At 35.6% G+C, this 72089-nt stretch overlaps 3 protein-coding genes and 1 pseudogene across 3 annotated transcripts; all 4 read left to right on the forward strand.

Moving 5' to 3' along the window:
• Positions 1-11957: 11957 nt before the first annotated feature.
• Positions 11958-12937, forward strand: LOC122492347 (annotated as a pseudogene).
• Positions 12938-21043: 8106 nt separating this feature from the next.
• Positions 21044-27218, forward strand: LOC122490961 (olfactory receptor 5AC1-like). Its single transcript, XM_043593278.1, has 2 exons — positions 21044-21146; positions 26278-27218. The coding sequence occupies exons 1-2, from the start codon at positions 21044-21046 to the stop codon at positions 27216-27218; spliced, it is 1044 nt and encodes a 347-aa protein (XP_043449213.1).
• A 22132-nt stretch (positions 27219-49350) lies between these two features.
• On the forward strand, positions 49351-50280 carry LOC122492348 (olfactory receptor 5H2-like). Its single transcript, XM_043596051.1, has one exon. It carries the CDS (start codon positions 49351-49353, stop codon positions 50278-50280), a length of 930 nt encoding a protein of 309 aa, XP_043451986.1.
• Positions 50281-69841: 19561 nt separating this feature from the next.
• LOC122492349 (olfactory receptor 5H2) lies at positions 69842-70789 on the forward strand. Its single transcript, XM_043596052.1, has one exon. It carries the CDS (start codon positions 69860-69862, stop codon positions 70787-70789), a length of 930 nt encoding a protein of 309 aa, XP_043451987.1. The 5' UTR covers positions 69842-69859.
• Positions 70790-72089: the final 1300 nt, after the last annotated feature.

Raw genomic sequence — 72089 nt, forward strand, 5'->3', positions numbered from 1 at the left:
AGCAGTCATAAGAAGGAAATATGTACCAATCCAGGCCTTCCTAAAGAAATATGAAATATCTCAAATATACAATCTAACCTTACACGTAAAGGAGGTGGAAAAAGAACAGCAAATTAAGATCAAAACCAGCAAAAGAAAGGAAATAATAAAGATTAGAACAGAAAACAATGATACTAAAAACAAATAATAAACACACACACACACACACACACACACACACACACATACAGTAGAAAAGATCAACAAAATTAGGAGCTGGTTCTTTGAAACACTTGAAAATATTGATAAACTCCTCACCAGAATTAACAAAAAGAAAAGGGAAAGGACTCAAATGTATATAAAATAACGAATGAAAGAGGAGAGATCACAACCAACACTGTAGAAATACAAGCAATAGTAAGATAATACTATGAGCAATTATATGCCAACAAATTGGCAATCTCGAAGAAATGGATAAACTCTTAGAAACATATAAAGTACTAAAACTGAAATGAAGAAATAGATAATTTGAATAGACTCATAACCAGTAAGGAAATTGAATCAGTAATAAAAAATTCTCAACAAAGAGTCCAGGGCCATATGGCTTCCCAGGGGAATTCTACCAAACATTTAGAGAAGATTAATACCTATTGTTTTGAAACTGCTCCAAAAAATAGATATGGAAGAACTTCCAAACTCATTTTTTGAAGCTAGCATTGCCTTGATTCCAAAGCCAGACAAAGACCACACTAAAAAGGAGAATTACAGGCCAATATCCCTGATGAACATGGATGCAAAAATTCTCAACAAGATACTAGCAAATCAAATTCAGCAGTATATTAAAAGGATTATTCACCACGATCAAGTGGGATTTATTCCTGGGCTGCAGGAGTGGTTCAATATCTACAAATCAATCAACATGATATACCACATCAATAAATTAAAGGACAAAAACCACATGATCCTCAAAATAGATGCAGAAAAAGCATTTGACAAAATAAAGCATCGTTTCTTGATAAAAGCCCTCAAGAAAGTAGGGATAGAAGGAACATACCTCAACATCATAAAGGCCATATATGAAAGATCCACAGCTCATATCATCCTCAATGAGGAAAAACTGAGGGCTTTCATCCTAAGATCAGGAACACAACAGGGATTTCCACTCTCACCACCGTTGTTTAACATAGTACTTGAAATCCTAGCTTCAGCAATCAGACAACAAAAAGAAATAAAATGCATACAAATTGGCAAGGAAGAAGTCAAACTTTCAGTCTTTGCAGACAACATGGTACTCTATGCGGGAAACCTGAAAGACTCCACCAAAAAACTGCTAGAGCTGATACCTGAATTCCTCAAAGTCACTGGATATACAATCAATGTACATAAATCTGTTTCATTTATTTTTTTTAATTTTTTAACATTTTATTTATTTTTTGAGAAACATAGAGACAGAAGGATAGCAGAGGAGGAGCAGAGAGGGAGTGGGAAACACAGAACCTGAAGCAGGCTCCAGGCTCTGAGCTGTCAGCATAGAGCCTGATGTGGGGCTTGAATTCATGAACTGTGAGATCATGACCTGAGCTGAAGTCGGATGCTTAACTGACTGAGCCACCCAGGAGCCCCAAATCTGTTTCATTTCTATACACCAATAATGAGGCAGTGGAAAGAGAAGTCAAGGAATTGATTCCATTTACAAATGCACAAAAAACGATAAGATACCTAGGAATAAACCTAATCAAAGAGATAAAAGATCTGTACGCTGAAAACTTTAGAATCCTTATGAAAGAAATAGAAGAAGACCCAAGGAAATGGAAAAACATTCATGCTCATGGATGGGAAGAACAAATATTGTTAAAATGCCTGTACTACCCAAAGCAACCTGCACATTCAAAGCAATCCATATCAAAATAATGCCAGCATTCTTCACAGAGATAGAACAATTCTAAAATTTGTATTGAACCAGAAGAGACCCTGAGTAGCCAAAGTAATCTTGAAAAAGAAAACCAAAGCTGGGGGAATCACAATTCCAGATTTCAAGCTCTATTACAGAGCTATAATCATCAAGACAGTATGGTACTGGGTCAAAAACAGATACCTCAATCAATGGAAAAGAATAGAAAACCCAGAAATGGACCCACAAAACATGGCCAACTAATCTTCGACAAAGCAAGAAAGAATATCCTATGAAAAAAAGACAGTCTCTTCAGCAAATGGTGTTGGGAAAACTGGACAGCGACATGCAGAAAAATTAAATTGGACCACTTCCTTACACCATACACAAATATAAATTCAAAATGGATGACAAACCTAAATGTAAAACAGGAAACAATCTGAATCGTAAAGGGAAAAAAAACAGGTACCAACCTCTTTGACCTTGGTTGTAACTAGGTCAAACTTGGTTTGACCTAACTTCTTACTAGACATGTCCTCAGAGGCAAGGGACACAAAAGTAAAAATGAACTATTGGGACCTCATCAAGACAAAAAGCCTCTTCACAGTGAAGGAAGCAATAAACAAAACTAAAGTCAGCCTACAGAAGGAGAGGAGATTTATCCATCATAGTTAAAATGTTGAAAGCCATAATTTAAGAGAAACTCATTAGAAAGTAGAAAGAGAAAGATACCTCATCATGTATAAGAGAACCACAAAGATTAGCAACTGTCATCAGAAACAATACAGACTAGAATGCGGTAGGATGATATATTTAAAGTGCCAAGACAAAAAACAGAAATAACTCTCAACCAAGTATCTTCTACCCAGTGAAACTATCTTATAAAAATGAGAGAACTCTTGCCTACTAAACCTGCCTTAATTAAGGAAATTCTCTAGGATGAAAATAAGAAACACCAGATAGTAACTTAAATCCACACAAAATAACAAAGAGTGACACTTAAGGTAACTATGTAGGCAATTAAAAAAAAACATTATAATTACATTGTTCTTTTCCTTTATTCTGTGAGCTGATTTAAAAAGCAACTTCATAAAATGATATGAGTAAAATTGAATTACTGGGACATAACATGTAAACGTATTATATTTGACAATCAGAACACAAAGGAATCCTGGGAACAAAGGAGTATTAGAATAAGGAAATTACACCATACAGTAAATTAATATAACCAAAAATGGTAATTAATAAGGTTAATATGACAGATTCTATAAATATATATTTTATTTCCTTTTTACATCCCAGTTAATTTAGAGTGAAAACATTATATTAAGCAATCATTGTAACAATGGTATGTAACATATAGATATAACAGTATAAGTCTCACTTATCTTACTGGCCTTAAATTAGTATAAGTCTGAAGTAGATTATGATAAAAGAAGATGAATCTTATAAGCCTTAAATCAACCACTAAGAAAATAACTCAAAATATACTGAAAAGTCATTAAAGGTATTAGAATGATACATTAGAAAATATCCAATTAATACCAACAAAGAAAGAATAGAGAAAAAACACAAACATCAAAAACAAAAGCAAATGGCAGAAGTAAATCCAACTATATCAATATAACATTAAATATGAATAGATTAAACAATCTACAAAAGGCAAAGATTGTTGAACATCATCATCATTATCATCATCATAAAAACAAGATACAACCACATGCTGTCTACAAGAGATGTACTTTAGATTCATAGACAAAAATGGCTTCCATTCTTCTAAATAGAGAAAGTAATACCATGCAAATAGCAACAATAAGAAAGCCTGAGTGGCTATACCATTATCAGATAAAAGAGACTTCAACACAAAAGGTAAATTAGAATATATTTTGAGATGAATGGAAACAAGAACACATCAAAACTACAGGATGTAGCCATAAGTAGTAAAGTGGAATTTATACCCATAAAAGTGGAAAAAAGTTTTAAAATAAGCAGCCTAAACTTCCACCTCAAGAAACTAGAAAAGGAAAACAAGATAAATCCAAAACAAGCATAAGAAGAGAAATAACAGAAAGACTAGGCATTAATGAAAGAGAGAACAGAAAAGCAATAGAGAAAACTAGCAAAACCAGGAGTGATTCTTTGAAAAGATAAAAAAAAAAAAAAAAGGACATTTCAGTAGTTGGACTGACCAAGAATAAAAGAGAAGTTTTAAAAAACTAAGATCAGAATACAGTCAATGATATTGTAAGATAGATGTAACAAGACAGATGGTAGCTACATTTGTGGTAAACATTGTATGATATGAGAAGACAGGATTCAGTAGGCAGAGAGGGAAAGATTAGGGCCTGAGGTCCCTGGGTGGGGAAAAACACCTATTTTGGAACAATGCTGGGAGTGTCTGACCACAGCAAACCCCCCAGGCATAGGGTTCCTCTTAAGAATGTAAGAGACCCCAACTACTCCCCCTCGGTTTCCCCTCAGGAATTTGAGGAAAGACCTAAGTATGGGCATAGACTACCCCTCATACAATGGAAATGAGCCAATCAGGAATGGACAAACCAGCACCTAGAGCTATCAAGCCCATAAGGGTAGAACCTGAGATAGAACAAGGCAGGGGGAGGTGACTAGAACCTTATAAAACAAGGACCCTTACCTATAGTCCTTGGGCATTCACTTTCAAATGTCCCCTCTCTGTAAAGAGAGGTTTCCTACTATTCTTCCTTTCTGATCTTACACTCTAATAAACTTTTGCCTGATGCTCATTTTGTGTCCACCTCTTCATTCTTTGAGGTAAGACAACAAATCCCAGGTATTGTGGTAAAAAATCCTTCAACAGTAGCATAATGTATAAACTTGACAAATCACTAAGTTGTACACTTGAAACTAATTTAATATTTTCTGTCAACTATGCTCGTTAAAAAAAAGAAAATTCACATTGCAAATACATAGTTATATACAAAAAAGAATATGTATTTGAGAGAAAGAATAAGAAAAGAAATCAAGATAAATTACAAATATTGATATATCTTTGTGGGAGACAGAATAATGGCCACCAAAGATATTCACAACCCAATCTCAGTAACATATGAATATGTTTCCTTATAAGGCTAATGGTCTTTGCAGATGTGATTAAGGAGACAGACTCTGAAATGGAGAGATTATCCAGAATTACCCAGGGAGCCCAATCTACTTACATAAATTCCTAAAATCAGAGATACTTTCTTGGATCTGGTCAGTGAAAGAGATGTGAAAATTGAAAAGTGGTTGGTCATTTGCTATACTGCTGGCTTTGAAGATGGAGGGAAGGGACCATGAGCCAAGGAATGCAGGCAGACTTCAGAAGCTGGAAAAGGCAAGGAAACAGATTCTCCCCTAGCACTTCTAGAAGGCACCAGAGATGACACCTTGATTTTATCCCAGTGATAATGACTTTGTACTTCTGACATCCAGAACCATAAGACAATACATTTTGTAATGTATAAGCCACCAAGTTTGTGATAATACTACAGGAACAACAGAAAGCGAGTCATTCTCCTCATATAACAATGATTTTGTAATGTCATTTTTTATAGAAAGAATAGAAAGATAATAAAATCTTTCTTCTAGCAAAATAACTACAACAGCAGCAACAACAACAAAACTAAGATCAGTTATCAAGAAGGGGATATTGAAAGAGCAGACCTAGGCCGGCCGACTCCAACTTGTTCTGTATCCTCCATCTTGACTGACTATGTCCCCAACATGGCCAAAGAAAGAAGTTCCCACTCAAACCTCAGACCACGCCTCCTCCCCTTGAGTAACCAATCAAACCAATCAAACCATGCCCAGCAACCTGCTTGACAGGACTCTGACAGTTCCCCAGCCAATCGGTAGCAAGCCAATCAGCTGAGGCCCCGACCCTTCCCCAGCCAATTGGCTAAGGCCATGATCCCTATAAAACCTTTGTGTTTTGAAACCCGCTCTCTCTCTCTCTCTCTCTCTCTCTCTCTCTCTCTCTCTCTCCCCGGTATCTCACCACTGCATCGGTGCAGGTAGGGGATTGAGCTCCAGCTAGCTCGAATAAAGGCTCTTTGCTTTTGCGTTGAACTCGGCTCTCTGGTGGTCTTTGGGGATCACGAATTCTGGGCATAACAATATCACTATAGACCATCCAGAAATAAAAACAATTATAGAGGAATACTATAACAACTCCATACCTGTGGGTTTGGCTTTCAGCTTTGTCCAGCAAAGCCAAGGTGGGGGAGAAAGGATTACTCAAAACTCCACAAGGGGGCGCCTGGGTGGCTCAGTTGGTTAAGCAGCCGACTTCGGCTCAGGTCATGATCTCGGGGTCTGTGAGTTCAAGCCCTGCGTGGGGCTCTGTGCTGACAGCTCAGAGCCTGGAGCCTGTTTCAGATTCTGTGTCTCCCTCTCTCTCTGCCCCTCCCCTGTTCATGCTCTGTCTCTCTCTGTCTCAAAAATAAATAAACGTTAAAAAAAAAAAAAGACTCCACAAGTCAAGAGAGTTGAGAGGGAGGCTAAGGGAAGTCTCCCCAAGCTGCTCTCAAGCTCCTGTATTTATTAGGCATACATTATAGTGAAAACATTGCATAACGTCAGTGGCCACCTGTCAGTACGAAGATACAGAAAGCTTGCAAAAAAACAAGACATTCCCAAGACTACAAAAGAACAACTGCAGAAAGCAGGGTGGAGAACAAGATAAGATATTCCAAAGATAACATGGTCTAAGGAATTCATGAGCACAGGCATAAATAAGCATTAACTAGATAATGGTCAGCTGTTTTCAGCATGGCCAGAAAGCAGTGTAATGTGTTCCCTATAATCTCCTTAACTAGGACATAGGTATTTGATTTCCCACACATACCAATAAATTAGATAATTTAGAGGAAATGGATAAATTCCTAGGAAGTAACAAACTACCAAAACTAACTCCAGAAAAAATAGAAAACCTGAATAAACCTTAGCAAGAGAATGAATTGGTAACTTTAAAACTTTCCACAAAGAAAAGATCAGATGACTTCACTGGTGAATTCTACCATGTAGTTAAAGAAAAATTAATACTGATTTCCCACAAATTCTTCCAAATATAGAAGAAGAAGAAACATTTTCCAACTCATTCTATAGGGCCAGTACTATAGACTGAATGTTTGTGTACCCCAATGTGTGTTTTCATATGTTAAAATCAAATTCTCAAGGTGATGGAATTTGGAGGTGGGGCTTTCTGGAGGTAATTAGGATTTGATGAGGCTATAAGGGTGGAGCCCTTGTGAATGGGATTAGTACCATTCAAAGAGTCACAAGAGAGCTTGCTTCCTCTCTCTGCTTTTCGAGGATACAACTAGAAGTCAGTGGTCTGCAACCAGAAAGGGCTGCTACCAGGACTCAACTATGCTGGACTCACCTGTGATCTTGGGCTTCTCAGAAATGTGAGAAATAAATTTCTGTTGTTTGTATACCACCCAGTCTATGGCTTGCTTATAGTAACCAAAACTGACGATGACAACCAGTACTATCCTAATAACAAAAGCAAAGACATCACAAGAAAAGAAAACTAAAAATACCTATGATCTTAGAATTAGGCAAATCAAAGAAATAAAAGTCACCCAGACTGGAAAGAAAGAAAGAAGGAAAACTGTATTTCTAGATGACATGATCTTTTATTTAGAAAATCCTAAGGCATATACTAAAGAACAAATAGAACTTATAAATGAATTCAACATTGTTGCAGGATACAATATACAAATCCATTGTATCTCTATGCACTAGCAATTAGCAATCAAAAAATAAAATTAAAAAAATCATTCTGTTTATAACAGCATCAAAAGAAATTGAAACATATGTCCAAACAAAAACTCTTGTACATGAATGTTTATAGTAGCATTATTCATAAGAGCCAGAAAGTGGTTGGGGTACCTGGGTGGCTCAGTCGGTTAAGTGTCTGACTTCAGCTCAGGTCATGATCTCACAGTTCGTGAGTTTGAGCCCTGCGTGGGTCTCTGTGCCGACAGGTTGGAGTCTGGAGCCTGCTTCGATTCTGTGTCTCCCTCTCTCTCTGCCCTTTCCCCAGCTGCGTTCTGTTTCTCTCTCAAAAATAAACAAGTATTAAATAAAATGAAAAAAACAAAATGGCCAGAAAGTGGAAACCCATGTCCATCAACTGATGAATAAACAAAATGTTGCATAGCCATACAATGGAGTATTGTTTGTAATGTAGAGGAATAAAGTGCTGTTACGTGCTACAATATAAAAACCTTATAAGACACTATGTTAAGTGAAAGAAGTCAGTAAAATCACATATTATATGATACTATTTTTACTAAATGTCAAGAACAGGTAAATCTATAAAGACAGAAGGTAGAGCAGTGGTTGCCTATGACTGAAGGAGGGAGAATTGGGGCTTGACTATTAATAGGTTGAGGTATAGCCGGTATAATTCAACTATGACTGGGGGTGAAATAACACAAGATCTTGATTTCAAACTTGGACATGGTAAGGTACTCAAAGGTATCTTTGAGACTTCCAAAGGAACATGTAAAGTAAGTATTTGGATGATGGTATCATTAAGAGAAACAAGAGAAAGGAAAACAAATATTACCTAAAGCCTGTTAATTGATATTCTGTATAGATGTCCCACAGTGGTCCCTGTGGATTACAAAGGCAGGTTTTAATTGTTACAGCTAGTTGTAGGGGTGAAATGATGATTAACTCACAAAACCCAGTAGAATAAATATCATTTCATCCTACAGAGAATCCTTTGGAAGCATAGGGGAAATATCTTTCCTTCCTCTTCCTTTGTTTTTTAAATAACAAGTTTGAAAATAGAAGTAATATATATTATCTTCATTCATTTTGGAGTTACTGATGAGAATCAGTGTGCCAGCAATCATAGCCTCATTTCTGCATATTCTACATTGCTTCTAGAAAACTATCACTGACTAAATTTCCAATGTATGTGGGAACTGGGTGAGAGTACAGTGATTTATACATTTTCTATATTTCAAATTGTCTTTAGATAACCAAATATCTATGTAAGATGTCTACGTAAGAACTTAAAATTCTAGTGAGGCATTGAGATTTTTCTCACTCAGTGATCAAAATTTGATGAATGGGAGAGGATGACTAACTGTACAGGAGACATATTTATCACAAAAATTCATAATTAATTAATAGAAAAATGAAGTATATGGGAAAAATTAAAATACTCATGAGAAGAATGATTCAACAGTTTTAAGTTACATTTTATAATGCAGAGAGTTTAGATTTGAGACAGACATGTAGTTTGTATCGACATTTATAATTTTGCAGAATCAAGATAATTCTAAACTTGAGTTTAATGGCTGGTCTTTAATACATAGCTCTTAAAATTTCATGGAGTCATGAGAAAACAAGGGCTGTAATATAGCCCTTATATTACATAATATACTATATATATAGCTAGCACTATCTCCTTTATTCTAATGTGATGTTTTTTTCACATTCCTCTTAAGGAAAAAAGATTCCCAAAGCTTGTCATGTCTTGCCTTAATTACGCTGAATCAATGAAGTGACATTAGAAATATCTATTATTTGGTGATTTGGGTTGTAAATAAAGCAAGTACACTTTAGGACAAAGTTTTCACTTTGCAAATAAAATGACATTTCCTTAAAATTCACATAGTTGATTTTTAGCAAATGAACTCCAGTGAATCCTTTTAGGTATATATGTTATAAAAGGGATCCCTGTGGTATGTGTTTAGTAATTTAAACTTATTGATTTTTTTAGCTTAGCAAAGATGGAGAATAACAACTTGTCATTCTCCCCATTGGTTAAACAAGCCCAGTTTTTTAAATGCATTCTCATTTAATGTCTTTATGTATTATAAATGTCAAGAGGTATGGATATAAAATTGTAAAATTGATTTTTAAATGAGTAAGCTACTATTATTCCAACTGTTATTATTATGGTAAATATATTTTTGTTTCTCTTTCAAGGAAGGTTACCCATTCACTCTAAAATATTTGGAAAATTCTATTCTCAATTTCCTTCAGATGTCATTTTAAAGTCATAGAAGAAAATCAAGCTTGTTACTTCATGAAAATATCAGATATTATATTCAGAATAGCAGAAAAACCTATAAAACCCTTAGGAATAAATTAGATAAGAAAAGTACTGAAACTGTATAAACAATAAAAATGACTCCTATACTTAGACACCATCTTTAACAATTTCAATACCTTTGACTATTTCAAAAAATCATTCTTGCTCTTAAGAGTCAAAAGTCTATTACCAAATATTAACATGGAAAGCATCCTTAAGAATTAAAGATAACTAATAAATATTTCAAAGAAATATTTACAGATTATTTATTCCTAATTTTACATTGAGTTTTCAGTGCCAAAGACTCTTCTTTCAAGGTTACAGTAGCATTTTCTTTTTCTTTTTTATTAACATACTTGTGACCATCCTTTTATATATCTTTCTGGGCACACACATGCACACAGACACACAAATGCAAACACACACACACACACACACACCAAAATTACATAGAAAAGGGCTTATGATATATATCATGTTTTTGTCATGAACTTTGGTGTGTGTGGGGGGGTTGTGATGAAGTAAGTATCTCTCTCTTCTGTTTTCTCTATTCCTAATGCTACATCTACTCCTGCACAGAAAAATCTATGTTAGAAAGTTGGTATATTTCGGGGTGCCTGGGTGTCTCAGTCAGTTAGGTGTCTGACTTCGGCTCAGGTCATGATTTCAAGGTTTGTGGTTGGAGCCCCATGTCAGGCTCTATGCTGACAGCTCAGAGCCTGGAGTCTGCTTCCAATTCTGTGTCTCCCTCCCTCTCTGGCCTTCCCCTACTCATGCTCTGTCTCACTCTCTCTCTCAAAAATGAATGAACGTCAAAAAAATTTTTTAAGAAAGTTGGTATATGTATCCACATGCATATCATATTTATTTATATGCATAAATTTTATATGCATATTTTTTAAAATTATATAAATGGGCCCATAAAATTTAAATTTCTTTATATTTTGATTCCCTCACTTAATACATTAATAAAAGCTTCCATTGTTAACTGGTACAGCTCAAACACATTTCTTTTATGTTTGAATAGTGCTCCACAGTAAGACTGCACTATAATTTATTCAACTATTCAATTTGGTTTTTTTTAGTTGGGAGTTGTCTTTGTTTCCAGTCCTTGTCTTCATGTACTAAAACATTAAGTACAATGTTTGTACTTTATTCTTGTATGCGAATGATATTATTTCTAGAATATATGCCCATGACAAAGACTGGTGATCAAAGTTTATATAAGTTTCTAATTTTGACAGATAATGTCAGATATAAAAGGCTGTTACAATTTATATTTTCACCAGTTATAGTAGGAAATGCTTCCTTTCTCACTTTCCTGTCACCAGATATTATCTCTCATTTTGCTTTGTAGCTTATCTCCTTTCTAACTAGTGAAAATGATGTATCAATTTAAATAATATTTCTAATTTTATGGAGGATGAGCATTGCTTCATATATTTATCGGTCACGTTGACTTACTCTTCCGTAAACAGGTCTGCTCATATTTTCTTCCCATTAGTTCCACTGGGTTATTTAACTTGCATGAACCTAGCTGTAAGAGGTTGTGTGTGTATATGTGTGTGTTTTATATGTATTAAACCCATGTATGCAGAATATGTTCCAAACATTTTCCCAACATATTTTTGTCCTTTCCCTTCGTTTATGGATTTTTCTTTGCAATAAAATTACATGGTTATACATATGTTAAATTGATAGTCTATTTCTCTCCCTCATGCAATGGTTTTGGCAATGGTATTTCTTCCACTTGCAATAGCCCTTCACATGGTTTTAATATTGCCTCAAAATTTGCTTTTATTTCAGGTTTTTCCAATTTTAGGATCAGATACTTAAAGAATTTGTAAACAGATTTACTACAGGCTAAAAGTTAAACTTTAAAAACTATTAATTAAATGGAAAACAACACTAAGGTACAATTTAATGTGCAAATAAAATGCCACTACTTTATGTTACCTTTAGTGATCGTCTTTGATACATATTTTCTCATTACCATGGTCAAGTGTGGACATGTCAGAAGGAAACAAGACTCTGGTCGCTGAGTTTGTTCTCAGAGGACTTACAGAGAGATCATGGCTGCAGTTCCTCTTTTTCCTCATGTTCTTGGTCATCTACATCATCACCATGGTGGGCAACGTTGGACTGATGGCTCTTATTTGGAAGGATGCCCATCTTTACATGCCTATGTACTTGTTCCTTGGTGGTTTAGCCTTTGCCGATGCTTGTACTTCAACCTCTGTAACTCCCAAGATGCTAGTCAATTTCTTAGACAAGACTGCAATGATATCCCTAGCAGAGTGCATCACCCAATTTTACTTTTTTGCTTCCAGTGCAACTACAGAATGTTTCCTTCGGGTAGTGATGGCCTATGACGCTATGTAGCCATATGTAACCCCTTGCTTTATCCAGTGATAATGTCCAACAGACTCTGCATTCAGTTGATAATTATTTCATATGCAATCAGTTTTCTGCATCCCCTGATTCACATGAGTTTGTTATTAAGATTAACTTTCTGCAGGTCTAACATTATTATAATGTTAGAATATTATTCTATGCATAGAATGTATAGAATACACATTATTATAATGTATTAGAATAATACATTATTTCTACTGTGAAATTTTACAACTATTCCAAATTTCATCTATTTGACCCATATATTAATGCACTAATGATATTTATTTTTGCAGCTTTAATACAAATATCCACTTTAATGACCATCATAATCTCTTATCCTCGTGTGCTCTTCGACATTCTGAAAAAGAAGTCTGAAAAGGGCAGAAGCAAAGCCTTCTCTACATGCAGTGCCCACTTGCTCTCTGTCTCACTGTACTGTGGCACTCTCATCTTCACCTATGTGTGTCCTGCATCCAGTCTAGACGAAGATCAGGACAAACTGTATTCCCTATTTTACACTATTGTAATTCCCCCGCTAAACCCATTTATTTACAGCTTGAGAAAATAAAGAGGCTATAGGTGCCTTGAGATGAGCTACAAAGAAGTAAATAGTTGTCCAGGGAAATTTCAAATTGTTTCTGTTCTCACCCTTTGCATAAACGAGTTCTTAAATCTTACAGATTAGGCATGGTTCTGCCCTTTTACTAAAGAGCTAGTGGTCAGGGTGGTCGCTAAGCAATGGGTGAAGGAACCCAGGTTCACACAATGTTTACTTGGATATACATCCAATTAAAGTTATTACATCAGTTGAAATGACTCCTACTACTAATTGTTGATTTATTTAAAAATATTGTAATTCCTTCTTATCTGAACATTTAGTCTTTGAAAATTTGATATCTGCAAGGGACTCCTCCCCTAAATTCCACTTAATAATTGACAGTAACTGAGGCTGGTGTGTTAATGGGAGTCATTTAGTTCATGACTGATCCTAGCTCACTGAGCTTGACCTGCATGTTAATAAGGCTCTGTGATGTTTTTTACCACATCATGATAAAATGACAAAAACTTAGATTCTTGGAAGAAAAATGTTTCTGAAATAAAGGGGAGGAAAATTAATAAAAGTGAAAATTAATAAAATTAATAAAAATGAAGAGTTTGAAAAAATTGGTGCATTTTAATAACAACAGTTAAAAAAAAAGTTGGCTTGAATTAAATAATGGAACATCAAGATTTTAATTTCCCATATCTAGAAGCCCACATACTAACTTTCATACAGGAAGGGCAATATAATAGAATGGTATTTTGGAATTTGCAGATTTGGAAATATCTCAAGACATAGCTTTCTTAGACATTTCAGATCTCCTGTACTCTATTTACATGACTATTTTGTTACAATAGTAAGTTGGTAAACATTTGCATAGAGATTACTTTGCTCTCCTACATTAGGTAGATGGCAAAGCGGAGGGCAAGGATGAGAAACTGGTTAAGCATATATGGATGCAGGCAAAAAATTGAGCTAGTGGTCCTTTTTTCTTTAAGTTTATTTATTTATTTATTTTTGAGAGAGAGAGAGAGAGAGAGAGAGAGAGAAAGAGAGATACAGAGACAGAGAGACAGAGAAAAAGAGGGCGCACATATGGGGAGGGGCAGAGAGAAGCAGAGATAATCCCAAGTAGGCTCCCCGCTGTCAGAGCAGAGTCCAACACTGGGCTGGAACTCACAAACTGTGTGATCATGACCTGAGCCAAAATCAAGAGTCATATGCTTACCTGACTGAGCCAACCAGGCACCCCTAGACTAATTTATTTTAGTATACTATAATTGACATAGATTCCTTTTTTCTTTTCGTTTCTTTTTCTTTCCTTTCTTTCTTTTCTTTTCTTTCTTTTTTTTTTTTTTTTTTTTGGCGAGGACTTAATTATGTTCCTTGAGCAATCTGTTTGTTCAAGCACTGTGTTAAAAAAAAAAAGAATTCATAGGAAATAAAAATTAAATTCAAGTTGTTGAAGCAGGAGTGAAAATGGTCCTCTTGTTAAAGTATTTTAAAAGTTATATTTAGGGTTTTTTTTTCTTTAATTCCAACAAACATCAAAATACTTACCTAAAATGAAGACAGTATGCATCATAAATTTATCAATCATTTGACTTATGAATATAAATGAAAATATTCAATTCATTTTAATAGGCTTACAATTTTATTGCCATAGGTTCCCATTAGAAATGGCTTTTTAAAATGTTAGACAACTGAATGCATTCTTTTGAAAAGTACTATTGACTGCAGAAAACTGTGGTTAATTTTACTGTTTTGGTGGCTAACAATGGCACAGGATTTTTAAAAAAAATTTTTTAATGTTTATTTACTTTTTGAGAGAGACAGAGAGAGAGTGAGTGTGGCAGGGGCAGAGAGAGGGTGACACAGAATCCAAAGGAGGCTCCAGGCTCTGAGCTGTCAACACAGAGCCCGACATGGGGCTTGAACTCACAACCCGTGAGATAATGACCTGAGCTGAAGTCAGATGCTCAACCAACTAAGCCACACAGGCAACCCCCCTGCCCTGCTGCCTTTTTTTTTTTAATATCTAATGTGGATATTTTTAATTTATAGGTTAGGATTGATTTTTGCATTACATTTTCCTTACTTTTGATTAGGGCCCTGTTCCAATAATTTACCATTATGTTCTGTTACAATCTTTTAAATTTTTGTTATCATTTTGACAAAAATAAATGTTTCCATGCATATATGTCTCGACAGTTGTTTTGTTTGTTTGTTTTATTTTTTTGCTTTTTTGTTTTTTACTTTGAGGGTATGGCACTTACATAATGTTTCTAATTTCTGCAATGATATTTCATGACAGAATTATTAAAGGTAGAACCAATTATTAAAAACTTGTTAATCCTTTAGTATATGTAATGCTAACAAATGAAGACTTTGTTTCGTAACCACAGTGAAATTATTATACATAACAGAATTAATTGCTTAACATTATTTAATATCAATCTGTGTTCCGTATTCCCAATTTGTATCAAAAATTTGTTGTTTCTTTGTTTGAATCAGGATTTAAACAAAGTATATCTATTGCATTTTGATGATGGTTCTTAAATTTCTTTTCATCTATAATAGTTTTCTCTTCCTCCTTTTTTCATGTCATTTATCTGTTGAATAAACTGGTTTATTTTATATAGAATTTTTCACATTTTGGATCTGGCTGATAGTATCTTTGTGATAAAGGTAATGTATACTTAGAGAACTGATGATAGAATTAGATCTACAAGCTTACTTAAATCCAGAACATATTAATTTTATTAGCTGTGGATGGCCTATTGTGTGTTATTAAGAATAAAATTTATGATTTTATTTTTAATAAAACTATTCACTTCATCCATATTTTAAAATTTATTTATCTAGAACTAGACAAAGACTCACATAATGGTTTTTACATTTATGGGTTTGGAAAGTTACTTCCCTTTTATCATTTTTTTCTCACTTAGGAAAATGTAGGTTAGCTAATAATTTTTCTATTTTGTAGGTATTTTAAAAGAATTAGCTTATAATTTTAAAAATTACATCTAACTTTGTTTGCTCTTATCTAATTCTTTACTTTCTCCTAGTTTTAAATTTTTTCCATTGGCTCTCCTTTCTTGTAATATTTTGGTTTCTTCTAGATTTTATATCCATAGTTGAATTTATTGATTTCATTTTAGCTTTATTTTTGATATGGTCTGTATTCTTTTTTTTTAATTCTTTTTTTTTTTAATATTTATTATTCTTGAGAGACAAAGAAACAGAGCATGAGCAGGAGAGGAGCAGAGAGAGAGGGAGACACAGAATCCGAAGCAGGCTCCAGGCTCTGAGCTGTCAGCACAAAGCCCAATGCGGGGCTCTAACCCACAAACTGTGAGATCATGACCTGAACCAAAGTCAGTTGCTTAACTGACTGAGACACTGAGCCACCCTGAAGTTGTCTGTATTATATTATGGATTTTCTTCCAAATGGAATTTAGTTGCTGAGTGTTTTGCATGTTTCTGGTTTTCTACCTCTTATTGTTCATATGGAGTTTCCATTTATGTTAACTTTCTACAGATCCAACATAAAAACACCAGTTCTATTTTGAATTCGTGTTGCCATATAAAATTTCCAAACAGATGAATCTATTAATGCATTGATTCTTTTTGGTTTCTCAGTCTTTATTCAAACTTCACTCCTATGAACAATTAAATTAAGTTTCTTACACCCATGTCATCTTTGGCATACTGAAAAAGAATTATGAAAAAGGCTGAAGTAATGCCTTCTCCACAGCAGTGGCCATTTGCTCACGGTTCTCCTGTTCTCTTACAACACTCTTTTTTTTTCAGATTTGCGAGTCTTGAATCTGCCCCAGATGAAGAACAGGGCAAAATGCATCCTTTGTTGTATATTATTGCAATTCTCTACTAAATCTCTTCTTACACATACAGCAAAAGAAACAAGTTTAAGGTGGACTAATAAAATGATAAAGGAATACACATTTCTCAAATAAAATGTCCTTACCATTTTTTCAATTTTTATTTAAATAAGCACAAAACCTAAATGGACATCTTGCACATTGATAATACTCAATGCATTTTTTAGTTAAAAAAAATAGAAAATGTGTAAACTTTATATTACTATGTTATAAAAATATGGCTGATGACTTTAAGCAATTATTAAGTCTTTTAAACACCCAGTCAATTTGTCAGAATTTAAGATTTGTTCTTCAGCTGTAGGCAAGAGTGAAGCAATGTTTCAGTTGCTTTCACTCTTATATCATCATCTTTGTAGATGACTATTGAATGAGTAAATGCATGAGAGCTCTACTTCCAATGATAACCCTTTCTGGAAACAGCTTGAAGCACATGCAAAGTCTTCTAAAAGCCTTCCATAAAACCAAACAATTTCCAGCTGCATTATTCTTGCTTTGTAAGACTTTTACACCCAAGAAATTATTTGGAATTAAATAGTATAAAGTTCATGAGTTTTAAAAACAAAAGTGACTATACACATCATCTTAAAGCATTTCAAGGTAATTACAGTCACCTAAAAAAAAAGTACTTCTAAATAAGTATCCTCCTTGCTGACATTTAAATATTTGTCTTGGGGCGCCTGGGTGGCGCAGTCGGTTGAGCGTCCGACTTCAGCCAGGTCACGATCTCGCGGTCCGTGAGTTCGAGCCCCGCGTCAGGCTCTGGGCTGATGGCTCAGAGCCTGGAGCCTGTTTCCGATTCTGTGTCTCCCTCTCTCTCTGCCCCTTCCCCGTTCATGCTCTGTCTCTCTCTGTCCCAAAAATAAATAAACGTTGAAAATAAATAAATAAATAAATAAATAAATAAATAAAATATTTGTCTAAACATATAGACAAATACATAGCAATAGTTTTCACAATAAGTAGAGTTAAAAATTTCTGGTAAGTATGAATTACCCTTTTCATTCTGACAGTATCAATGAAAAAAATCATTATTAGAAGTACTGTTTATACAAAATTAATTTTTTAGTAATTACAAACCACTTGAAAATTTTCAGTGTTTCTAATCAGTCTTCTAATAATGGTGTTTCATTTTAGAGAGACTGATTAAATTAAAACTTTATTATATCCTCCTATCTCCTTGTAATTTTTTTCCTTCCAGCATGGTATCCACTGTAAGATTTTTGACCTCTTTATTTATATTCTTGTATTTTGGTGAACAATAAAACAAAAATATTTGTCTAAATGAGCAATGATTTTCTGTTTCTGCTACATCTTTCCTGATGTATGATTCTTAGACAATAATTCCTACTCTATTCTGTGTTGCTTAACATACATTTTTACAGAAAATTCTGTATATAAGCTAGCATTGTACTGAAAAATAGTCTATTAAACTCTAAGTGCCTCCTATACCACTGCTTCTACTGAGCCTAAAGTAGGTCTGTGGGCCTACGTGTACAGGTGGTACAACGTGTGGGTACCACCTTGACGACAGTGGATTAGAGAAGTCACATTACGCTTTTCAGTCTACAGCCCTCTCATAGTTTTTCTACTGTTTCTGTTTTTGCCATCTTCATGTACATCCATTCTATGCCTAATGATGTATGGGGTCAGGCCATATGAATATGGTTTCTGTCACCATGAATGGCATGTTCAGTTAAGAATATCTGAGACTATAATATTAATAAGGCCAGCTACTCAAAACTGTACTAAAATTTCTGTTTGGGCCAGATGAGTAGTCACCTTATGATATAAATCAGTGGAACACATACCAGGGGAAATATTATCCATTTGTAATTAAACTGGTAGGAGAATAGGTAATGGGCATTTGACAGGTACGTAATAGGTTGTTGAGCATTGGAATTGGGGCTTTATTCAAATTGCAAGGACTCAGAGAAGGTTTTTGAGTGGAATAATTTGATAAGGGCTAAACTATATTTGAATGCATGATCTAATATATGGGCATGCACATTGAATGCTAGACAACATTATCAATGAACTGAAGAAATACAAGGCCTTAGCCATCCTATAAAATCTGAGAAAAAGGCAAATTAGGTGATAAATTAAATGTAAATCTACCACCACACTCCATCACCCAAACCAATGGAACGTTGTTTCTATGAATGGCACCATTAAGAAAAAATACTGTATCAATAGCAGACTGGCCATCTGATTTCACTGAAACAGTTCATTGTACTGAGACAAAATCACAGCAGTTCCATGGAAATATTGTGTGGTAAATTTATACCAATACATTAAATATTAATTAATTAGTGTCCTAGGCTATCGGGAGGAGAATAAAGCTCTTTAAGTTGAGGCTGTGTCACTTTCTCACTGATCAAAGGTCTGAAGAAAAAGCATTACAATCTCTGAACATGGAACATAAATGGGTCACTCAGAAGGATATTTTCTTTCTTTTAGTACTTGGGAATATGGCTGCTTCTTACACAGGAAAATCTATCCCATAAATTTCCACCTCTTCAATCTCAGTGATAAGCTAAAAAAAAAAAAAAAGTGGGGGTGCTGAGTTACAACCAAATCAAGAAAGAAAGTATATTTCCTTCTCCTTCCTACTTTTCTACTTCCATAATCTACTTAAATGCTCATAGAGCCCAATAACCAAAAAATCCTTAGAATTCCAGGCACAGTGGAGAATATACTTGTAAAGCAGTTAGGATCCTCTAGTCAAATATCTTCATTTTTTACAAGTGAGGAGTGTTAATGCTATACCACACAGAATTAACAGAGGCAGTTCCTTATAACTTTTATTCTCACTTGAACACGCAAGGCTTCCTCTTGTACATTCAATAAGCTACTACCTGAGAGGAAGAGACATCAGCAATTAACTGAGTTCAAGAGTCAGTTGCAGTCATCAGGCCAGGAGTTGTGTTGTGTGAAATGGCAAAACAAATTAACAGCAGCAAAAATTAAAAGTTGGAACAAAGGCTCTGACGCTGGTTGAGTTAGTATTAAGGTGTTCTGAAGGAGAATGAGGGGAATAAAGCTTCCAGCTGAACTGGAAAAGAAAGCCTCTGTGGCCAAGAGTAAAACATAATGCAATGGTTAAAAGTTACTGCTCTGATGAGGAACCACAGGGCCTTTGGTATTAAATTTGCACAGTCCACAAAGTTACCCACACACAGCATAATTTTCCCTTTCACTGAGTGAATTCACAGTTACTACACAACCAGTATTTCCCAGAGAAAGCCTTTGAAGCTCAAGAGAACTAAGCCACAAATCCTATTATTCATCAGAAATTTGGGGTTTTACTATCCCCAACCTACATCAGATTTCTGTTGTATGCTTTACTATGTCTAAGTCAGTGAAAGGATAATTTTGCAATTCTTGTTTGTCATTTTCCTATGACCTGTTCCCATTACTACAGAAAATGTAGTGCTAACCAGTGGGCACTCTCAGGCTTCTACCCTGGTTCCTGAGCCCTTGTCAGCCCCATCACAAAAGTGTGTGTGTGCTGCTCACACAGAGGCAAGCATGTCACACAGATTCTGATGGGCCTGGAGAGATGCTGGCAGCTTTGCAGCTGTTTAAGGAGAACTCCTTACATTGCTACACTAAGATTAGAAAAACAAAGGGATAAATTCTGGTTTTGTGTTTTTGTTTTTTTTTCTCATCAACATTGCATATGAAAGCCATGATTTTTAACCTTTTAATTTACTATACATTTTGATTTTTAACTTCAGCTCCTAGATTCTGTTGTCAAATAAATAGACTCATTCACCCTAAAGAATCTATTAGCTACAATGGACCAAAGGTTGGTACAGAGAATGAATGGATAGGTTTTAGGATGAGGAAAGGGATATATAGGCTTAAGAATTTTGATCTTCTAAGAGTGATCATAAGTTATGCTTAAGGGTTTAAATGGAATCTCATCCATGGGTGTGCGAACAGTGCTGATCTCAGTGGTTTGGCATTTTATAAAGATGATTTTGGCCCAAATTCAGATTTTGGTGGGAGAATATATTAGAAAATACACATAGATTATTAAAAGGATATGTGAGTATTCTAGGCAGGAGATGGAGTTTTCTTGAATTTTGAGAAAAGTAGGTGGTTTCAACAGGTATTAAAGAGATAAAAGCCATGAGTTTGATAATAGTTCTGATGGGTTCAAGGCGGGAATTCAGTGTCAAGGATGACTCTCAGGTTTCTTTCTTTAAAAACGGGGTAATGATGATGCCATTAACTGAGAATGGGAAGGCAGGATGAGGGCCACACTTGGTGATACTGTTTACAAAGACTCTGAATTTGGATCTGGACATTCTGAGTTTCATGAGTTTTTGAGACATTTGAAGAAACTATCCGGTGGTTGGAATGTGGCAACATCAAGAGCAATAAGAGAAAGGAAATTATTATGACCTAAAAATTGCTCAGGGGTAGTTTGTCAAGATGCCCTCACAGTGAACTCTAACGACACAAAGTGTATTTCTAATTGTTACACCTGCTATGCCTGGGTTATTCCCCAATTAGCTCACAATGCCCAGTAGAACAGCTTTGCCCCCATCCTACAGGGAATCAATCCATTGGTAATTTTTACTCAGGGAATTTAAAATATATTTTTTTCTTTTTCATGAATAGATTTGGAAAAGAGTACAAATAAATACCTTCTCCCTGCAGTTGAGGTTTCCAAGGAAAATCTTTGCGCAAGTAATCACTGCTTCATTCTGCACCTTCCACTTTTCTTCATTTAAAGATTTTAGGAGGAAGTACAGTGGATGTGGGTGTGAAAGCAGCTAGAAACTTCATCAGTTTGGCGATTCATAAAGATGTCTCTGGCCCCAATGTAAAGTATGGTAGAGGGAAATTTATATTTCTTCCCTTTAGAAACCCACCATCTTTCCTTCAAGAAACCCATCATTTCTCAATCTCGAAAAGACTTTAAGAAACTGAGTGAGGACACTAGGATCCATCTAATTTTCATTATTTGTAGTTTTTCAATTTTTTTATTTGATAATGAGACATCCAGGTGAGAAATGAAAATCCTGGTAACCCTATGAGGTTTTTCGTTTAATTTCAGGGTAGACCATTCTGGATGCTTGTCATAAATACTAAATGTTTGACTGATGAGGGGACACAAATAATAATATTTCTTTTTAATAGTAAACTTGAGATAATAGAAAAAGGAGGCAAATGATAAAATGATGATAATGACTCAAGAATTTCAGAGGTTATTTCATACCATAGAAACTTTTCATTGTCAGGCTAAGGACAACTAAATTATGCTGCTTAAACTTCCTTAATTTGTTCATGGAATCATGAAAAGATGAGCTAAAGTCACCAATGATAACATTATTGAGCCCCTTGTTTCCAACGGATATATGTGTGTGCATATGTGTGTGTGTATATGCATACACACACATATAAATGTGTATATCTATATGATATAGAGATACATATGAATATTGAAGAGATCTAAGAACTTAATAGCTCTTGACCTAATTATAAAAATAGGGTGTATCAATTATGGGTTTAAAGTTGGCAAGAAACCTAGGTAGGCTCACTCAGGACAAAACCCCACCTTACAAATTAAATGACTTGCTCTCAGTGTCTATTAAGGCTAATTCTTAGAAGAGACATTTCAGTCATTCTTGCTGCATGTGCTGTGTTTCTAGGCCTTCTCATGGGTATATGCTTTAAAAGATAAATTTTTAATGTTATTTGTTTTTGAGAGAGAGAGGGGAAGAGAGAGCAAGGGAGGGGCAGAGAGAGAGGGGGGGACAGAGGATCCGAAGTGGGCTCTGTGCCGACAGCAGAGAGCCTGATGCGAGGCTGGAACTCACGAACTGTGAGATCATGACCTGAGCTGAAGTTAGATGCTTAACTGATGGAGCCACCCTTGCACCCAAAAGATAAATTTTTAAAGCTATTTTTTTTCTCTTCTCAAGGAATATGGGAAATAACTCCTCATTCTCCCTAATGTTGAACCATTATGAAAATATTGTCTATGGAGCTATTTTAAAGTTAAACAATACAATTTGGGTATATAGGTAGATTTTTAAATGTATTTTAATCAGCAAGAAGTGTGTGTATACAATTGTGTTATTCATTTTATTTTGGGAAACAATGAATTTACACATCAAATTATAGATAGATTTTTCTCCTTCTAGGTGATCTAAGAGTCTGTGCATTCACCTCTAAATACCTTGGGATCTCTTCTTTGGATTTGCTTTTAGACAACATTTATAGGTCATAGAACAAAATCAAGCAAATTATTTCAGGGATACATCAAATATAAAGAAAGGAACCTGAAAATGAAGAAAACTATTTAAAAAAAACATTGTGTTTATATATCTAACTTTGTTTACAAAAAAATTTTTGTCTGAGACACAGAGGGAAATTACTCTCGATGGATGAATTCAGATACAACTGAAAATATTCAAAAGCATATGCTACATAATCCAAAACCTTTTCTGTATTTTAAAATACGGAAAACCTATAAAATAAAATTTACTTATGATTAATTCCTAATTTTTCATTAAAATATTTATTGCCACCTACTAAATGCAATAGTATTATTATTCCTGTTGCTCTCTTTTTCTCTTCTTTACTATTAAAATTTAAGACTATCCTTAAATATATGTCATTGACCATATATAAATATCTATAATTCTATAAAATAGGATGACTATATATCGTGTTTTTATCACAAAAGCAGTTTTGGAGGTACTGTGTGTTTTTCTCCTCCTTTATTCTCCCCTCTCACCTCCACCAGACAATAAATATTAACAAGCTAGGGCCTATCATTTTATACAATCTTTATGTTCTTATTGTTTTTGCAAATATGTGTGTGTGTGTGTGTGTGTGTGTGTTTTCACAGATCTACAGAATGGGAATTTTAAGACTCTATTATCTATTTGTTTACTGAGATAATGTTAAATACATTTCTCTGCATTTTATTTTTCTCACATTCCTAGCAATTGTGGAAATTTCTTTCAGACAACTCATAGATCAATAGCTCATTTTATTGATTTTAGCTATAATATTGGTTAGTCTGGTTATGCCAAAATTTGTTCAACCATTGTTTCATCCTGTTGGTTTACATATTATTTCCAGTCTTTTGCCACTGTGAACAATGTTGTTGTAGACTTTTCTACCTATGAAATATGTTATTGCTGTAGAATAGATAGAAGGCATGGGTTGCTGAGTTGAAAAGTATGTGTATTTTTATTTATTTTTTATTATTAAAAAAATTTAATGCTTATTTATTTTTGAGAGGGAGAGACAGAGCAAGCTGAGGAGGTGCAGAGAGAGAGAGGGAGACACAGAATCTGAAGCAGGCTCCAGGCTCTGAGGTGTCAGCACATGGGATTCGAACTCACAAACTGTAAGTGAGATCATGATGTGGGCCAAAGTTGGGTGCTTAACTGACTGAGCCACCAAGGTGCCCCTGTGTATTTTTTTTAAATATTACCAAATTGTTTTTCAGTCTTAATAATTTACATTTTTATTAGTAAGGATGACAGTGGCATTTTCTAAATTCTAACAATCAGATTTTGCTAATCTGAGGAATGAAAAATAACGTCTTATTTTAATTACACATCTTGAGTACTAAGGAAGATGCTCACCTTCCTCACATTAACTCAATGTGTTGACATATTCTGTGACTTGCCCATTCAATTCCATTTTTGTTTTCTGTCGAATTACTTGACTTTTCTTACCAATTAGTAATATTTCCTAGCATGTGATAGGAACTAATATTTAGCCTATTATATTAACTATACATATTTTTCCAACATTTTATTCATCTTTTACCTTGTGAAATATTTGATACATACTTCATTTTCATGTATTTAAACATTATATTAAATACACTTATATCCTTCTTTATAATTCGTGGGTTTCTTAGAGATTTTTGTAATATATTTAAATTATATTTATTTCATGAATTTTCTTAGAATATTTAAATTGTTTTTTTTTAATTTTTTACTTTTAAGCCCTTGATCCAGTAACAATTTTAAAACAGACATGGAAAACAAAGCCATTTTTACTTTTTTTTTCCTGAAATAGGCAAATGTAGCCATAATATTTTCTCAGTTGAAAAATCACCCATGTACTATATTAAATTCCAATACATATACTTGAATAAGTCTTTGGAGTCTTTATTTGGTTTTACTATTATATTTTCCTATTTTCATGTCATATTATATTCTATTAAAGGCTTTATGTTGTAACACCACTGCACACTTAACTTTGTTACTGTTCATATTTTCCTTGTCTCTTTAAAATAATTTTATTTTATAAGAACTTTATGCTTATGCTATTATGTTAAAAAGCAGTTAGGATTCAGGGGCACCTGGGTGGCTCAGTCAGTTAAGTGACCAACTCCTGATTTTGGCTCAGGTCATGATCTTGCAGTTTGTGGGATTGAGCCCCACACTGAGCTCTGTGAAGCCTGCTTGGGATACTCCTCTCTCTGCCCCTCTCCTGCTCAGGCTCTGTCTCTCTCTTTCAAAATAGATAAATAAAAATAAATAATCTTAAAAACAACTAACTGAATTTAATTTCTAGCTGAAATTGAATTCTAATGACATATTTATAATACTAGGTCTTCTTATCTGAGAACATATTTTGGCTATTTCTTTAGAAATTGTATAATACTTTTCGGTAAGTTTTACAATTTTATTCACAAGGTCTTATATATTTTAAAAATATTTCAATGTATTTTAAGGTGTGTGGCTATTGTAACTGGTATATATCCTTTTTATTTCTTTCTTGCTTGCACTGAAAAAAATCTCATGATTATTTATGTATTCATCCTGCATCTGGTACTTATTAAAGTCATAATGTTATTTGTTTAATTGTAACAACATAACATTAGTAAAAATATGAATTTATCTCCTACAATTTTTATGACATTTCATTATATCTTTGTTATATTTTGTTTTCATATCTTAGATGTATTGAAGTTTCTGAAAAATACTGTACAATAATGGTCAGAGTAAGCATTTCAATCTGTCCTAATTTGAGGAAGATGCTATATTGTTTAGAATGCATGCTATTGTCTTTGATTACTCATCTTTAGCATATTTCAAAAGCTTAATTCTATTTTTAAAGCTTTTATAATTAGAAGATGATTATTAAATTGAAATTAATTTTTTCCAAATTAAAACACAAAACCACTTCTCTTATACAAGTAATAAACTCTCTATATATAATAAATTATATATAATAAGTATGTATAAATATAAATACATAAAATAAATATACATAATAAATTCCATATATATGGTGTGTATATGGTATATATATATATATATATATATATATATATATATATATATATATATTCCCCTTAATTTTGAGGAACAGTTGCCCAAATACATACTGTTTGTAAAGAATACTGAAGTGTAAAGAAGGAAGATACATTTATTTGCAAATAAAATGTGATTATTTTCACAGTCTTTTATGACTCTGTTTTTCACTTATTCTTCCGTTTCAGTGATCAACTTGAGTGAATCTGATGGAAACAAAACACAGGTGATGGAGTTTGTTCTCATGGGACTTACAGATCTTCCAGGGCTGCAGGTCCCCCTGTTCCTGGTGTTCTTGGTCATCTACCTCACTACCATGGTGGGCAACCTCGGACTGATTTTTCTCATCTGGAAGGACCCCCATCTTCATACCCCCATGTACTTACTCCTTGGCAGTTTGGCCTTTGCAGATGCTTGTTCCTCCACCTCTGTGACTCCCAAGATGCTGATGAATTTTTTATCCAACAATCACTTGATATCCCTGGTTGAATGCATCACCCAATTTTATATTTTTGCTTCCAGTGCAAACACTGAATGTTTCCTTCTGGTAGTGATGGCCTATGATCGCTATGTAGCTATATGTAATCCTTTGCTTTATCCAGTGGTGATGTCCAATATCTTTTGCATTCGGTTATTAGGTGTTTCATATATTATAGGGTTTCTTCATCCTATGATGCACACCAGTTTGTTATTTAGATTAACTTTCTGCAAGTCCAATGTAATACATTATTTCTACTGTGAAATTTTACAGCTGTTTAAGATTTCCTGTACTGACCCTAGAGTTAATATGCTCTTAATTTTTATATTTTCAGTCTTTATACAATCTTTCACCTTTATGACTATTATCATCTCTTACTCCCATGTCCTCTTTGCCATCCTGAAAAAGAAGTCTGAAAAGGGCAGGAGTAAGGCCTTCTCCACATGTAGCGCCCACTTGCTCTCTGTCTCTTTGTTCTATGGCACTCTCTTCTTCATGTATGTGTGTCCTGGGTCTGGCCCAGCTGAAAATCAAGATAAAATGTATTCTGTATTTTACACAATCATAATTCCCCTGCTAAATCCTTTTATTTACAGTTTGAGAAACAAAGAGGTTATAAATGCCTTGAGGAGAATAATAAAATATAAATAGTTCTTAAGGCAAAATTTAAACTTGCTCATTTCAAACTTTGCAAAATACAAGGGGTCTGAAGTTATGAAAAGGAGCTTTGGCTTTATAAGTTTAACAGAAGGCAGTGTCCAGGGCAGTTTCTGAGTGCTGTATGATGAAAGCTTCATTGGGTATTTGTTTCAATGTAAGGAGATCTTAATATCACACAGAACTGAATCCCTAATTAAAAATAGACCAACTTTAAGAAAACTAAGCATTTAAAATTTGTGATTTTTGACTCTTTGTACATTTCCTCTAAATTAGATATAATAATAGTTTGTAATATGATTGTAGCAGATATTTATGTTTCTTTGCTTGAGGGTGGAATGACTGAGCCAAGATAATTGTCCAAAGCCTGCATATCAAAAGTTTTGCTGCTTTTCCAGTTTGCATTCTGACCAACAGTGTAAGAGGGTTTCCCCTTCTCTTTATCCTCAGCAACACCTGTTGTTTCTTGTGTTGTTAATCTTAGCCATTCTGACAGGTAGGAGGTGGTATCTCACCGTAGTTTTGATCTGTATATCCCTGATGATAAGTGATGTTGAGCATCTTTTCACGTTTCTGTTGGCCATCTAGATGTCTTCTTTAGAAAAATGTCTATTCATGTCTTCTGCCCATTTTTTAAGTAGATTATTTGTTTCTCCCATGTTGTGTTGTACAAGTTCTTTATATACTTTGGATATTAACCCCTTTATCAGATATGTCATTTGTAAATATCTTCTCCCATTCCAAAGACTGCCTTTTAGGTTTGTTGATTGTTTTCTCCACTGTGTAGAAGTTTTTATCTTCTTTTTTAATGTTTTTTTTTTTATTTTTGAGGAGAGAAAGCATGAATGGGGTGGGGGGAGTGAGGTAGACAGAATCTGAAGCAGGCTCTGCACTGTCTGCACAAAGCCAACGTGGGGCTTGAACTCACAACTCACAAACCGTGAGATGGTGACCTGAGCCGAAGTTGGACCTCAACTGACTGAGCCACCCAGGCACCCCAGAAGCTTTCTATCTTAACGAAGTCCCAATAGTTTATTTTTGATTTTGTTTTCCTTGCCTCTGGAAACATGTCTAGTAACAAGTTTCTATGGCTGAGGTCAAAGAGGTTGCTACCTGTGTTCTCCTCTAGGATTTTGATGGTTTCCTGTCTCACATTTAGGTCTTTCATCCATTTGGAATTTATTTTTGTGTATGGCATAAGAAATGATCCAGCAGTGCGCTCCTAGGTATTTCCCCAAATGATATAAAAATACAGATTCAAAGGGATACATGCACCTCAATGTTTATAGCTGCATTATCAACAATAGCCAAATTATGGAAAAAGCCCAAAGGTCCATTGACTGATGAATGGATAAAGAAGATGTGGTATATATGTAATGGAATGTTACTCAGCCATCAAAAAGAATGAAATCTTGCCATTTGCAATGACATGGCATAGCTAGAGAGTATTATGCTAAGCAAAATAAGTCAGAGGAAGACAAATAACATGATTTCACTCATATGTGGAATTTAAGAAACAAAACACATGGATATAGTGGGGAAATAAAAGAGAGGCTAAACAGGAGATAGACCCTTAACTACAGAGAACAAACAGAGGGCTGTTGGAGGGGAAGTGGGCAGGGGGATGGGTTAAATAGGTGAAGGGTTTTAGGAGGCCACCTGTTGTGATGAGCACTGGGTGTTTTATGTAAGTGATGAATCACTAAATTCTACACCTGAAACTAATATTACACTGTGTATTAATGAAACTGGAATTTAAGCAAAAACTTGAATGAAAAAAAAAGTCTTGCTGCCTTTCGATTGTTCAGAGACTCAGATGAAGCGACTTCTTAGAGGAAACTGTCCTGAAGAGAAAACTTTCTTTGTAGTGAAGAAAATATTTTAAAAAGCACAGAATATAAGAGAATGGTGGATATTATTGAGAAGAATCTTAACTGGGATAAAATAAAAAGTAGACAATTAATTAAAAGTATGGCTCAACTGTATGAAAATACACAGTATATTTTATCAGGGAAATTATAGGCAATATTGGTACTCAAGAATTTGTAGATACTGGAAGATTTCAGGATATATCTTCTCAGACATTAGGAATATGCTGCATTTATCTTTTCATGTTTAATCATGCAGAAACGTAAGTTTCCATAGTTATTGGTCTTATAATCTCTTACATGTCTATTACTCAAGTAAAAATAATTTACTTCTTTAGTTAGACAATGAAACATATCTTAATTTGGGTAAGTGCCACTATGGAATGTTTTTTTATTTCTGAAATGATTATAAAAACTTTCAGTGTAATATTTATTTTTCATTCATTGGCTACTCTAAGAAATATGTAGTGACTTTCTCCATTGGACATATGAATTTAAAGGAATTCTAAAGTGGCAAATGTATAATTTGTCTCAATCTGTAATATCTTTGGCTACCTATTGCCACTGCAAAATATCCAGGTGATGGCTTGATATTGGTGAGCAGTAAGGAAGAATTAAGAGGAAGAATAGCATATTCAGAAAATCTGATGTACAGACCTAACAGGAATGCAAGCTAGGAAGATGTAAGGCTGAGGACTGAAGCCAGCACTGTACAGGTCCTCCAGCATATTTTAGATAATCTTTGACTTTTTGACAGGGCACAAAGAGTACATGAATGTAAAATGATTACATCAATGTGCTTGGCAATCTAAACAGGGAGAGACAAGAAGAGGGTACACATTGAAGTGAACTGAAATCACAATTTCTACAAACCAAATACAGTATTAGGAGAAAATGATCCTTGTCATATAAATGGAGGTACTTAATAGAGGCATCTTGGTGCTGATGGAGATTTAAATGACTATTCTATGTTTCTGCACGGTCCTATGTCCTCTCTTCAACTAGGCAGAGGGAAAGGTTTAGATTTGTAAATAAGGACACTATTATTTCAAAATACAAGTGCTGTGAAACCATATAATATTTAAACTAATAAGAAAATTTAACATATTGGGGTATTTATTGTTTAAGAGTATTTTAGGGAAGAACCTCCTACTGAAGAGGTTCTATGGTACATTTACAACCTTTCAGCTGGTGACTCTAAAAGTGGCAAGTCAGGATCAGTCTGAAATACACATCATCAAGCCATTTCCTAGAAACAAAGGAAATTTTGGATTCCTAAGCTAAACATCCTCAATGGATAGCATTTATCCATATTCACAAGGATATGTTCGTGGTGAACCCCTTCAGACTCTAGGGGTAAAGAGAATATCTACAACCTTAAAGACAGAGACTGGATTACTACTAAAGGAAAGGTATGTATGGTAACATTTTGTCTGTTGCACTGAGACTACAAAGACAATGAAACCACATTTATAAACTATTGAGGGAAAAATAATGGGTTCCATAAATAGTATTGAGACAAACTGTATGCAGAGAAACTGTGAATGGCTGGGCAGGCTGAGGGCACTGCTCAATTCAGGGGCAGTATTCATGACACAATATTGTGTGGCTGACTGCCTTGTGCATAAGATGCTATAAGCAATGGACCAATAGATGATGATAATGTGACTGGTAACTGTATTGTAAGCATATGTTAGAGTTTAAACTCAAAAATAAATTAAATAATATCCCATCACTCTTAACAGAATTTTGGCAAATATTAGAGGATACTCCTTTTTAATTAAGAGGCCCTATGATAAGTGTTATGTAGTATAAACTGTATGCTATAACTCACTTTGAGACAGTGTTTTCTGCTTTTCTAAGCCTATAAAAGCAAATTTCATCATTCCTTTGGTTATTTGTGGACAAGTCACAACTTTAGTTTTTTGAGAATGGGTTGCTTGAGAGATATTCTGACCTGCTATGATAGCTAGTGCTGAATGGCTCATTCACTGTCAATCACAGGTCACACTGCCCACTGATTCCTATAGATTCCTTGTCGTAGATACTGTTGATGGTTGCCCATATCTTTTTTAGCTGTACATCTGCATCTGAGGGCTTTCTCTTATGGCCAGAGCGATTCTACCCTCACTTAAGGCAGACTAGGAAACTGAGAAGTAAATGTTCTTTTTAGAATCTCTTCCAGATCATCTATCAACCAATGACTGATGGGAGATGGTGAGTAAATACCCTCAATTCTTTGTCCTTTGGTTGATATAATGCTTTTGAAATTCATGCCTAATGATGTCTCCAAAAAAAGATTAAGCTTGATTGCCCACAGTTGTAATTTTTTTTAAATTACCTTTTATTGGCTACATTCCCTTTCCTGTCTCACTTTCTCATTCATCTCATCAACTGTTCCTAAATAAATTACTTGCACTCAAATCATGTCTCAGGGTCTGGAAGAACATGAAGATGCCCTTATTCTCTTAAGGTCATATTGTATATTTTATACAGGAATCAGGCATACCTGTACCATCTTATTTCAATATGACACAATTATTTCTTGGTATAACATTATTTGAAGATAGATTGTGATGAATTAAAGTGATATACTGTATACTGTAAAGGAACCACCAAAAAAATAGACAATGTATAAATAATAAGCCAAAGGTGGATATAAAGTGAAATCACAAAAAGCCTCTATTAATCCAAAAGCAGTCAGGAAAAGAAAAGAAGGAGAATGAAGAACAGATGGAATGGACATAGAACATCTATCATGTTAGCTAAAATGGTAACTTTTAATCCAACCACATCAATAATCTCATTGAATATAAATGGTATTATATACCAAATATAAGACAGATTATCTGATTGGATTCAAAAGCAAGATCTAATCATATACTGTTCAAAAGAAACACATCAAATATAAAGTCTTAGATAAATTATAAGTAAAAGGATAGAAAACAGATCCATCATGCAAACACAAATCAAAAAAAAAAAAAGCTATAGCGGCTATGGAGCAAAACACACCTTAGATTAAGGAATATTACCAAGGATAAAGAGGGACATTGCAAAATTATATAGGGTTATATAGGGTTCAATTCATTAAGACAAAATAATACTAAATATGTAATCACTGAACAATGGAGCTTCAAAATACTTGAAGAAAAAATGACAAAGTGGAAATGAGAACCAGACAAATTCACAATTATAGATTAGGTTTATAGTACTCCTTTTTCAATAATTTATTTGGCAATTAAAAACCATCCTTCCAGGGACACCTGGCTGGCTCAGTCAATGGAGCATGTGACTCCTGATCTCGGGGTTGTAAGTTTGAGCCCCATGTTGAATGTAGAGATTATTTTAAAACAAAATTAAAAAAAAAATGTCATCCTTCTAAATACCCATATGTCAAAGAGATAGTAATAAGGAAGAATATATTTTAAATAAAGTGAAAATAAAAATACAAATGTTTAAGTATGTGGGATATAGGTAAAATAGTGCTTAAAGAAAAATTTATATCATTAAATGCTTATATTAGAAAATAAAAATAATTAAATTAAGGTTAAAAATTCTACATTAAGACATTATAAAAAGAACAAATTAAATCCAAAGAAAGCAAAAAGAAATTTTTAAATTAAGAACACAAGTCAATTAAATTGAAACAAAAATAATACAGAAAAATCAACTAAACGAAAAGCCTGGTTTTTATTTATTTTTTTTATATCCAGTTTCTCTACTTCTTTTTTTTATTATATGAAATTTATTGTCAAATTAGTTTCCATACAACACCCAGTGCTCATCCCAAAAGATGCCCTCTTCAATGCACAACAACTCCCCTCCCCTCCCTCCCACCCCCATCAACCCTCAGTTTGTTCTCAGTTTTTAAGAGTCTCTTATGCTTTGGCTCACTCTCCCACTCTAACGTAGTTTTTTTTCTTTTTTTTCCATGGGTTTCTGTTAAGTTTCTCAGGATCCACATAAGAGTGAAAACATATGGTATCTGTCTTTCTCTGTATGGCTTATTTCACTTAGCATCACACTCTCCAGTTCCATCCACGTTGCTACAAAGGGCCATATTTCGTTCTTTCTCATTGCCACATATTACTCCATTGTGTATATAAACCACAATTTCTTTATCCATTCATCAGTTGATGGACATTTAGGCTCTTTCCATAATTCGGCTATTGTTGAGAGTGCTGCTATAAACATTGGGGTACAAGTGCCCCTATGCATCAGTACACCTGTATCCCTTGGATAAATTCCTAGCAGTGCTATTGCTGGGTCATAGGGTAGGCCTATTTTTAATTTTTTGAGGAACTTCCACACTGTTTTCCAGAGTGGCTGCACCAGTTTGCATTCCCACCAACAGTGCAAGAGGGTTCCCGTTTCTCCACATCCTCTCCAGCATCTATAGTCTCCTGATTTGTTCATTTTGGCCACTCTGACTGGCATGAGGTGATATCTGAGTGTGGTTTTGATTTGTATTTCCCTGATGAGGAGTGACGCTGAACATCTTTTCATGTGCCTGTTGGCCATCAGGATGTCTTCTTTAGAGAGGTGTCTATTCATGCCCTCTGCCCATTTCTTCACTGGATTATTTCTTTTTGGGTGTGGAGTTTGGTGAGCTCTTTATAGATTTTGGATACTAGCCCTTTGTCCGATATGTCATTTGCAAATATCTTTTCCCATTCTGTTGGTTGCCTTTTAGTTTTGTTGGTTGTTTCCTTTGCTGTGCAGAAGCTTTTTATCTTCATAAGGTCCCAGTAGTTCATTTTTGCTTTTAATTCCCTTGCCTTTGGGGATGTGTCGAGTAAGAGATTGCTATGGCTGAGGTCAGAGAGGTCTTTTCCTGCTTTCTCCTCTAGGGTTTTGATGGTTTCCTGTCTCACATTCAGGTCCTTTATCCATTTTGAGTTTATTTTTGTGAATGGTGTGAGAAAGTGGTCTAGTTTCAACCTTCTGCATGTTGCTGTCCAGTTCTCCCAGCACCATTTGTTAAAGAGCCTGTCTTTTTTCCATTGGATATTCTTTCCTGCTTTGTCAAAGATTAGTTGGCCATATGTTTGTGGGTCTAGTTCTGGGGTTTCTATTCTATTCCATTGGTCTCTGTGTCTGTTTTTGTGCCAATACCATGCTGTCTTGATGATGACAGCTTTAGTAGTAGAGGCTAAAGTCTGGGATTGTGATGCCTCCTGCTTTGGTCTTCTTCTTCAAAATTCCTTTGGCTATTCGGGGCCTTTTGTGGTTCCATATGAATTTTAGGATTGCTTGTTCTAGTTTCAAGAAGAATGCTGGTGCAATTTTGATTGGGATTGCATTGAATGTGTAGATAGCTTTGGGTAGTATTGACATTTTAACAATATTTATTCTTCCAACCCATGAGCACGGAATGTTTTTCCATTTCTTTATATCTTCTTCAATTTCCTTCAGAAGCTTTCTATAGTTTTCAGCATACAGATCTTGTACATCTTTGGTTAGATTTATTCCTAGGTATTTTATGCTTCTTGGTGCAATTGTGAATGGGATCAGTTTCTTTATTTGTCTTTCTGTTGCTTCATTATTAGTGTATAAGAATGCAACTGATTTCTCTACATTGATTTTGTATCCTGCGACTTTGCTGAATTCATGTATCAGTTCTAGCAGACTTTTGGTGGAGTCTATCGGATTTTCCATGTATAATATCATGTCATCTGCAAAAAGTGAAAGCTTAACTTCATCTTTGCCAATTTTGATGCCTTTGATTTCCTTTAGTTGTCTGATTGCTGATGCTAGCACTTCCAACACTGTTAAACAACAGCGGTGAGAGGGGACATCCCTGTCGTGTTCCTGATCAATAAAACTGATCAATAAAACTGATAAACTTTTAGCCAAACAGGCCAAGAAGAAAAAAGACTTAAGTTACTAAATGATCAAAAATGCAAATATCAGAACATAAAAAATTATGTATGCTATACATTCAGATGCTATAATGTTTAAAGAACAAATAAAGATATATCTTGAATAGCTTTATGTACAAAAATTATGTCATCTAGATAAAATGAACAAATTCCTTGAAAATATGCAAACTACCAAGGCTTATTTAAGAAGAAATAGATAACCTGACTACTTGCATTTTTTGTTTGAATTTTTAGTTAAAATCTTCAAAGAAAAGCCCAGTCTATATACTTTATATAAAACAGATAATCAGAAGAAACTGAATCATATTCCAGGAGTTTTGAGAAGTACGTAAGTCTTTCAGATGTTCTAGAAAAATATGTAAGTGCATGGAAAAGAAACCAAACCATACTGTTTTCTGAGCTTTAGTCAAAATAACATATTCTGTAAGTGTTCTTCAACATACAGAAATCCCTTTAGAGACTTCCTTTATCTCTACCTCTCTCAACTAAAAAGTATATAATCAAATGCTCCTCAAAATCACAATGCAGCTCTTTCTGTCCATGAGTCCTATCCTTGTGCTATAATAAAAGAATCTCTTTGCATCAAAAAAGCCCAGAAAACCAAAACCAAAAAAAAAAACAAAAAAAACAAACCATAGGAAATTATGGCCTACACTAGAGCTCCAAGGGGCTTTTTCCTTATAAGTACAATTTGAATCTTGATTTCTAGTGTGAAAGAAATGGAGCCAAAAAGAACATGTTACCCATGGTGCACAAGACTGGCATGTGTTGGCCAGACTAAAGCTTAGTGACCAGTTTGAAGAAGAAATGAAATAAAGCTGGCCATATTTAGAAGGAAAAGCCCATAAGTAAGTTTACTTCTCTGTTTTGGAAGGAGAGAGAGATGACTGGGCCTGTTTTAGGGCAGCATGCATTGGGGGACTGCTTGGTATGTCTGCTAAAAGGGGAGAAGAATAATGGTAAGTAAAAGCCACAGGCCAACCTTTGGATGCTCCATAAACACATGTGGTCCTGCCAGAATCTAGTCATTTCATATATCATATTAAAATCTCCTTTTATTTTAATAAATTTCCTAAAAGAGGTAAAAATGAAAGTGCAGGAGGGATCAGAGTAAGGACTTGAACCCTTTCTCTAGAACTTTCACTCTGCATATTAAGCATGAATAGCAGTTTACAAAACTATCTCTACTGCATAATTTCCCTACCTGCAAACATGTGGATGTACGTATGCATGACACTATGTATGATAGTTAAAAATATATGAAAGCAGTAGCAAATCAGATAAATAATGTGCAAGACCTATACCCAGAAAAAGAAAAAAAATGCCTTATTGAAAGAAATTAAAGAATAACTAAATCAATGGAAAGACAGGTTGGATGATTCAATATTTAAGAAAATGTCAATTCTCCCTAAATGCATCTATAGATTTAATAAAAGTCCAATCAAAATCATAGTAGGATTTCTTAAGAAACTGATAAAGCTAATTATATTATTCACATGGAAATGTAAACGATGTAGAAATACTTGAAAAAGAAGAACAAAGTTAGTGGTCTAACAATATCTGATTCCATGACTTCATATAGAACTTCAGTATCAAGACAGTGCTGTATTGTTATAAAGATAGACAAATAAATGAGTGGGACAGAATGAAGTCCAGAAATAAACCCATACACATATGGACAGCTGATTTTGCAAAGGTACAAGGGTAATTTAGTAGAGAAAATAGTTTTTTCAATAAATTATGCAGAAACAATTGGATATCTATATGCAGAAAAGGAACTTTGATACAGATAATATGCAAAAAGAATTGTAGACATAAATGCACAATCAAGAACTACAACACCAGAGGATACAGGTTAAGATGGCAGAGGAGTAGGGCAACTATAAGTTTGCCTCATCCCTGGAACACAGCTAGATCAATATCAAATCATTCTGCACACCCAATAAATCGATCTGAGGACTGAGAGAACAAAACTGCGTATCTCCAAGTAGAAAAACAACCACCTCATGGAAGGTAGGAGCTGCAGAGAGTTGACTTGGGGGAGAAAAGAGTCATGGATGCTGTGGACAGGAGGGAGCCTTGATCACAGAGAGAGGAGCAAGAGAGAAAGAGAGAGAGAAAGAGAGAGAGAGAAAGAGCGAAAAAAAAAACATGTGCAGGGGAGAAAACTCTTCCCCACAACCATTGACTGGGAAAACAAGGCAGATTAAAATCACAATTTTTTAAAAAATAAGCAGTAAAGTACAAAGTCTGAAGTTTTAGAGGTTTGTGCCATTGACAGGGTCCTGCACCTGGCAAGTTTAGCAGTGCTCCAGTGGGGAAGGAGGTGGAGATGGGAGCGGAGAGTGTGCTCTGAGGATCCTCTGGGATCACTTTTATGGAGTTCCCTTTTATGGAGTACATTTGGAAGGGGGGCACTGCTTTCCATAGACAAATGGCCCTGAGGGCACCACAGAGATGCCCCATTCACCAGCATAGGAACAAAGATGCTGGGTGAGGGCAGCGAACCTTGGTGCTGGCTTTCTTCTCTGCTGTACATAAACCCTTGAGTTGCTACAGGATTGCAGGACTGTTTCCTAGGACAAGCCAGCACTGGCCACAGCAGGGTGAGGCCCTCCCCCAGAGGATCAGTGAGGGTTTGCACTGTGGGTGTCTCTGAAGTTTGGAGTTTTGAAACCCAGCTGTACCTGAGATAAAACATGGGAGTGCTGTGCAGCATGGCAGGTGGACAACTTGGTCAACAGACAGGGTCATCTTATGGAAGGCCTGGATACAGGAGGGGTGATTGTTTGCTCTTTTATGAGGGCTTTCTAAGGAGTGGTACACATGAGCTCCCTGCTCTGGAGATAAGAGAGCAGGGGATCCTATTTCTCCCCACCCATTAGCATTCACCAACTTCAGTGAGAAACACAGTGCCTTCCAGTGGAGGCTGAAGTTGACTGCACTGAGCCACTCCCCACTGCGCTCTAGAGGTACATCTTTACTAGGGCAAGTGTGCCTGGGAAGCAGCACCATGGGCCCCATGCCCAGGAGACCAACACAGACTCCTCACACACATCAAGTCTACTAGTGATACAGTGCTTCAAATCTTCAGCAATATGTGAAAGAAGATCTAGCTTCCTTTGTTTTTGGTTATTTGTTTTTAATCAGAAAAAGAAATTTTTTAAATTTAAAAATTTTTATTTCTTTTTTATTTTTGACCAAAACAAAAGGAAGGAATTCACCCCAAAAGAAAGAACAGGAAGAAGTCACCACTAGAGACTTAATGCAGCTATAAGTAAGATGTCTGAACTAGAATTTAAAACAATAATTTTAAGGATACTAAATGGGCTTGAAAAAAGCATGGAAGACACTAGAGAATCCCTTATAGCAGAGATAAGAGAACTACAAACTAGTCAGGCCAAAATTAAAAATGCTATAACTGAAATGAAAACCCAAATGAATGCCATGAGAGTGAGGATGGATGAAATGGAGGAACAAATCAGTGATACTGAAGATAGAATTATGGAAAACAATGAAGTTGAAAAGAAGAGGGAAAAAAAGTATTGGATCACAAATGTAGATTTAGGAATTCAGTGATTCCTTAAAGCATAATAACATTCATATCATAGGAGTCTCAGAAGATGAAGAGAGAGAAAAGGGGGAAGATGGTTTACGTGAGCAAACTATAGCTGAAAACTTCCTAATTTGGGGAAGGAAACAGACATCAAAAACCAAGAAGCACAGAGAACTCCCATTAAATTCAACAAAAGCCAGGAGATCATAGTCAAATTTGATCATAGTCAAATTTGCAAAATACACAGACTAGGAAAGAATCCTGAAAACAGAAGGGAAAAAAAGTCATTACCTTACAAGGGAAGACAGATAAGGTTTGAAGCAGATTTGTACAGAGAGAACTGGCAGCCAGAGGGACTGACAGGATATATATTCAACATGCTGAACAGGAAAAAGTATGCAACCAACAATACTTTATACAGCAAGGCTGTATTTCAGAATAGATGGAGAGATAAAGACTTACCCATACAAGCAAAAAATAAAGGAATTTGTGACCACTAAACCACCCAAGAAAGAAATATTACAGGGGACTCTTTGAGTGGGGAAAAAAGACCAAAAGCAACAAAGACTGGAAAGGAAAAGAGAACATCACCAGAAACACCAATTTTACAGGTAACACAATGGCACGAAATTCATATCTATCAGTAATCACTCTGAATGTAAATGGACTATATGCTCCAATCAAAAGACACAGGTATCAGAATAGATAAAAATAACAAGACCCATATCCATGCTTGTCTAAAAGAGACTCATTTTAGACCTAAAGACACCTGCAAATTGAAAGTGAGGGGATGGAGAACCACCTATCATGCTAAAGGATGTCAAAAGAAAGCCAGAGGAAGCCATAATTACATCAGACTAAGTAGATTTTTAAACCAAAGACTTTATCAATAGATGAAGAAGGGCATTGCATCATAATTAAGGAATCTATTCATCAAGAAGATCTAAAAATTGTAAATATTTTATGTCCCCAACTCAAAAGAACCCAAATATATAAATCAATTAATGATAAACATAAAGAAACTTATTGATAAAAACACAATAATAGGAGGGGACTTTAATACCCCACTTACATCAATGGACAGATTATCTAAGCAGAAAACCAAGGAAACAATAGCTTTGACACACTGAACCAGATGTACTTAACAGATATATTCAGAACACTTCCTCCTAAAGCAGCAGAATACACATTCTTTTTGACTGCATATGGAATATCCTCCTGAATATATCACTTACTGTGTCACAAATCATCCCAAGTACAAAAAATTGAGATCATACCATGCATATTTTGATACCACAACACTATGAAACTTGAAGTCAACCACAGGAAAAAATTTAGAGAGATTATGAGTACTTGGAGATTAAAGAACATCTTTCTAAAGAATGAATGGGTTAACCAGGAAATTAAAGAAGAAATTAAAAAAAGTACATGGAAGCAAATGAAAATAAAAACATCATAATCCAAATCTTTGGGATGCAGCAAAGGCAGTCTTAAGAAGAAAGTACATTACAATACAGGACTACTTCAAGAAGAAGGAAAAGTAGCAAATATACACCCTAGCTTACACCTAAAGGAGCTAGAAAAGGAACAGCAAAATAAAGCTTAAAGCCAGCAGAAGAGGGGAAATAATAAAGATTAGAGCAGAAATCAATGATCTAGAAACAAAAATACAGTAGAACAGATCAATGAAACTAAGACCTGATTCTTTGAAAGAATTAATAAAATTGATAACCCCCTAGCCAGACTTATCAAAAAGAGAAAGGACCCAAATCAATAAAATCATGAATGAAAGAGGATAGATCATAAACAACACCACAGAAATACAAACAATGATAAGAGAATATGAGGCAAAATTATATGCCAACAAACTGAGCAATCTGGAAGAAATGGCAGACTTTCTACAAACATACAAACTACCAAAACTGAGACAAGAAGAAACAGAAAATGTGAATAGGCCCATAACCAGTAAAGAAATTGGAATCATAATAAAAAAATCTCCCAACAAACAAAAGTCCAGGGCCAGATGGCTTCCAGGGGAATTCCACCAAACATTTAAAGAATAGTTAATACCTATTATCAAACTGGTCCCCCAAAATAAAAATGGAAGTAAAACTTCCAAACTCATTCTATGAGACCAACATTACCTTGATTCCAAAACCGGACAAAGACCACACTAAAAGGAGAATTATAGGCCAATAACCCTGGTGAACACAGATGCAAAGATTCTCAACAAGATACTAGCAAACTGAATTCAACAGTACATTAAAAGAATTATTCACCATGATCAAGTGGGATTTATTCTTGTGCTGCAGGCCTGATTCAATATTTGCAAACAAATTAACGTGATACACCATATTAATAAAAGAAAGGATATGGGGCGCCTTGGTGGCTCAGTCGGTTATGTGTCCCACCCTTAATTTTGGCTCAGGTCATGATCTCAGGGGTTGTGAGATCAGGCCCCACATTGGGCTCTCTGCTGACAGCGTGGAGCCTGCTTGGGATTTTCTCTCTCCCTCTCTCTCTGCTGGTCCCTGGCTTGCACTTGCTTTCTCTCAAAAATAAATAAATAAACTTAAAAAAAAATAAAAAGAATGATAAAAACCATACGATCCTCTTAGTAGATGCAGAAAAAGCATTTAAGAAAATATAGCATCCATTCTTGGTAAAAACTGTCAGCAGAGTAGGGAGAGATGGAACAAACCTCACCATCATAAAGGCTACATACAAAAGACCTACAGCTAAAAACCTCAATATGGAAAAACTGAGAGCTTTTCCTCTATGGTTAGGAACAAGACAGGGTCAACTCTCACCATTACTATTTAACATACTACTGGAAGTCTGAGCCTCAGCAATAAGACAACAAAGTGAAATAAAAGGCATCCATATTGGTATGGAAGATGTCAAATTTTGATTATTTGCAGATGACATGATATGCTATGCTGAAAACCCAAATAACTCCACCAAAACATTTCTAGAACCAATACATGAATTCAGGAAAGTTGCCAGTTATATCACCAGTATATAGAAATCCATTGCATATCTATATACCAGTAATGAAGCAGTGGAAAAAGAAATCAAGGAATCAACCCCATTTACAGTTACACCAAAAACCATAAAATACTTAGGAATAAACCTACCAAAGAGATAACACATTTATAGAACACTTATGAAAGAAATTGAAGAGGACATAAAGAAATGTAAAAACATTCTATGTTTATGGATTGGAAGAACATTATTAAAATGTCTATACTTCCCAAATCAATCTACACATTTACCACAATACCTATCAAAATATCAGCAGCATTTTTCACAGAGCTAGAACAAAGAACCCTAAAATTTGCATGGAACCACAAAAGACCCCAAATATCCACAGAAATCCTGAAAAAGAACGTAAAGCTGGAGGCATCACTATTCCAGACTTCAAGCTACATTACAAACCTGTAGTCATCAAGATAGTATGGTACTGGCACAAAAACAGACACAGAGATCAATGGAACAGAACAGAAAACTCAGAAGTAGACCAACAACTGTATGATCAACTAATCTTTGACAAAACAGGAATGAATATCCAATAGAAAAAAAGACAGTCTCTTCAACAAATTGTGTTGGGAAAACTGGACAGCAACATGCATAAGAATGAACCTGGACCACTTTCGTACACCATACACAAAATAAATTCAGAATGGATGAAAGACCTAAATGTGAGACAGGAACCCATCAAAATCCTAGAGGAGAAAACAGGCAACTACGTCTTTGACCTTGGCTTCAGCGACTTCTTATTTGACATGTCTCTGAAGGCAAGGGAAATAAAAGCAAAAATGAACTACTGAGACCTCATCAAGAAAAAAAGCTTCTGCATAGCAAAGGAAACAATTAACCAAACTAAAAGTCAGCCAACAGAATGAGAAAAGATATTTGCAAATGACATACCTGATAAAGGGTTAGTATCCAAAATCTATAAAGGACTTATCAAACTCACTACCCAAAAAACAAATAATCCAGTTAAGAAATGGGCAGAATACATGAACACATTTTAAATACAAATCAAAACCACAATAAGATTACCACCTCACACTTGTCAGAATGGCTAAAATTAGGAACACAAAAACCAACAGGTGTTGGTGAGTATGCAGAAAAAGAGGAATTCTTGCACTGTTGGTGGGAATGTAAACAGTATGGAGGTTGCTCAAAAAGTAAAAATAGAACTACCCTACAATTCAGCAATGGCACTACTAGGTATTTACCCAAAGGATACAAAAGTACAGATTTGAAGGTATACCTGCATCCTGATGTTTATAGCAGCATTTTCAACAACAGCTAAACTACGGAAACAGCACAAGTACCCTTTGCCTGATAAATGAATAAAGAAGATGTGGTAGATATATACAAAGAATATTACTCAGCCATCATAAAGAATGAAATCTTGCCATTTTTAATGATGTGGATGGAGCTAGACTGTATTTTGCTAAGCAAAGTAAGTCAGTCAAAGAAAGACAAATACCACATGATTTCACTCATATGTAGATTTTAACAACAAAACAGATGAACATATGGGAAGAGGTAAAAAAGAAAGAGGGGGTTCCTGGGTGGCTCAGTTGGATAAGTATGTAACTCTTGATTTCAGCTCAGGTCATGAACTCACAGTTTGTGAGTTCAAGCCCTGTATTGGGCTCTGCACTGATAGTGAATTGTCTGCTTGGGATTCTCTCTCTCCCCCTCTCTCTGCCCCTCCCCCATTCTTTCTCTCAAAATAAATAAATAAACATTTTAAAAAAAGAGAGCAAGAGGGAAACAAACTATAAGAGAGTCTTAACAGTGAACAAATTGAGGGTTGATGAAGGGGGTGTGTGGAGGATGGGCTAGATGGATGATGGGTACTAACAAGGGCACTTGTGATGAGCACTGGGTATTGTATGCAAGTGATGAATCACTGAATTCTACTCCTGAAATGACTGGATGCTAACTAACATGCATTGTATGTGAACTAATTAGAAATTAAGTAAAAATTCAGAGAAAAATAGAATACCAAAAAGCACAGTCCCTAAGAGGAAAAAAAAAAGATAATTAACTTCATTAAAAGACTTTTTGTTCAAAACATTTCTAAAATAAAATGACAAACCAGAGAGTTTCAGAAAATATGTATAAATCATCTAGCAAATAAAAACCTCATATTCAGATAATATGGAGAACTGTCAAAACTCAAAAAATGGAAAACAAATAATCTAATTAAAATTGGGAAAAATCTGAATAGGCTCTTCACTGAAGATGGCATACTGATGTCAAGTAAGGGCACAAAATGGTGCTAAGCATCATCAAAATGCAAATTATAACGACAATGAAACACTACAACCTATTTATTAAAGTAACTAAAATTGAAAAGACAATTCATACCAGAAGCAGCAATACAGACCTTTTGCACTCATAGAAAGGCAACAAAATGAGTTAGGAGATAATGGCACAAAATTTAAGGGGGCAGGAAATTTCAGTCAAGTTTTGGTTATTTAAAAGCTACCTCTGCACATCATACTGCTCACTCAACCCTTCTGCAGACTTTTCATAGTGAACCCTCTTGTATCTTTGTTGTTTTTTCTTCACCCTGTCTTTTACTATCTTTCTAAAGAATGTTGGAAATCCAGGAAAATGGATTAATGAATCTTTCAAAAAATAAGTCCCTTTTCCCTGCCTATGCTGCTACCATGATGCAACTGGAGGTTTTTTGTAAGATATCAAATCAAATTGTCACAAATAAGTAAATTAAGTTTTATTTTTCTGAATGAGTGTTCAATGGCAACATTGACTCTGGTAATGCACAAGAAACAAATCTAAACCAAGTTTTAAAGCCCTCAATAGTTTTCCATTAAGCAGGGATAAAGAATAAAGTCCCTGACCTAGCCTCCAAGGTCTCTTGTGATCCACATATGTGGCCTCCCTAACCCCAACTTGCTCCTGCCTGCTTCTCTCTTAATATTCCAGTTACTTTTACAATTTAGTACTTCTCCAATGATCTAGGGTCTCTGATAATCTAGGCCTTCCAATGATGAAGGCCCTGCGGATGACACATGTCCCCGGGCAGCAATCACCATGTTAGAAATGAAGATCCTTAGGCCTCACCCAGACCTACTGGCACAGAATCTGAATTTTAACAAGATCTCCAGGAGATTTACAGGCTTAAGTCCAAAGCTTGAGAAGCACTGATCTATGGCACCTTTCACTGTGGTTCCTTATCTTTGATTTTTCTTTGCACCTTCCCTGTGTGGGGGATAACCTTAGGAATCCCCTGGGCCTACACCAATGGGTTAACAAGGCATAAAGAAACACAAAGTCATAAAATGCTCACACCTGAGTTTGGGTAACCAGATTGGCACTCCAAGAATAGGGAGGCACAAAGGTGCCAAGAATAGGGAGGTGCAAAGTCACCCCAAAATAGAGGGGGGGTGCTGAACCCCCCAAAATAGAGAGAGGCAAAGGCCTGAAATAGAATCAGCGCAAAGGTGCCCAATACATAGGAATAACAAGATTACAGGGTGAAAGCACCCAAAGTTTAGTACTATAGCAGAAAGCTGCTTTCATAGGAGAATAGGGCCAGGTTAGGTAAATTGGTGAATTGGACTTTGGACCGCTGCGCTGCAGGCAAAGCAGCCTGAGTGGAGATGGTTAACAAAAGAAAAGGTGTCTTGTTAACCCTGAGGTTATTCTCCCTGTCTGTCTCATCTCTAGGCTGGCAAAGATAAACAGGCATGGCGCCTCCTGTCTGCTTGTTAACAACCATCTACCCATCTGCCTGACGCCTGGATTTTGTTTTATATTGACCCAAACCTCAAACACTGTATATCTTCAAAATCCCCTTTTCCCCCTCACATCCACAAATTAATGTTCCCAGTTTCTTTGTCTCTTTGTACACGCCCATCACGTTTGCAAGCCTCTGATCTGAATAAATACAGGGCAAGGACCCTTATTCGGGGCTCTTGTCTTTTTCCGGGACATTAGCCATCTCTTGTTTTAATCCTGTGTCCGCTCTTTTGCTAGGCAAAAGAGAACTTTAGACTTAGAGTCTACGACACCCCTGACCTTTGCCTAATGAGATTTCTCATCATATTTCATCTTAAAGTGTGAAGGTAGGTGTAGGTCTGGGATGTAAGCTGCAGATTACATGAAAAGGACAACTTTCCTTGGGATTGGCTCCTGAAGGGATTCTAGAACTTTGGCCTCAATAAAATCATGTATGATTACCTCAGACAAGAACATATTAATCAAAGCACTCAGAGCACCACATTTTATAAACTAATTTGCATAAACAGGTCCGAAGTGTCATCTGTGGTAGGAAAGTACTGGCTTACAGTGCATCTTCAACTGTTAAAACTAGAACTATATACCATGACTTGATGTCTATGATTTAACAGGCTGTAATGCCCTATGGGACATCTGGACTTCTCATACAAATTCAAATCTATAATACCCAGAAGAATAGCTTAGTTTTTTCCTAAAGGGAACCCTTGGGTACTATTAGGGGAATTTTAGTTCTTCACTCTTTCCTCGTCTGGCCAAAACACACAGTTCTACAACTGGTTGACTCTTGTGTTCAAAGCAAATTGATATAAACAACATTTTCCTGAGCTTGGTAAATGAAACCTCCAAAATGAATCAGTATGCAAAGAATTACTGCCTATGCTATTGTTATTCCTGTGCAACTGTGTTTTTTTTTCCAGCCTAACACTGCAAGGATCACCACAATTTTTTAACAGATATTGGTAAGAGAGAATGATTTTTGTAATACTCATTTTTTATAGAAAGTTAAAAATACTGTTAAGTTTATAAAAATTTTGATTTGGTTTCTATAATACCCAAATCAGCAGCTGGAAATGGAAAACAAATAATGAATAATCTATATATTTTACAATTGTGAATAAAATCTGGGTAAGCAAAATAGCTCTAAAACTGAATTGTACTTTTTAATAATTTAATTATCTGATTAGCAAAATTATAATGGCTCTGTAGGATACTTCTGATGAACTAGAATATTAAACAATTTAAAAGAGGGTTTAAGGATTTAGGTTATAATATTTCCTATGTAAGAAATCTTTCGGATGATTCTGTTCAAAATACTTATTCCATTTAATTAACCACATTCTATAATTAAACTTTTAAGTTAAATCAATTAAATATTACCCTATGTATACTTTCACTCACCTCCGACAATAACTTGAGTATGAAAATGCAGAAAATGTCCCTCCAGTGTTATTTCCACTTTCTAACTTAATAAGGGCCCACAAATTGGATTTAAGATTTTTCAATTATTTACTGATTTGGGATTGCATGGAAGGAAATCCATTCCAAATAAATATACATTTAACAATTACAATTATTGGCATTAGTTATTTATATTGCATTCACTAGGTTCCCATTTTTGCCTCAATTTTATTCTGCAAAAAAAAAATATTGGTGGAGAAGAAAGGGCTCTCAAGCCCTTGATGGGAATAGCTAGAGAAAGTCAGTTCTAATCACAGTAAAAACAAAGACAAAGCAACTTTTAAATATGCAAAGAACTTTCAGCAGTGCTAGTATATTTGTGAACTATATAAAGTTTCTAGCATAAATTAAAATGACAGTCTCTTTCATATACATTTTCCATGGTATAATAAAGTTGGAATTTTGAATAAAAGAAAAAGAAAGTATTCTCAGTATTGACAACTTTTAATAAAAACCAGAATTAAGACAAATATTTACCCCCAATCTCTGAGCTTTTTCCTCGTTTCATCTTCAGCCTTTCTCTAATACTTCCTCTCTCCCTCTTCACTGTCTGGTCTTTCCTACACCTATCCATCTATGAATACACTATGGATACTCATAGCGGGCAGCAGACAAATGCTATCTGCTCTTCACATTCCTTGGAGTCTCTATTTCATTCTCTTCGCTGTTGTGCCATTTGTTTCCCATTCACTACTCATTACTCTCTGACTTCAACTCTATCACAAAATAGAAACTGCTCTCACTAAAGCCACTGCTAACCTCTTAATTCCCATATTTAATGATCACTGATCACTCCTTATCCTACCAGAGCACTTACTTCACTTTTGGCACTGTACTTCACTCTCTTTAATTCCACAACACTCAGCTTTACAATTCCTTTATGCTTCTATGATCACTCTGCCCAGTATCCTTTTCTGGTCTTTCCTTTTCTCCTATTGTATAAGCCACAGCTGTTGGTTGCAAGAGGGAAAGAGTTAATTGAATGGAAAGTGGCTTTAACATAGAATTTCTAGAGGAGTTGGAGAAACCCACTGGAGAAATGGACAGGAACATAAAGACAGATTGTCAGCAGCCAAAATTATGTCCCTCTTCTATCTAACTCAAAAAGAGCTGTTGCCTTGCTGCTGAATGTGGAATGCAATAGCTCACACCGATAATGCCACTGATGTGGGTGTAGGATCCATTTTCTGAGGTCTTAATATTGCTCCCTTGATTGATTTAGCAATGAAAATTCTTTTTTTTCCCCCCTGAACTTTTGTTTACTTCTCTCCATATTCCAAATCCAGAGTAGGTGTTTGGCCAAACCTACATCAAGTCCCCTCATTCTATGTGCAAGGGGATGGGAAAGTTTCTAGAACTGCTGGCTTCTAGGCTGGATGACAGCTTTTGTCTGCCACCAAGACTCATGTGGTAGAATAGACGGTCAAATATTATCCATCTAATAAACGATTTACATCCATTTCATAATCTCTTTACTACAACTTTCTGAAGTTACTTTCTATGTCCTCCTTGTTTTTACTTTATGCACAGTCTCTAATGGGTGAGTCATATATAACTATGCTTTTAGTCACCCCAACGACTCCCAAGTCATTTCTATTAAGATCTTATAGAACAATATTGGTGAGTACATCTCACCTGGATGGTCCCAGAATGCTCCTTGCAAAAATTGGCCAGTATGCCTGAGTCCTCAGTCTCAGTTTTTGATGACCATCTATCCAGGCACCAAGTGTCTTCTTCCTTCACTGACCACCTCCCCTCACATGTAATAGGTTACCGAGTCCTCGTAACTACACACTCTGACTTATTTTGATCTATCTCTTTGTCCCACTCATCACCCCCAATGTCATATCACACATGGACTAAGAACTTCACATGCTATTTAATCAACTGGGGAGCATTTATATAATGCATATTATTACAACCAAATTATGAGCTACCAAATTAATCCCTACATTAATATCTCACAATCTGTATTTTGTACAAAAACTCCCTTAGACAATTCTGATGTATAATTTGGTTTGGGAATCACTGGATGTTAGTAACAGCTTCCTGATTAGTATCCTTAACTCTAGTGTACCCTCCCTTCAGCCTATTTACTACTACCAAACATTTAATTTAACAAATATCTGATGATGTCATTCCACATCTTAAAAGTTTTCAGCCCACGCCTATTGTCTGGAGAATAAAATTGAAGATATTTCACATGGCATTCAACTCTGTATAATCCAAGCCCTTCTAACATCTTCACTTTTGATGCTGCATCAATGTTCTACACACAGAATTTCCCTACTTCATTCAATTGTTACTCCATAAGTTTGCTCATGTTCAGAATGTTTTTCCTGTCTCCTAAATCTGCTTATTCTTTACATATTTTGAATTGAAATAATTGTGTTTTTTTCCAACATAACAATTCCCCCAAATAGCTTCCATGTAAGAGTAAATAAAATTAAAGGGTCTTCAGGCTAGTGTACGGTTTTATTTCAGTTACCCTCACTGAATTTTCTTTTATAAACCTTAATGAGTGTTCTTTTTACATTTATTGCATTTAATTTCAGATGCCATCTATTAAGAATATGGGAACTAAAAATGCAACAGAGCTAAAAGAGTTTGTTCTCATGGGACTTACATATCAACCAGAGTGGCAAATTCCTTTGTTCCTGGTATTCCTAGTTATATATCTCATCACCATTGTGGGAAACCTTGGTCTGATTTCTCTCATATGCAATGAGCCTCAGCTTCACATCCCCATGTACTTTTTCCTTGGGAATCTGGCATTTGTGGATGTTTGGATATCATCCACGGTGACCCCCAAGATGTTGGTCAACTTTTTTGCCAAGGGCAAGATGATCTCTCTCTCTGAATGCATGATACAATTTTTTTCCTTTGTAATGAGTGCCACCACAGAATGTTTTCTGCTGGCAACAATGGCATATGATCGATATGTGGCCATATGCAAGCCTTTACTTTATCCAGTAATTATGACCAGTAGACTATCCATGCAGCTATTAGTTTCATCATTTGTAGGTGGACTTCTTCATGCCATAATTCACACAGGCTTTTTATTCAGATTAACGTTCTGTAATTCTAACATAATACATCACTTTTACTGTGACATCATGCCATTATTTAAAATTTCTTGTACTGATCCTTCTATTAATGTTCTGATAGTATTTATTTTTTCTGGATCAATTCAGATGTTCACCATTCTGACTGTTCTTGTCTCTTACACATCAGTTCTCTTTACAATCTTAAAAAAGAAGTCTCTACAAGGCATAAGGAAAGCCTTCTCCACCTGTGGAACCCATCTCTTATCTGTCTCTTTGTACTATGGTCCTCTTCTCTTCATGTATGTGCGCCCTGTATCTGCAAAAGCAGATGACCAAGATATGATGGACTCTCTATTTTACACTGTCATAATTCCTGTGTTAAATCCAATTATCTATAGCTTGAGAAATAAGAAAGTCATAGATTCACTGAGAAAAATGTTAAAGAGAAAAGCTTAGATCTCATACTAATATCTATTCTCCTTTCATTAAAATGACAAGATTGTGCAGATTAGATATTGCTATGTGTTGATTAGTATTAAAATTTGTTTGCAGTTATAATTGTCCTAATCTTTCATTTATTTATTTTTAAATCTTTGCTTATTTTGAGAGAGAGTGTGCATGCATGCATAAGAGCAGAGGAGGGACAGAGAGGGAGGAAGAGAGAGAATCTCAAGCAGGATCATACTGTCAGTGCAGAGCCCCACATGGGGCTTGCTCGATCTCACAAACCATGAGATCATGACCTGAGCCAAAATCAAGAGTCAGACGCTTAACTGACTGAACCACTGCAGCACCCCATTTGCCCTACTGTTTTAATGACTTAAGGTGGGAGAACCTGATAATCTACTTAAAATATTTGTCTTTGCTAGTCAAAAACACACAAGGAATTTTAATCAGGCATTCCTATCATACTTAAATAATTAAAGGAGAAAACAAAAATGAAAACATTTCACAGGCTTGTACATTCTTCAGTGTGACTTTATAAATGCACTAAGTACTAAAATACATAGTGCCTCTGAATAGAACTTGATTACTATGTCTTTGATCCTTATACAGCTCGATAGCCTGGAGACCCATATTGAATTTAGCGTGATAGTATAGGCAGATTTGTGTTTGAGTGAACAGAGGCAAATTCTAGGAATTCTGCAGCCCTCAAAAGGTTTTTCTTTCCACTTATTTGAAGCCTGGTGAATTTTGCTTCTTGTGGAGGTTCAACTTTCATGTCACAGAAAGAAATAAAAAGAAATAGGAGAAACAGGGTAAAAATGACAAGGGTGTTAAGACAATGAAGACAGGGCCAAACTATAAGAGATGCTTAGCTTAGGGTGCTTACAGGGGGCAAAGGCAAGTTGCCTCTCATTGTCTATGATGCCTTCTATGGGTCCTTTCTAACTATGTTTGTATGTGGTTGGGCAATCTGGAAAACTTCACTAATAACCAAAACTAATAATCTTCAAATAGGGCTTCAAATGTACATTACCAAAGTCCAAATAATGTTAAGTTGATAAAATGTCATAGCGTGCAGTGAGTGGCTCAGAGAGACATGAAAATCAACAAGAGTTTAGATGTTTTGTGCCTCAAAGTCCATTAATGTTACTTATTATTACACTCCATTTGCTAAATTTAATGAGTAATTCATCTTCAAGTCCACCCCACCTTTCCTCTCTCACCACTAATTCTGTACACCGTCCTACTGATACCACTAAGGCTCTCACCCCCATAATTACCTACCTCTGTGATTTGTGAAACTCTATAGTTACTTAACCCCTTCCTCTTGCTGATTCTCTTTTAATTCCAAAACATAGGTGTTAGGTTGTTCTTTATAAGCATAATTCAGATTAATGATATCCCTTTTCAATAACATTTAATAGAATGTCTTTGCTACTAGCTTATGTGGATATATGGAATATATATATATGGATTTATGTACATATATATGCATGTATGCATATATGCATTTGTTTGTTCATGCGTAAGTCCAGATTATATGTTATATATCTACCAGCATCTTTTCTACCCTGCATTTATTCACCCTGGCATTGAGGCTTTTATTTTTAATTTTTTTTAGTATTTATTTATTTTTTAAGGAGAGAGAGACATAGCGTGAGCAGGGAAGGGACAGAGAGAGGGAGACACAGAATCTGAAGCAGGCTCCAGGCCCTGAGCTGTCAGTGCAGAGCCCTATACAGGCCTGTGAGATCATGACCTGAGCCAAAGTTGGGTGCTTAACTGACTGAGCCACCTGGTGCCCCATTTTTTTAAACCTTGGCTTAATTCTGAAGTCCCTTCCCTCCTAATTCCCCTAACAGGTCCTGTGTTAAATCCAAATAGAGTTACTGAAAGCTTTTTAGACATACCTCACTCTCTCAGGTTCAGCATTTTTCTCATATGCATCCCTCCAGGGAGAATAAAATCCTCCACTCCACACCACAACTACCAATTTTTATTTGCAATTGAAATGATATCTTTTCTTCAAGTTCTATCTTAAATGTTACAGCTTCCTTGATGCATTTGCAGATTACTTTAAAGAGGACAGGAATGCATATTCATGTGAAGCATTGTTAGTTTATTTATCCTTAGATCACACTTGGTCTTCAATAGTACTTATTTTTGGTCTACACATTTAGACGACAATTTAGAAGTCCTAGAACTCTTTCTGTCTTGTGCAGTGCATAGGACATGACTTACACACAAGGTCCTAAGTAAGTATTTGTGAAATACTTATACTTATAAAATTTAAAAATCTTACAGCCTAAAATATGTGGAATACAGTAGACTGTCATGAGCTCAGAGAGATTACTAGGTATGGTATGGCTGCTGCAGGCCAGCTCCCCTTCCTGTTTCTTTCATGATAATCTCAACTATCATAAACCAATAGTGAATTCTTCATTTAAAAAAAATTTTTTTTTAATTTTTTTTTTCAACGTTTATTTATTTTTGGGACACAGAGAGACAGAGCATGAATGGGGGAGGGGCAGAGAGAGAGGGAGACACAGAATCGGAAACAGGCTCCAGGCTCTGAGCCATCAGCCCAGAGCCTGACGCGGGGCTCGAACTCCCGGACCGCGAGATCGTGACCTGGCTGAAGTCGGACGCTTAACCGACTGCGCCACCCAGGCGCCCCTAAAAAAATTTTTTTTAACATTTATTCATTTTTTGAGAGACAGAGACAGAGCATGAGTGGGGAAAGGGCAGAGAGAGGGAGACACAGAATTTGAAGCAGGCTCCAGGCTCCGAGCTGTCAGCACAGAGCCCCATGCGGGGCTCAAACTCATGAACTGTGAGATCATGACTTGAGCTGAAGTCGGATGCTCAACCAACTGAGCCACCCAGGTGTCCCCAATAGTGAATTCTTCTTCTTAACACTAGATTTAGCACCTGGGAAAGCATAACAAAATATCAAGGAGAAGCCCTTTAATTAGATACTTGTTTAAAGATATAAAACATATAAATATTTAAAACTAAAGTCATTATTATGTATTTCTGGAAGTACAAGTCACAAGATTAAAACAGGTAATCTGCCCTCTTTTTGTTTCTCTGAGGAGATGCCCTCAAGACCCAGTAAAGGAAATGAATGGATCACAGTCCAACTGCTTTTACTCTTAAAACCTGAAGAATTCATGTTATTTCGTATATCTGTAGCTACATTGACTTTTGTTGCTATATAATATTCCCTTTGTTCTGCTTTTTCTTGTCAATTGTCTAGATTTTTTTCATTCATTTGTTGTTATGACACTAAAGCTAAAATAATATGAACTACTACTGTGTATTTCTTTAGCCATCAGAAAGTTCTGTTTTCCTGTTTTTTTCTTTGAATGAGAAGTTTTACATCCAGCTGTGACTCTGTGAGCATGATGTGTTACCTGTCCAGTCTTACTTTAGGCTGGATGAGTATGGGACGGACAGTTGGGGGCCTCTCAGGAGCTCAGATTTCCTCTGCAGCCACCTGTTGTGTATGTCAGGTCTATAGATTCCTTTGTTCCAGTTTGAACTTCAGGAAAATACCAACTACTTTATTCCTTCTAGAAATTCACCAAAAAGCTTTGTTCATTGGCGTAATCTTATTATCATTTCTGTTACAGATCTATTCATTTTATACATTATTTTTGTCATCTAAGTAGCATGTTTGGAAAGAGGTAAAATATACATCTGTGTAAAGCCCATATTTTAATTCTGCTGATTCCTTTGAAAAGAAACTATGAAATTATATATGTATTATTTAATAGATATTTAGATGTAAAGGATATCACAATGCTAAATTCACCTAGTTGTCTGGAATGACCACTGCTGATGTGGGATTAAACCATCTCTTAGAAATATAGATAACATACTTGAAATGCTCTTTATTATCAAGGTGCATTCGTTTTCTTAATCTGGAGATTAAAAGAACTCACAGTTCCTATAAAAAGCTTCTGCACAGTGAATAAAACCACCAACAAAACAAAAAGGCAACCTACTGAAAGGGAGAAGATACTTGCAAATGATATATCTAATAAGTGGTTAATATCCAAAATACATAAAGAATTTATACAACTGAACACCAGGAAACCCAAACCATCTGATTAAAAATGGGTAGTGGACCTAAATAGACATTTCTCCAAAGAAGACATACAGATGGCCAACAGACAATGAAAAGATGCTCAATGTTACTAATTATCAGGGAAATGCAAATAAAAATGACAATTAGACACCACCTTATACCTGTCAAAGTGTCTAAAATCAAGCTGCAAGAAATAACAAAGGACAGGGGTGCCTGGGTAGCTCAGTAGGTTCAGCATCCAACTTTGGCTCAGGTCATGATCTTGCGGTCCATGAGTTTAGCCCTGCATCGGGCTCTGGGCTGACAGCCAAGAGCCTAGAGCTTCCTTCAGATTCTGTGTCTCCCTCTCTCTCTCTGTCCCTCCCCTGCTCATACTCTGTTCTCTCAAAAATAAACAAACATTAAAAAAATTAAATAAAAAAAGACAAAAGAAATAACAAAGGACAAAAGGGAACTCTCATGCATTTGGTGGGAATGCAAACTGGTGTAGCCACTGTAAAAAACAGTACAGAGGTTCCTCAAAAATATAAACGGAATTATCATATCATACAGTAATTCTCCTACTGAGTATTTACCTGAAGAAAATGAAAAAACTAATTCAGAATGATATATGCAACCCTATGTTTATTGCAGCATTGTTTACAATAGCCAAGATGTGGGAGTGACCTATGTGCCTATCCATAAATGAATGCATGAAGAAGAAATTGTAATAGTGGAATATTACTCAGCTATAAAAAAGAATGAAATCTTGCCATTTGCAAAAACATGGAAGGACCTAGAGAGTACTATGTTAAGTGAAATGTAAGTTGGAGAAAAAAATATGCCATATGATTTTACTCAGATGTGGAATTTAAGAAATAAAACAAATGAACAAAACAAAGAAAAAAAAGACAAATATAAAAAGCAGACAAATACAGAGAACAAACTGGTGGTTATCAGAGGGGAGGATGGGTAAAACAGATAAAAGAGATTAAGAGTACACTTACCATGATGAACTGTGAGAAATGTATAGAATTGTTGAATCACTATATTGTACATCTGAAATATAACACTGTATGTTAATTATACTTGAATAAAAATTTAAAAATAAAATAACTTATGGTTCCTACCTCTTCAAACACATATAGTATATACATTTTTTTCATCACTTTCCAACACTTTCTATTGTTCAGAAGATTGTTGAAAAAAGTATCTTAGATTGTATTCAAAGAACCAGGTTAAGAAAAAAAAATAAACACCAATCAACACTAGAACAGTATTTCTCAACATCTAGGTTGTAGACTAGCTTTGGCAAAATCTTACTGAGTATGTGTATTAGGTGTATGTCACAATCTTTCTGGTATAGGCTTTCATGTTGTTGTTCTTTTAAAATGGTGGACTTTAAACTTTAGTGAACATTAAGATCATGTGGAGAGTTTGTGAAAATATATTGACAGGCTCCACCATTAGTGTTTCTGAGTCAGCAATGTTAATTCTGTTGGTTTGAAACCATACTTAGAAAACACTGTTTTAAAATAATCAGTGAAGCAAAATTTTTGTAATATTTAGAGACCAGTCAAAATAGAGTTTCTACACATTCTCTATCTCCTACTTAAAACACAGAATACAAATATTCTAAAGGTTTCTACCTTCTGGTTTGTACTTTCCTCCCTACTGTGGGAGGGTGGGTCCAGATTTCATTTGGGCTTCTGTTTCAAAGGATGAAGAATTGTGGACCATTTTATAACTTTCTTTTGGGTGCCATGATTGAAAGTGATGATAGCAAATCAAAACTCCATTGCCTCATTTGAGTAAGGTTAATGGATAGGACCTCAGTTAATTAAAAAAAAAGAATTTTCAAGCTTATTTAAGAAACAAAGCAGATGAACATATGGGAAACGGGGAGGAAAGAGAAAAGAGGGAAATAAACCACAAGAGACTCTTAACAATAGAGAACAAACTGAGGGTTGATGGAGGAGAGTTGGAGTTGGGCTAGATGGGTGATGGGTATTAAGGAGGGCACTTGTGATGAGCCCTGGGTGTTGTATGTAAGTGATGAATCACTGAATTCTACTCCTGAAACCAATATTGCACTGTATGTTAACTAAAATTTAATTTAAGAAAATGAAGAAAAAAAGAAATTTCAAGCTGGATCAACTTTAGGTTCATCATTATCAATGAAAATTCACAAACAAGATGTTCCAGATGTTATAATAAAGTGATGTTTACCTCTTCTGAGAAGGTACTTTCTAAATGAGACTTATTTGGAGTGTATGCATGGCTCAGTCAGTTAAGTGTCTGATTCTGCATCTCAGCTCTTGAACTCAGGGTCATGAGTTCAAGCCCTGTGTTTGCCTCCATGCTGGGTGTGAAGCCCACTTAATTACCTACCTACCTACCTACCTACCTACCTACCTAAAAGACTTATTTGTGGGAAACAGCTAACAGTAGCATCATGACATTTTCTTCTATTTTCAATATAAAGCAAGAAATTGAATAAATCACAATGAATTGTTTTATTGGTATAGGATTTTCCAGTGTAGCAGAATCAATATGATTATATAGATAAAGATCTATAAGAAGAAATCTTTATAATATAAAGATTTTTTAATACAAAATTGGCTCATATAATTATTAAGTCTGAGAAACTGCCGTTTGCAAGCTAGAGACAGGGAGAGCCTTTGTTGTACCTTAAAGGCCTGGCCCAGGAGAACTATGGTATAGATTCCAGGCCAAGTCTGAGTCCTCAAATCAGGATCACCAAGGGCAGGGAAAGATCAATGTAAACCAGCCAGGCAGAGACACATTCAGCCATCCTCTGTCTTTTTTGTTTAATTCAGGCCCTCACCATAATGGTGAGACCTATCTGCTTTACTTAGTCCACCAATTCAATACTAATAACTTTTGAAAATACTCTTACAAACACAACCAGAAAAAATGTTTAATAAGATATCTGGACATCCTGCAGTCTAGTCAAACTGACACATAAAATGAAACATCATAAGTCCACCCGATGTCACTTGGCGCGCACACACACACACACACACACACACACACATGCAATTCCTTAAATTATATTTAATCCCCAAATTAGGACAACAGCATGGTGATAATTCTGCCTCACATGATTAAAGTATGCCGTGTACATCGAAAATGCACTAAACCCTTCCCCAGAGGAGGAGGTGAATTCCTTGAGTAATATTTACTCATCTTTTTGATATCTGGTAACTTAAATATTATGATGTCAAATTAACAATGCTTAATTACTATAAGATATAGGCAATACATCTTATGTTACATGGATAAAGGAATAATAGTGAAAAGAAAACAAAGACATTTGCTACATGTACACATACAGGCACGCAAAAACGTACTCATAAAATTAAGGAGGCAAATACTCATGGCAATTGCTGTCCTCATTTCTGTAACTGATTATGTATATACACTTAGAATTTATAACTACAGTACTCTATTACCCATTCCATATTCCCTCTGCCTTCAGTAAGTACCTCATCTGGTCAGGTCCTTTACCTGATGGGGTAACACAAACTTTTATTCCTGAAGAGTCTGGGCCAATAGAAGTCCTTCCTACATTAATTTTTTGAAGTTTTCTATTGACCATAATCACAAGGAATGATATACTGAGAGACACCCTAAATGATCTGTATTCCAGACACATTCATCCTTACCTCCACTGTGGACTAGTCCCATTTTCCCTTGATAATCAGCATCAACCACCAGAGCCAACACAGTAACTTCATTTTTTTCTGACCATTCAAGGAATGTAGAACTCAAAGAAACCATGCTGATATTTTTTTTTCTTTCTTCAAGATTTTATTTAAATTCAAGTTATTTAACATATAGTGTCATATTGGCTTCAGGAGTAGAATTCAGTGATTTATCATTCCATATAACACCCAGTGCTTATCACAATAAGTGGCCTCCTTAATGCCCATCACCCATTTATCCCATCCCCCCACATGCTTCCCATCCAGCAACCCTCAGTTTATTCTCTACAGTTAAGAGTCTCTTATGGTTTGCCTCCCTCTCTGTTTTTATATTATTTTATTTTTCTTTCCCTTCCCTTATGTTCATCAGTTTTGCTTCTTAAATTCCACATATTAATGAAATCATATGGTATTTGTCTTTCTCTGACTGAGTTATTTGGCTTACCATATTATACTCTAGTTCCATCCACATGGAAAAGGCAAAAATTCATTCTTTTTGATGGCTGAGTAATATTCCATTGTGTGTATATACCCTCTGCCTTATCCACTCATCAGTTGATCGACATTCAGGCTCTTTCCATAATTTGGCTGTTGTTGATAGTGCTGCTATAAACATTGGGGTGCATATTCCCTTTTGAATCAATATTTTTGTATCCTATAGATAAATTCCTGCTAGGGCAATGGCTGGGTAGTAGGGTAGCTCTATCTTTAACTTTTTGAGGAAATTCTACACTGTTTTCCAGAGTGGCTGAACCAGTTTACATCTCCCCAACAGTGTAAGAGGGTTCCCCATTCTCCACATCCTCACCAACATCTGTTGTTTCTTGAGTTCATTTTAACCATTCTGATAGGCTTGAGGTGGTATCTTGTAATTTTGATTTGTATTTCCCTAATGATGAGTGATGTTGAGCATTTTTTTCATGTGTCTATTAGCCATCTTTATGTCTTCTTTGGAGAAATGTCTGTCCATGTGTTCTGCCTATTTCTTAATTGAATTATTTATTGTTGGGGAGTTGAGTTTGATAAGCTCTTAATATATTTTGGAAACTTGCCCTTTATCCAATACTAAAAGCTTTGCAAGAATTATTAAAGGGGACCCTTTGAGTGGGAAAGAGAGACCAAAAGCAATATAGACTAGAAAGGAACACAGGCAATCTACAGGAACAGCAATTTTACAGCTAATTCAATGACACTAAATATATATATATATATTAATATTTATTCTTAATGTAAATGCACTAAATGTTCCAATCAAAACACACAAGGTATCAGAATGGATAAAAAAAAACCAATACCCATTGATATACTGCTTATAAGAGACTCATTTTAGATCCAAAGACACCTCCAGATTGAAAGTGAGGGCGTGGAGAACCATTTATCATGCTAATGGAGATCAAAAGAAAGTTTGAATAGCCATACTTATATCAGACAAACTATATTTTAAACTAAAGAATAAGAAATGAAGAAAAGCACTATATCATAATAAAGGGGTCTATCCAACAAAAAGATCTAACAATTATAAATATTTATGTCCCCGACTTGAAAGAAGTAAAAAATATAAATCAATTAATAAAAAACTTAGAGAAACTCATTGATAATAATACAATAATAGTAGGGGACTTTAATACCCCACTTGTAGCAATGAACACATCATCTAAGCAGATGATCAACAGGGAAACAATGACTTTGAATGACACACTGGATCAGGTGAACTTTACATATATATTCAGAGCATTTCACTCTAAAGCTGCAGAAAACACATCCTCACCCAAAACCAGCAGAAGAAGGGAAATAATAAAGATTAGAGGAGAAATAAATGATATAGAAATTAAAAACACAGAACAGATCAACAAAACTAAGAACTGATTCCCGGAAAAAAAGTAACAAAACTGATAAAATCCTAGCCAGACTTATCAAAAAGAAAAGAAAAAGGACTCAAATAAATAAAATCATGAATGAAACAAAAGAGATCACAAACAACACTGCAAAAATACAAACTATAAAAAGAGAGTATTATGAGAATTATATGCCAACAAACTGGCCAATCTTGAAGAAATGGATAAATTTCTAGAAACATATAAACTCCCAAAACTGAGACAGGAAGAAGTAGAAAATGTGAACAGACCCATAACCGGCAAAGAAATGGAATCGGTAATTAAAAATACTCTAACGAACAAGAGTCCAGGGCCAGATGGCTTCCCGGGGGAATTTTACCAGATATTTAAAGGATAATTAATACCTAGTTTTCTGAAACTGTTCCAAAAAAAGAGAAATGGAAGTAAAACTTCCAAACTCATTCTATGAAGCCAGCACTACCTTTATTCAAAAACCAAAGACCACACTAAAAAGAATTATAGCCCAATATCCCCGATGAACATGGATGCAAAAATTCTCAACAAGTTACTAACAAATCAAATCCAACAGTACATTAAAATAATTATTCACTACAATCAAGTGAGATTTATTCCTGGGCTGTAGAGGTGGTTCAATATCCAAGAATCAATAAATGTGATACACGACATTAATAAAAGAAAGGATAAGAACCTTATAATTCCCTCAACAGATGCAGAAAAAGCATTTGACAAAATATAGCACCCTTTCTTGATAAAAACTCTGAAGAAAGTAGGGATAGAGGAACATACCTCAGGGCACCAGGGTGGCTCAGTCAGTTAATTGTCTGATTCTTGATTTTGGCTCAGGTCATGATCTTGTAGTCTGTGAGACTGGGTCCTGTATTGGGCTCTGTGCTGACAGCTCAGAGTCTGCTTACGATTCTCTCTCTCCCTTTCTCTCTGTCTCTGTCAAAATAAATAAATAAAAATTAAAAACAAAACAAAACAAGGAACACACCTCAACATCGTAAAGGCCATATGCAAAAAATCCACAACTTTATGGGAAAAACTGAGAGCTTTTCCCCTAGGGTCAGAAACAAGAAAGGGATGTCCATTCTCACCACTGTTGTTCAACATAGTACTAGAAGTCCTAGCTTCAGCAATCAGAGAATAAAAAGAAATAAAAGGCATCCTAATCAGCAAGGAAGAGGTCAACTTTTCACTCTTCTCAGATGACAGGATATTCTGCATGGAAAACCTGAGAGACTCCACCAAAACACTGCTAGAACTGATACATGAATTCAGCAAAGTCACAGGATATAAAATCAGTGTACAGAAATTGGTGGCATTTCTATACACCAATAATAAAGCAGCAGAAAGAGAAATCAAGAAATCAATCACATTTCCAATTGCACAAAAACCATAAAATACCTAGGAATAAACCTAACCAAAGAGGTAAAAGATCTGTATTCTGACAAACTATAGAACACTTAATGAAAGAAATTGAAGAGGACACAAAGAAATGAAAAAACATTCCATGCTCATTAGATTGGAAGAACGAACACTGTTAAAATGTCTGTACTACCCAAAGCAATCTCCACATTCAATGAAATCCCTATCAAAATAACATCAGCATTTTTCACAGAGCTAGAATAAGCAATTCTAAAAATTGTATGGAAGGAAAAAGGACCCTCAATAGCCAAAGTAATGTTGAAAAAGAAAAGCATAGCTGGAGGCATCACAATTCCAGACTTCAAGCTCTATTACAAAGCTGTAATAATCAAGACAGTAGGATACTAGCAGAAAAACAGACACATAGACCAATGGAACAGAATAGAAAACCCAGAAATGGACTCACAATTATACGGTGAACTAATCTTCGACAAAACAGGAAAGAATATCCAATGGAAAAAAGAGAGTCTCTTCAACAAATAGTGTTGGGAAAACTGGACAAGAACATGCAGAAGAATGAAACTGGACCACTTTCTTGTACCATACACAAAAATAAATTCAGAATGGATGAAGGATCTAAATGTCAAACAGTAAATCATCAAATTCCTAGAGGAGAACACAGGCAGCAACCTCTTTGACTTTGGCCATAGCAACTTTTTACTATCTTAATTTCCAGCTCAATGGATCACTGTTGTGTGTCCTGATGAAAGTATTCCTCCTTCTGGATCCAAGACCTCTAGGCTATCAGAACATAAGATCAAGGGAACCTGAAGCAAAAATTATGCCAGGGGTTTACTAGGGAGTAACAATGAGTGGTGCAACTCCCATTTCTACCCTTTGATTCCTGGACCCGTGGAATCTGGTTATAGGGGAACCATCACCACATATTAAATACTGATGCCAATCAGTATTTAGTACTCTAACCTTGCAAGGTATTGGCATCTAGTTCTGCTACAAATGAGTCTTCAGAAAGGCCATTCCATTATTTTGCTGAACAAGTTTCTTCAGAATGGTAGGGAACAGTGCAAGAGCAGTGACTTCTATGACCACAGACCCATTGCTGCACTTCTTTGTGAAGTAAATTCCTTGGTCAGAAGAAATGTTGTGTATAATACTATGACATGGGTAAGGAATTCTGTTAAGTCCAAGACAACGGTTTTGGTAGAACCAAATTCATGGGGGTGGGCGGAATCTATATCTAGTAAATGTCTATTCTAGTAAGAGTAAAACACTTCCTTTCTATGATTGAAACTGTCCAATGTAATCAACCTGCCACCAGGCAGCTGGCTGATCACTCTAGTAAACAGTGGTATATAAGAGACTCATGTTTTAGTTCCTGGTAGACTGAGCACTCAGCAATGGCTATAGCCAAGATGTCCTTAGTAAATGGAAGTCCATGATGTGTACACATGCATATCTTCCTTCCTTGCCATTGGGTCACTTTATTCATGAGCCCATTGGATGATGACAAAGAAACGTTTGAAGAAAAAAGCTGACTACTGTCCAAAATAGGTTATTCTATCCACTTTATTATTTAAATCTTTATCTGCTGACGTCACCCTTTAATGATTGTTCTTATGAGACACAGATATCTTTCTGTTTTTCACCCTTGCAGAGAGATCTGTTCACATACCTCTTCTACAAATTTCCTTAGTCATAGCTCATGAATTGGAATACAATCATACATCTGGACATTTGTCCTCCAAAGTGAACAACCAGGTGCACTGCATCAAATTCTGCCACTTTCCATTCACCTCTGTACTTCAGGAATGTCACAGAGAAGTGTTGTAATGTTGTAGCTGTCCACTTTTGGATGATGTCTGAATTTTGTGCAGAATGATCTATAAACTAGGCCCCAATTTTGTTTCTTCCTCTGTCAACTGATCCTAGAGAATTCCCCATAGATGCATCCTGGGAGAGAGGTTAGTGTAGCAGCCTACTGCTAGGCCACTTCTTCATGTAACTGCTGTTGCCTTCAGGGCCTGCTCTGGCCCCTACATATATGTATATACATATATATGAGCCATATATATATATATATATACACATATATATAATATGTGTATATATATATGTATGTGTGTGTGTGTGTGTATATATATATATATATATATATATATATATATATATACCAGTTCCATCTCACAATAGAATGAGCCTGTGAATGTGTGAATGCCTAACCTTAATGTCCTGGTGGATCAAAGAACATCCAGCTTGTAAGGGCGACTTTGGATGCATATTAAATTAGTGGCCCATAGTTAAGCATCCAGTCTAAACTAAGAGCCTATAGCAGGCCAACAGCTGTTTCTTAAAAGAAGAGTAGTTATCCACCAAGGATGGCAGGGCTTTGTCCCAAAATTCTAAGGGCCACACATGAGGCTCACTACAGAAGCCTACCAAAGGCTCCAAACAGCCTCCCTGCCTGATCTGCCACTTAAAGCACCATTGGATCTGCTGAATCACACGGCACAGCGACAGAGCAGCTTCCACAGCAACCAACACTTACGACAAAGATTTTTCCTGTTCTGAGCCTGCTCAAAACTAGCATTTTATCTGGTCACTTGGTAAATGGGCCAGTGTAGCACACCAAAATGAGGATTATACTCTGTCCCAAACCCACAGGGGCTCACTAGGTGTTGTGACTCCCCTTTGGTTGTAGGAGGGGACTTATGCAACAACTTCTCCTTCACCTTGGAAGGGGTATGTCCACATGCCCTGTATCACTGGCTCCCTAGGAATTTCACTGAAGTAGGCCTCTTAATTTTTGTCATTTTCTCACCCTCTGTCATGCACCTGTCTTATCAAGAAGCATAGCATAGTTGCTACTTCTTGTTCACTGGGATTGAACATCATAATGTCACCTGTGCAATGAGCCAGTGTGACAGCTTATCAGACACAAACAATAGACACAAACAAGATAAAAAGACACCAAAAAAGGACACAAAAGATACTTTATATCATGTGTCATCAGGGAAATACATGTGAAAACCACAAAGGGATACCACAACCCACTTGTATAAATGACTAAAATTGAAAAAACAACTCTTACTGGAAGTAGCATTACAGATCTTCTGTACTCACAGATAGGCAGCAGAATGAATTAAGAGATAATTATACAGAATTGAAGGAGTCAGTAAATGTAAGTCAAGCTTGCTTTATGTTGAAGCTGTTTTATTTTTCTCTATTTTGGCCTTCACAGGCCAAATTATAAGGAAGTGAGATAACTGATTAATTGGTCTGCCAAAAAAGATGCTGTCTGCTTTTCCTTATCTTACCAATCAAGTCTCATGTGTAGGTTGAACATTTTTTCCTCCTCTTCAAATGTCAAGTAAAAATGTCACAAATAAGCAAATTAAATTTTATTTTTCTGAATGAAAGTTCACTGACAACATTGCTAATGCACAAAAGGCAAACCTGAGTACGTTACCACCATGTTCAAGTTACTTCATGTCTTTTAAATTGGGGTAAAAACAAAGTCTCTGAACTAGCCTCTATGGGCGTGTGTGATCCCACCCACGCTGGCCTTTCTTGCCTCATTTGGTTACTCCTAGCTTCTCCATTTGTCATGTGCCACGTTGTGCTTCTCCCATGACCTAGGCGCTCTGATAATCTAGGCCTTCCAATGATGAAGGCCTTGTGGATGACATATGTCCACAGGCAACAATAACCATGTTAGAAATGAAGACCCTTAGACCCCACTCAGACTTACTGGTACAGAATCTATATTTTAACAAGGTCTCCAGGAGATTCACAAGCATTAAAGCTTGAGAAGCACTGATCTATGGCACCTCTCACTGTGGTTCGTCATCTTTGTTCTCCCTTTGACCTCCCCTGAACTTTGCCTAAGATTTCTGATCATACTTCATCTTAAAATGTGGAGTTAGGTGTAGGTCTGGATTGTGAGCTGTAGATTGTTTGAGGAGGAACTTTCCTTGGGGTTGGCTCTTGAAAGGAATCTAGAACTTTGGCCTCAATAAAATCATGTATGCTTAGCTTAGAGAAGACCATATTAATCAAAGTACTCAGAGCATCAAAATATATAGACAAACTGAAGTTTGTGTAAACATGTCAGAAGTGTCATTTGTGGGACACAGTAGTGTCATAAAGTGCAATTTCAACTGTTAAAATTAGAAATGTACACCATGACCTGATGTTTACGATTTTAGAGTCTGTATTCTACAGAACGTGTTGCCCTATGGGATACCTGTACTTTTCACACAAAGTCAAATCTACAATGCTCAAAAGAGCAGCTTACTTTTGTCCTGAGGGGAATCCTTGGGCACTATTAGGGGAATTTTAGTTCTTCACGCCTTCCTTTTTTTGGCAAAAGCACATAGTTTTATGACAATTGGCCAACTCATATTCAAAGCAAACTGGTATAAGCAACATTTTCCTGAGCTTGTGAAGCCTCCAAAGTGACTCAGTGTACAAAGAGTTGCTACCTATGTTATGGTCATTCCGTTGCTACTATATTTTTATCTACTTTAGAAAGCCTAACAATTTGAAGCAATTTCCTCAAATTCTTATAAGATATGGGTAAGAGAGAAATGATTTCTATAATATTCATTATTCTTTTCTATACAAAGTTGATATACTATTACATTTATAAAAATTTCACATTGGGTTTACAGGTGCCAAAAAGCCAGGTAAATAATGGAAAAAAAATAGTGTGTAAGTTGTATGTTTTATTTTGATGGCCATAATCTAGATAAGCAAAATAACTGTGAGGCTGAATTACTCCCTTTAACAATGCTTTATTATCTCTTAACATAGCTATAATGACTTTATAAGATAAGTGTGGTGAACTAAAATGTGAAACAATTTAAACTGCATTTAAGTATCAGGTCTTAATGATTCCTACATAAGAAATGGTTCTGGTTATTCTGATTAAAAGCTCCATTTGTTTAAGTGATCACATTTTCTGATTAATACTTTTAAAGTCACTTGCATATCAACTCTATCCTTTCTCCCACTTCTGGCAATAATTTCATTGATTATTTTTTATATATGTAGCAGGAAATAGGCAGTAAGTGTCCCTTTGCAGCTCCAGCTTTTACGGCTTGATAAGTACCACACACAAGTTGAACTTCAGAATTTTCAATTATTTAATGATTTGAGATTACATGGAAATAAGCCCTTTCCAAATCATATGCATTCAACAATTGCAACCATTGGTTTTGGTTATCTATGTCACTTGTATTTCACTCTGGTTTTTGACTCAGTTTTATTGTGCTGAAAATAAATGGTGGAGAAAAAGTGCTCTCAAGTAAAACCAGCAGGATTTCTAGAAAAAATAAGTTCTAATTCCTGAAATAAAAATTAGAAAGCACTTTTAATATAAATAGAACTTTTAGACAGTGTTAGTATATATATGAATAGCACAAGGTTTATAAAGTTAAACTTAAAATCTCTTGCATACACATACTCCATAGGAAAATAAATTTGGAAATTTTAAGAGAAAAAGAAAAGATTGACATGCCGACAACTTTACATGAAAACCAAGCTTAAGATAAACTCTGACCCTCTCCTTTTTTGTTGTCCATTGCTTATCTCTGATATGTCCTTCCTCCTCCTTCTTTGTGGTCTTTCCCACACTGACCCATCCATCTATTATTCTCTACTTAATGCTTTTCCTCCATCTCCTGATCGTTTCACCAGCCAAAATTGCTCCTTCTCCTACTTTTACCTCCTTTCTCTTCTTAATGCCTTCCTCTCCATTTCTCTCTTTTGAAAACTTTTATTAAGACAATATCAGGGAAAAAATGTTCTATTTGTTCACCCACGACATACATACAACAAGTGTCCTCCACATTGTTGGGATGTTCAATTTAATTTCCCTGTTCACTGCTGTGCAATTTGTTTCCCATTCACTTTTCATTAGTCTCTGTCTTCCACTGCATCACATAATGGAAATTTTGCGCTAAAGCCACTAAAAATCTCTTAATTTCCATTCTCAGTTATATCTGTTCACACCTTGTCCTAATGCAGCATGTATTTTAGCAATTGGTACCATAACTTTCTTTGTCCTTCCTAAATATCTTCCTCTCTTTATGCTCATGACACACATCTGTCCTGTTTCCCTTCTCTTCTTGATCATTCTGCTCAGTATCCTTTCCTGGTCTCTCCCTGACTTTCATCTCTGTCAGTCAGCAATTAGTTTCAACAAGAAATGATGCTTATGAATGGATTTTCTCTAACATAGAAATGCTAGGGAGATAGAAGGAATCAGATGGAAAAAAATGGGCAGCAACAGAAGAAGCAAGGCAGTCTGTCAACAACAAAAATCGTGTCCCACCACTGGCTCCATGAGGGCTGTGTTCCCTTGCTATGTGGAAATGCCACTGACAGGGTCATTGGTGTGAGTGCAGGATGCGTTTACTGGAGTCTTCATATTGTGCCTTGGCTGCCTTAGCAACTCAAATTCTCTTTTCCTTGTCACTTTTCTCCATCATTCCAAATTCCAAATCCAGTGTTGGTGGTTTTCAGTTGTCACATCCACATCTAATGTCCCCTCATTCTAGTTGTTAGGGGGACAGGAAAGTCAGTTGTAGCTCCTTTGGCTCCTAGGGTGGATCATAAACTTTGCCTGCCACTAATATTATGCAGCAGAAAGAGGATCAGATTGCTATCTAAAAATGATATATATCCTCTATAACCACCTTAATGTACTTTGTCAGTTTAGTTCCTCACCCTTCTCTTCACTTTGTGTATTCTCCAATGGATAGATGCATACATAGGTATGCCTTCAGTTACCCCAATGACTTTCAAGTCATTATTTGTAGTAGATTCATAGAACAAAGTATTTATTACCTCGTTGTTCAGAGGACATTCTCTCTACACACTGGCAATGCATCCTAATTTCAATGAATTTTTTAAAATTTGAGTATAGTTAACACACAATGTTACATTAGTTTCAGGTGTAAAACAGTAATTGGAAAAGTTTATACCTTGTGCTATGTTCACCACAAGCATAGCTACCATCTGTCACCATACATTGCTATTACAATCATTGACTATATTCCTTGGGCTGTGACTTATTCCCTGACTTATTCATTCCATACCTGGAAGCCCACTCACCCATTTTGCCCACTCCCCCACTCCTCTGGCAAACAAGTTCTTCTCTATATTTATAGGTCTTATTCTGCTCTTTGTTTATTCATTATTTTAAACTCCAATATGAGTGAAATAATATGATATTTGTCTTTCTCAGTATGACTTATTTCACTTAGTGTAATAGTCTCTGGGTCCATTGCTGTTGTATCAAATGGCCTGATCTTATCCTATTTTTAGGACTGGTAATATTCCATTGTGTGTGTGTGTATAGATAGATAGATAGATAGATAGATAGATAGATAGATACATACATACATACATACATACATACGTAGATATAGGTACAGATATGATATTAATATGTACATATACATATATATCCATTGTGCATATCCATTGTGTGTGTGTGCGTGTGTGTGTGTGTGTGTGTGTGTGTATCACACCACATCTTGCTTATTCACTTGTCTATAGATGGACACTTAGGTTGCTTCCATATCTTGGCCATTCTAAATAATGAATGATGCAATAAACATAGCGGTGCATGTACCTTTTCAAATTAGTGTTTTCATTTTCTTTGGGTACACGAAATCTATTTAGTCACCAAGTGACTCCTCTATTCTTCACCGACCACCCCTTCACCTCCAATATGTCACAGAAGTAGTGTTTCTACATTCTAAACTCTTTTCCATCTCTCTCTTCATCTTCCCCATCATTATCAATGTGATTTCACCCATGAACTAGCCATATCATATGTATTTGAATCACTTGAGGAGCAAGTCTAAAATGCAGATTATTAGATTTCATTCTTGACTCACTAAATCTAATTCCAAAATAAAACTTCACAATCTATATTCTGCACAAAAAGTTGCTCAGGGAATTCCAATGTGTAAACTGGGTTGAGAACCAGTGGATAGCAGTAACATCTTCCTGACTAGTATTCCTGACCTCAATTTCTTCTCCCTACAGTCTATTTTCTACACTACCATATATTCACTAAAAAAAAGAATCTTACAATGCCACTCCCTTCTCTTACATTTTCAGTGAATGCTTATTCAATGATGAATAATGTTCAAGGTCCTTCCTGGGCTATTCAATTCATTTTCTATCCCAGGCTCTTCAAGCTTCTTTCCCTTCACCCAATATCCACATCCCAGATATAGATTTTACTTTTCATATGCAATCCTATCCCATAAATTTAGCACATATGTGCAATGCCTTTCATTTTCCCAATTCTGTTAACCATGCCACATTTAAAAAATGTGAGTGACTGCATTTATTTCCTAGTCCCCAAAACAGATTCCATCTATTACATAGGTAACACATAAAATTGAGAGGACATTATGATATGCATAATTGTATCTCAAATCTCCTCCCTATATTTTCACATATAAATTCTTACTGACATTTAAAAAACTTATTCCATTTCATTTCAGGCAACACCCAGTGAGGACATGGGAAAGGAAAATACAACATTGCTGACAGAGTTAATTCTCACAGGACTCACATATGAACCACAGTGGCAAATCCCCCTATTCCTGGTGTTCTTGGTTATCTATCTTCTCACCATTGTGGGGAACCTTGGTCTGATTGCTCTCATATGGAATGAACCTCAGCTTCACATCCCCATGTACTTTTTCCTTGGAAGTTTGGCATTTGTGGATGCTTGGATATCATCCACAGTGACCCCCAAGATGTTGGTCAACTTCTTTGCCAAGAGTAAGATGATCTCTCTCTCTGAATGCATGGTACAATTTTTTTCCTTTGCAATCAGTGCAACCACGGAATGTTTTCTGCTGGCAACAATGGCTTATGATCGCTATGTGGCCATATGCAAACCATTACTTTACCCAGTGATTATGTCCAATACACTATGCATCCGGCTGTTAGTTTTGTCATTTTCAGGTGGCCTTCTTCATGCCATAATTCACAATGCTTTGTTATTCAGATTAACCTTCTGCAATTCCATCATAGTACATCACTTTTACTGTGACATTATGCCATTGTTTAAGATTTCTTGTACTGACCCTTCTATTAATTTTCTGATGGTATTTATTTTCTCTGGGTCAATACAAGTATTCACCATTTTGACTGTTCTTGTCTCTTACACACTAGTTCTTTTTACAATATTAAAAAAGAAGTCTCTACAAGGCATAAGGAAAGCTTTCTCCACTTGTGGAGCCCATCTTTTATCCGTATCTTTATACTATGGCCCCCTTCTCTTCATGTACGTGCGCCCTGGATCTGCACAGGCAGATGATCAAGATATGATGGACTCTCTATTTTATACTGTCATAATTCCTGTGTTAAATCCAATTATCTATAGCCTGAGAAATAAGAAAGTCACAGATTCATTGAGTAAAATGTTAAAGAGAAATGCTTAGTACTCATACTAGTATCTGTCTTTCTTCCATTAAAATTACACAAAATTGTGCAGACTAGATGTTGCTATGTGTTGATTGGTGTTTAAAGTTTTTTGCAGTTATAATTGCCTTAGCATTCAAGTGACTTAAGGTGAGAATACTAATTACCATCTAAATATGTATTTTAATCAAAATATAGAAAAATTTTTAATCAAGTATTCCTGTCATACTATAATAATTAAGAAAAAAATATTTTGTATGTTTGTATGTTTTCAATGTGGCTTCAGAAATGCATTAAGCACTATAATAGTGTAATTTCTCTGAAAATAATTTAAATATAATATCTTTGACAGTCATACAGCTGTGTAGCCCGAAGACTCATATCACATTTCACTCCATAGTGGAGTCAGTGTTGTGTTTGAGTGAACACAGGCAAAAAAGTATAATGAGTGATCCAATTTCAGTCTACCCTTCCTCTCTCACCACTAATTCCATATACAACCCTATTGAAACCACTGAGGCTCACACACTAAAACTACTCACATCTGCCTTTTGTCATAGTCTTATTACTTCTCACACATCCTGTTGATATCCTCTTATTTCCCAAACAATGCTGTCAGATTATTCTTCATAAGCATAAGTCTGACTCAGTAATATCCCTCCTGAATAACTTTTCAAGGATGGTTGTATCTACCAGTTTATGCGTATATATAGCATACATATATAGAACTCTATATATGCATATGTATATATTTTATGTTCACATGTATGTACAGATGACATGATATACAGTTGGTATATAAACATGTATACCTCTCTCTATATATTATTCTGCATTTGTGACCATGGCAGTATTTGAGGTACTTCCCAATAAAATCTTGATTTGATTCTGAAGTCTCTTTCCTCACAATTCTATTGAACTTCTAAGTTACTAAAAGCCTTCTGCATACTTCCTCCTAATATATGTTTTTGTTCATATGGTCTCTCTACAGAGAATCCTTCTTCAAGTGTGCCCATGTTCACATACAATTGAAATGGTGTCCTTTCTTCAAGGTCATTCTTAATATTACAGTTCCTTGGTGCATTTCCAGATTACATCCAAGGAGACAGAAATGCTCACTTGTTTGAAACAATGCATATTTTATTTATTCTTTAAGGCCACCAATGTAATTACTTATTTTTATAAGATCTTTTATTTTATTTATTTATTTTTATTTTTTTACAGTTTTATTTTAATCAGACAGTGCACATCATTAAAGTGCACTCCTTAATCTTCATCACCTATTTTCCCCATCACCAACACCCCCTCCTCTGGTAACCA

This window comes from Prionailurus bengalensis, chromosome C2 (assembly GCF_016509475.1).
Source record: "Prionailurus bengalensis isolate Pbe53 chromosome C2, Fcat_Pben_1.1_paternal_pri, whole genome shotgun sequence".
Classification (NCBI taxonomy): Eukaryota; Metazoa; Chordata; class Mammalia; order Carnivora; family Felidae; genus Prionailurus; species Prionailurus bengalensis.

Coding starts and splice junctions, on each gene's coding strand:
- LOC122490961 (XM_043593278.1), top strand. CDS start 21,044: ATGAGGGCCACACTTGGTGATACTGTTTACAAAGACTCTGAATTTGGA. Junction 21,147..26,277: donor TTTGAAGAAACTATCCGGTG/GTTGGAATGTGG, acceptor CTTCCGTTTCAG/TGATCAACTTGAGTGAATCT.
- LOC122492348 (XM_043596051.1), top strand. CDS start 49,351: ATGGGAACTAAAAATGCAACAGAGCTAAAAGAGTTTGTTCTCATGGGA.
- LOC122492349 (XM_043596052.1), top strand. CDS start 69,860: ATGGGAAAGGAAAATACAACATTGCTGACAGAGTTAATTCTCACAGGA.